Raw genomic sequence first — 72,089 nt, forward strand, 5'->3', positions numbered from 1 at the left:
TGCTCACAACCCCACTGCATGTGTTATGTCTGATCTGGTGCACACCATTGCATACATGAGGCTTCCGATAACATAAGCATAAGGAACTTTGTTCATATAAGCATGCTTCTGCTCCATCGATGACGATTGTGTTTTGGTTAGTTTAAAATGACTAACCAAAGGAGTACTCACATGTTTAGCTTCATTCACGGTAATCTGCTAACCACATTTTTCACGTACTCTGAGATAACTTCAAGATTCAATTCATATGATCTCTAAAGATCCTCATTCCAAGGATTTTTTTTGCAGCACCCAAATCCTACATAGAAAAGAAAACGTGATGTGCGGAAAAGCGTGGTCCTCGGATCATGTGCGCACATCCAGCCCTGCCTACTCAGAATTTGGCACCTCCTGTCCCCTCATTGACATGCTCACCTGCAACAATCATGCCTAGTGAATCTAAAGATTCAACACACATGTACCGTGATATCAAATACATATACATATCATGCACCTGTGAAAAATACTGTAATCAACATATATTTCATAATCATGGAAAAACATGTGCATGATTGTAACCTGTCAAAACATAATAATAATAGTAACACATATCATCATATCAACATATACGTGTTCATTTTTTTAATTTGAGTTCCGTTCGTTAGCTGTGACTTTCGTAATATCATGTCAGTCGATGGATCCATTTACGTGTAACCGCGGTACCCTACGACGGGAACATCAGCGACAGTATTACCCGCCCACTGATCCTTGGCCTTACATATCATCTTATTAACGTATTCGTATTAGTCACAAACAACTTCCTTCTTTCAAACATGTCATCATATTCATCATTTAATAAAACATACATATACATAAACCTTTCTTAAAATCAAGCATGCAACGTAATTTTCATAATTACATAAAAATCATATAAATGATGCATAAACATTAGAAACATGATAAATTTTTGCTCAGGGCGCTACCAGGACTAAAATTCACCCCAGGTGCAAAATGACCATTTTGCCCCGATAAAACCCAAGTAAAACCCAAAATGACCATTTTACCCCTGGACCTCTAGATTTCGACCCGAAGTTTATCAAACTTCTTAAAACATCCAGATATATATAAAAAGTATTTATTAGACATAAAATCGAGCCGGTTCAAAACTTAACTGATTCATTTTAAAACTTGGACCGGGGTCTTGGTTTTAACCTGAATCGACCCGAAACTTAACCGAGTTTTCCAAACTTTTACCATACCTAAAACAAACACTAACAGCCCCTAATCCACCAAAACCAGACTCCTTAAACCTTCTAACAACCCCTGAAATGCTGTTGGAGTTTTGGGCAATTCCTCAATCGAAGCCCTAGGTGCAACTCTCGGCCCTAGCTCGATCACCGACCCTACCAAACCTGAACCAGACCACCTAGGACTCAGACCAGCCCCTAATGGACCCAGCTGATCGTGAATTGCTGCCCCATGTAGCCCACACGACGCACACACCCACCACCCGAAGCACACCCGAGCCAACACCAACGCCCCTCGCTCAAGCGGCCTCTAACCTAGTCCCAGGCACGTTTGAGCCACTCCAGGCCATGGTTCATACCCACCAGGGTCTGGTCCAGGGCTAGGGTTAACCCTTGGACAGCCGACGCCCTACAACCCTCCAAGCTAGCCTCTCCGAGAACAACCCCGAGGCATACGCATGGCTCTCAACCAATCCTAGACTCCTCACACGACCATCCTATTTTCTCTTAAACCTTCTTGACATGATTCAACCCCCTAGCAAAAATAACCGACAACCCCTTGCACCAACACATGAAAAACGTGAGTTTGGAACATGCAAATGTGACTTTCATGCCAAAACCTGAACAAAAACATAACTACATGTTAGATCAAAGGATAGACATGCATTTACATATATTTCAGCAATACTATGGCATGAATGAGGAGAAAAATAAAATAAATACAAGCGTGCCTTGATGTGTAGATGCTCAAAAACTCAAAGGATGCCGGGGAAGTACTGGAGAAGCGGGGAGAAAGCTTGTTTGAAGAGTAATGGAGGACCAAAATTGTTTAGCAAGAAGCTGCTGAAACTCACGAGAGAAGCTACTGAAACTAAAGGAGGTGGGCGGCCAAATGCTTAGGTTTAGGGTTAGGATTAGTTTAGGGTATATTTCAATGTTAACATTGCACTGATGGGCCAAAAATAAAGATTAAGGGATAACAAAAATGTGTTGGGCCCATTAAGCAATAAATCAAACCCAAAAATACTCCCAAAAAATATTTCGTTTTGGTCCGTTTTTGAAATTATCGCGCGAGCCCTTAAAAGTCCTCCGAATCGTTAAAATTTGCGTACTGATTAAAATACGACCAGGCGAGTAAAAATACCCAACAAGGCCCATTTTTCGAAAACATCCTTAAAAACAACTCATATTAATTAATTAAAATTAATCATGTTATAAAAAATATTTTTTTCTAATAATCCCCGGTCTCCATTCCTCATTCGAGCGTGAAATGCATCTAGAAACCCTAAGGTGTGAACTTTTAAAAATATCATGAAATTAATCCTAGCTATGAAATAGTTATGCATTAAATGCATAAAAATAAATAAACACATGATTTAAATAAACCCTAGATTTCATACATTCAGGTTACGTAAATTTAAATTTCCTGGACCCTACAACTCTCCTCCACTTAAAATAAAATTTCGTCCTCGAAATTTAAAACATACCGAATAACTCTGGGTAGAGACTCCTCATTTCGGCGTCAGTCTCCCAAATAGGCTCCTCCTCGGAATGATTCAGCCACTTGACTTTGACCATGTGTATCACCTTGTTCCGGAGCCTCCTCTCCTGTCTATCCAAAATCTGAGTGGGTATCTCCTCGAATGACATGTACGGCGTCAGCTGAAGTGGCTCATAATTCAACACATGCAAAGGATTTGACATGTACTTCAACAGCATAGAGACGTGGAACACATTATGAACTCCTACCAAATTCGGCGGTAATGCAACTCTGTATGCTAGTGTCCCAACTCTCTCTAGGATCTCGAACGGTCCAATGAATCTAGGGCTGAGCTTGCCCTTCTTCCTAAATCTCATCATACCCTTCATCGGTGCAACTTTCACAAAAACGTGATCCCCTACTGCGAACTCAAGATCTATGCGCCTCTGATCTGCATAACTTTTTTGGAGGCTCTGAGCGGTCCTCATCATGTCCTGAATCTTGACCACTAACTCTGCAGTCTGCCTGACAATATCCGGACCTAACTCTGCTCTCTCTCCTACCTCATTCTAATACACTGGAGACCACATTTCCTCCTGTACAGTGCCTTGTATGGAGCCATACCGATCGATGCCTGATAACTGTTGTATGTGAACTCCACAAGAGGTAACTTCGGTTCCCAGCTGCCTGGAAGTCGCTCATGCAAGCTCGGAGTAGGCCCTCCAGAATCTGAATCACCCTCTCTGACTGTCCTTCTGTCTGAGGATGGAAGCAGTACTGAATAGCATCTTAGTTCCCAATGCTTGGTGTAGACTCATCCAGAACGCAGACATGATGGACACTGGAATCCCGTGCAGTCTGACTATCTCTATGATGTACAGCTCTGCGTATTGAGTCATGGTGAGAGTCTTCCTGATCGGTAGGAAATTGAGCTGATTTGGTGAGCCGATCAACTATCACCTTGATGGCATTATATTCACTAGTAGTCCTCGGAAGCCCTGTCACAAAGTCCATGGTGACGTTTTCCCATTTCCACTCGAGAATAGGGAGTGATCTGTAAAGGCCCGTATTTCGTATTCATAATTTTGCGGAATTATTTAAAAAAAAAATCTAAATAAATAAATAATTTGCCCAATTTATAAAATAAACATGTATAAATAATTTTCCCATTTATAAAATAAACATGTAAATAATTTTAACTTTAACTTAACAGCGGAAGAAAATATTGTTTTCAATCAACAATTTAAAAATAATCCAATGTAAACAACAATTTAAAAATAACCCAACGTATTAAAATTGAGTTTAAAAATAAAAGGTGCATAAACCAAAACATGAGGTCCTCGGGTTTACTACTGCTGTCCCAAGATCGCTCACTGGTCCACGCCCTCCGTCCCGACCTCATCAGTACCTACAACAATCAAGTCTAGTGAGTCTAAAGACTCAACATGTATATATCGTGAATAACAAGTAAATATATCATAAAATCGCATGCAACTTAAAAATAGAGTATCGTAAGGCGTACGGTGAAAATCATATCATGAATAATTGTAATTACGTGCATATCTGAAAATCATACGTAAAAGCTTTGCTCCATAGAGCTCTGTCATAACATATCATAATTTCTTGTAGAGATAATGTTTCTAAGCAAGTGGCCCATAACATAGCGTAAGCGCCTGATCAGACTAAACCACAGTATACTGGGCGGTAGAGATCAATCACAGCCCTTGGACTGGATGTTCGTACCCATACATAATCATAAACCGGTCGTAATTCACCGGGCGGAGAGGTCCTCGGTTGCGCCTACCGACTTCCAAACCCATAAGCATAAGGTGGCCACAAGACATATAGCATATATCTCAAAAATAAGCATTTTATATTTTATTGCACGTAATATAATTATAACTTATTTTTACCGGATGAGTTGGATCGTTCCCAGGCTCGCTGCGACTTACTTCTAATATGTGACACATGCAAATAATATAATCTTGATTTAAACTTGACAACCGAATTAAAAACTTAACAATAGAACCAAAAATGAGACTAATAGGACCACCCACTTGGTTTTTCAATCATGGTATCGTACTAACCCGAACCAACATTAACCGACGTTTAACCATGATTAAAAATACCCAAACTTACTGAAAAATATGCATAAGAATTGTAAAACACGAAAATAGGTGAAAGGAATCCAAAAACATAAAACACTCTTTCGAGAGTCATTTTGGCACCTTTCACCGTAAATTCTCGTACGACCTCTAAACTCGACCAAATCACAAACGGCCAAACACATGACCTTCCTAACTCATTGAGGTACTGTCCAGTCCAAGGCCATGGGCTAAAAGCTAACCAAGGACTCAAACAACACCAAAAACCGTGACCCAAGTTGCTGTCAAAAATCAGAAAAATACAGCAGCGGCTATGTTGCTTGTTTGGGTTCAAACTCTGAAATATTTTGACACTTGGCTTGAACCATCAACCCTAGACTCTTACCAACATCCTAAGGCATGGCTTGGACCATGGCTAAGGGCTAGAAGCCAACCACAAACCAAACCACACCCCAAAACCGAAATTATACTCACACAGAAAATCAGATTTTGCAAACCGAAGGGTACTTGTCATGTTTCTGTAAAAATCTGAGGGACCTATGACACCAGCTTTGAAAAGATGATTTGTTCACGTCTAGACATGATAAGAAAGGGATCTAACCATGGCTACAGCCCCTAGGACAGCCAGGATTCGAACACCCCCTTTAAACAACTCAAAGACAGAAAACGTGCACAAAATCTGTACTCATGGAATTGTTGCTGTCCTATCTTTATTTCTGAGTGTATGGACTGAAACAAGTGAACCAACAACACCTTAACACACTCTAATTCATGCCTAGAAGCTGCCATGTGTGCCTGGAACCGAAGCAACCACCTGGATTCATCAAAACAACTCAACCGTAAAGCTGAACACAAAGGGCCGTGAAGGCGTTCAGAAATTTCAGAATGTTTGCTGTCAAATTTCGAGTTGCTGCTTATATCATGAATATATTATGGTTTCAAATATCTAATATGACTTGATTGAAGAGCAAAGAAACAATATATACATGCCTGGAATTTGTTTTGAAGAAAAACAAATCAAAACGACAATACGACGCGACGAGATCGGAGTTGGCTTCCTTCTTGTTCAGCTGCTGTTATTCTCGATTATTTGCTGATGCTTTCTTCTGTAATTTCGAAGGTGGGGTTGTGGGGGATGTAGGCAAGGAAGGTGAATGATTTAATAGGTGTTAAAGGTGACATTATATGCCTTAAAATGAGAGTTACAAGTGAAGCTTTGAATGGAATTTGAAATGCATTTTGATTCCCTTTTTCTGCCGATTCTTTTCCCTTCTTCTTGCTGTTGTTTACGTTTTAGTTGTTAGCATGAAGGGGTTGAGGAGCTTCAAAGAGAATTATGATACATGTATTACCCCTAATTATGGAGTTTAAAAGTGGGAAATCAATGCACTATAAAAAAACATTTAGTGGTAAATTTGAATGGGTTTGAATTGCTTCTCCTTCACTCCTTATTGCCGTTGGTTTTTTTCTCATTTCTTTGCTGCTTGGTCTCATTCATTTATTAGTAAATTAGTTGGGGAGAAATGAGGTGCTTTATTGCATTTAAATTTCCTACTAATTAGAGAATTAGAATAGGACATGAATACACCATGAAGTGTAATTAGAGATAGTTTGAATGGAGAGTTATCAACCTTTGAAATATTTTAAATGTTGGTCATTATTATTAATTTGCATTGTATATTTTTATTTAAACCTTGCATTTTAATTGTTTAAGATTTTAAACCTTCATTATATTTATTTTAATGCATTAACAAATTAATTTAGTTTAGCATCTTGCTTAGAACTTTTGCATGGCATACATGACCTCAATTTAAATGTTTAAATGCTATGTTTAATTTCTTGAATATATTTACCCTATATTAGTTCATCCCCAATTGTTTACCCATTTTACTTAAACTTTAATTAAATATTTTACCTAATAGAATTTATTTACTAATTTGACTCCCATTAATTTAATAAATCCTAAAACATTTTTTTTTCTTCAAATTAAATTATTTCTTGACTTAAATTAAATTTAGGAATAGTTGTCTTATTATTAATCTTATCTCAAATCTCTAAACTCCGGTCCGGCCTCGCGTATTTATCCTAAAAAGATAAAACTAAACTTTTGCATTTAAAATAAATAGTTATGACTTGTCAAATATCAAAATGAATTAGACCCTTCATATATATATATAAATCATTTTTAAATTTAAATAGTAATAATTATGCATGGCTTATACGTAGTCTGATTTTCGGGTCGTTACATGATCTCAGCTTCCCTGCAAATCTCTAATGCTCTGCTTTGACCTGCTGACAAGTCAAACACTCGGAAACGAATCGTAAAATATCCCGCTTCATGCCCGGCCACCAATAAATAGTCTGCACATCCTTATACATCTTCGTACTCCTTGGGTGGATGGAGTACGGGGCGCTGTGGGCCTCACTCAAGATATTTTCTCTAAGCGAATCACTTTCAGGAATCAATAGACGGTCTCTATATCTGACTATGTCATCCACAACTGCATACAGTCTCTGGCCCTTAGCCTCATCCCTCTGTCTCCACTTCTGTAACCACTTCCACCACTGTGTACAATCTCTGGACCTCTAGATTTCGACCCAAATTTTACCAAACTCCTTAAAACATCCCGATATATATAAAAAGTATTTCTTAGACATAAACTCGAGCCCGGTTCAAAACTTAACCGATTCGTTTTAAAACTTGGACCGATGTCCCTGTTTTAACTCGAATCGACTCGAAACTTAACTGAGTTTTCCTGAAATTTTACCATACCTAAAACACACATAACAGACCCTAATCAATCAAAACTAAACCCCCTAAACTTCAAAGAGCCCCTGTAATGCTGCTGGAGTTTTCGGAAATTCCCCAATCGAAGCCCTAGGTGCAACTCTCGACCCTAGCTCGATCACCGCCCCTTCAAAACCCAAACCAGACCACCTAGGACTCAGACCAGCCCCTACTGGACCCATCTGATCGTGACTTGCTGCCCCATGCACCCCACACGATGCACACACCCAATAGCTCCACCAGAAGCACACACGTGCCAACACCAATGCCCCTCGCTCAAGTGGCCTCTAACCTAGTCCCAGCCACGTTTGAGCCACTCCAGGCCACGGTTCAGACCCAACGGGGTCTGGTCTAGGGCTAGGGTTAACCCTTGTGCAGCCGATGCCCTACAACCCTCCAAGCTAGCCTCGCCGATAACAACCCCCAGGCATACACACGGCTCTCAACCAATCCTCGACTCCTCACTCGAATCCAGCCTATTTTCTCTTAAACCTTGACATGATTCAGCCCCCTAGCAACAACAACCGACAACACCTTGCACCAACACATGAAAAACATGTGTTTGGAACATGAAAATGCGATTTTCATGCCAAAACTTGAACAAAAACATAACTACATGTTATATCAAAGGATGGACACGCATTTACATATATATCAGCAATACGATGGCGTGAATGAGGAGAAAAATAAAATAAATACAAGCGTGCCTTGATGTGTAGATGCTCAAAAACTCGAAGGATGTCGGGGAAGTACCAGAGGAGGGCCGAATTCTTTTAGCAAGATGCTACTGAAACTCACGAGAGAAGCTGCTGAAACTAAAGGGGGTGGGCGGCCAAATGCTTAGATTTAGGGTTAGGATTAGTTTAGGGTATATTTAAATGTAATATTGCATTGATGGGCCAAAAATACAGATTAAGGGATAACAAAAAGGTGTTGGGCCCATTAAGCACTAAATCAAAACCAACAAGCCCAAAATGATCCAAAAATATTTCGTTTTGGTATATTTTTTAAATTATCGCTCGAGCCCTCAAAAGTCCTCTAAATAGTTAAATTTACGTACCAGTTAAAAATACGACCAGGCGAGTAAAATTACCCACCAAGACCCATTTTTCAAATATCCTTAAAAACAACTCATATTAATTAATTAAAATTGATTATTTATAAAAAAATATTTTTTTTCGATAATCCTCGGTCTCCGTTCCTTGTCCGAGCGCGAAATGCATCTAGAAACCCTAATGCGTGGACTTTTAAAATATCGTGACATTAATCATAGCCACACAATAATTATGCATTAAATACATAAAAATAAATAAAGATGTGATTTAAAAAAAGCCCTAGATTGCATGCATTCGGATTGCATAAATTTAAATTTTCTGAACCTTACATAGCCCAACCAGTTTGGCAACACAAATATAATGTCCAAGGTAGCTAGCTGTTTGTCTGGCAAAGAGACTCAAGATCGTTGCAGCTCTTCAAGAGTCCAAGACAACCAGTTGTTGGTATATTCAGTTTTGTCATGCATAAACTGATTGATATTTGATGTTGTTTAAAATATACAATTTAGTAGCAGTTCTCCCTTATAACTGATGGTGTACTTAAATATATAATAAATGGACAGTTATTTGATTAAATAAACATCATGTTCATCTAATTATGTTTCTATGTGATTGAACTGATACCTCCAGACTTCTTGTCTAAACTATTTGAATGACTAAATCTACTAAATTTTGGCGTAGATAATTATTTTTAAAGAGGAGTTTTAATTCAGTTAGTGAGGGGAAGCTTTCTTTCCCTCTGAAAGGAATTAAATTCCTTGATATAATTTCCTTATTAATATCTCTAATGTTTTGCCTTTCTAGACTTGAGAATAATCTCTAATTTATGATGCGATCTCGTGTAGATTTGGGAGCCATAATATCTTTAATATATGGAATCTTATATCTTTAAGATATGAGATCTTTGTTTTTTAAGGAGCTTTTTTCTAATAAAACTCTGTGGGTGCTTTAATAGGATAGGTGAGAAAAAGAGGAGTGGGTGACATACGAAGGAGTTTGAAGAGCTTTTCGAGACTGTAGCCATCTCGTGTTTGATAACGTGTTGCTGTGAAGTACTTCCAACATCCGAAGACAACACCTAATCACAGTGTTGATTAGTGTGTTGAGTGTTGAAGATTTTTTTCACTTCTCGGTTGATGCATCCGATATAGTTTTGTTGTACGGTTTGTTAGAGGTGTAGGATGCAATTTGTTACTCGCCTTTATAAGGGAGTTGTTTGATTCTTTCACTAGTATTGATTTTTTGTAAACTTACAAGTTTTTCTAGTGAATTATTTTGCCCTGAGGCACCGCACAAGTATTTGATACTTGTGCATAATTTATATCTCGTCTCTCTTATTATTATCGTTATTCCAGCTACGTATAGGTGTGTTAAAATTATAACTTCCGCTGCATGTTGTCGTGGGTGTTACAACACCTACGCACAACACCTATATTCTGAAACACACAACACTCACTCTCAACTCACACATACACTGTGGAAACAGAAATTTCAATTGGTATCAGAGCAGGTGTTGCCACCGGTGTTGCATAACACCCGGCGCAACACTGCCAACAGAAAACCGACGGTAAAAAGGGTTTGGGTACCAAAGGCTAAGATTCAATGTTCCGTTATTTATAATTCATTAAAGACTAACATTGCAGGAATATGGTACTTTGACAGTGGCTGTTCACGCCACATGACAGGTTCTAAAGACCATTTGATTGACTATGTTGAACTGAGGAGTGGTCATGTGACGTATGGTGGTGGTGTTAAAGGAAGAATTGCTGGCAAAGGAACCTTGAATGTTGATGGACTGCCTAATCTACACAATGTGCTTTATGTCGAAGGGCTTGACTCAAACTTAATAAGCATAAGCCAACTTTGTGATGACGGTTTGCATGTTAAGTTTGATAAAGACAATTGTGAAGTGTTTGATAACGCTAATACTCGTATTTTGACAGGTACAAGGTCACCTGATAATTGTTATCAACTTGGAGAAGACTTAGTATGCAATCATTCAAAGGTGAGCGAATTAAACTTGTGGCATCAAAAATTAGGACATGCAACTTTCAAGACATTAAAGAATCTTGGTAAGTATGATGCTGTGAGAGGTATGCCTAATTTATCCTCTGGAATTCCGTATGTTTGTGGTGCATGTCAAAAAGGTAAGCAAACACGTGTTCCCCATCAAGTGTTGCAACACTTTGGGACAACACGGTGTCTTGAACTCTTGCACATGGATCTTATGGGTCCAATGGAAGTGGAAAGTCTTGGAGGTAAGAAGTATTCATGTGTTTGTGTGGATGATTTCTCTCGCTTTACTTGGGTAAGATTTCTTAGAGAAAAATCCGATACATTTGATGTTTTCAAGAAATTACATGCTAAGATTACTAATCTACATAATCTGAGGGTTGGTAAGATAAGGACCGACCATGGTAAAGAATTTGAAAACTCACACTTTGTATCATTTTGTGGAAATAGAGGGATAACTCACGAATTTTCGGCCCCTAAGACTCCTCAACAAAATGGAATAGCCGAAAGGAAGAATAGGACACTGCAAGAAATGGCTAGGGTCATGTTAAGTTCAAAGAATATTTCAAAGAGATTTTGGGCCGAGGCCTTGAACACAGCATGTCATATTTCAAATCGTGTGTACTTAAGGAGTGGTTCTACTATGACATCCTATGAAATCATCATGGGAAAGAGGCCGAACCTCAAGTATTTTCATGTCTTTGGGTGTGTATGTTATGTTTTGAATGACCGAGACCATCTTGCAAAGTTTGACTCTAAAAGTGACAAATGTTTATTCGTTGGTTATTCATCTAATAGTCGTGCCTATCGCGTGTATAATCTGAGAACAAGAACGACTATGGAGTCTATTAATGTTGTTTTTGATGATCTTGCAGATCTAACGGGAAAAACAATCGAGGATGATATTGATGGGCTGCTGAACGAAAGTGAGACACTGCCTAACACAGATGTTGCACCCGGTGTTGTAACACCGGAGACAACACCTGCACTGGCAGAATCAACTGATGAACTAGGAAAGTATACTGAGAATGATGACAGTATAACCGATGAAGAGATTGATATTCCCAGTAAGGTTCAGAAAAATCATCCATCATCTCAGATCATTGGAGAAACATTTGGATGAATGCAAACGAGAAGAAAGGAGAAGGTAGACTATCGCAAAATGATGGGACTAGTATGCATGACGTCCGTGTACTCTCAAGTAAGTCACTCTTGTTTTGTTTCACTCATGGAACCCAAAAATATAAATGAAGCCTTAAAAGATGAATTTTGGGTTGATGCAATGCATGAGGAACTTGAACAATTTGTTAGGAATGAAGTGTGGGATTTGGTTCCCAGACCCAATAATGTGAATGTTATTGGAACCAAATGGATCTTTAAAAACAAAACTGATGAATCTGGAATTGTTGTGAGAAACAAAGCTAGGCTAGTGGCTCAAGGGTATACTCAAATTGAAGGAATTGATTTTGATGAAACGTTTGACCCTGTTTCCCGGATTGAATCGGTTAGACTTTTACTTGCTATTGCATGTCACATGGACATAAAATTATATCAAATGGATGTGAAAAGTGCTTTTTTGAATGGAATATTGAAAGAAGAAGCTTATGTAAGCCAACCTAAAGGATTTGAAGATCCACACCACCCGAACCATGTCTACAAGTTGAAGAAAGCACTCTATGGACTTAAACAAGCTCCAAGAGCATGGTATGGAAGGCTTACTGAATATCTGCTTGACTTAGGCTTCAAAAGAGGTGAGGTTGATAAAACCCTTTTCATTCAAAAATCGAAGCATGATATTCTTGTGTGTCAAATTTATGTCGATGACATCATTTTTGGTGCTTCTTCTCAAAAGCATGTTGATGAATTTGTTAAATGCATGTCTACTACATTTGAAATGAGCATGGTAGGAGAATTAAGCTTCTTTCTTGGATTGCAAATTAAACAAATGCATGATGGTATCTTTCTATGTCAATCCAAGTATGCCAAGAATTTGGTGAAGAAATTCTCTACCGAGAACACTAAGCACATTAAAACACAAATGGGGTAGACTGAAAAATTGTCCAAAGACGATGTTGCGGCAGGTGTTGACAACACCCAGTATCGCAGCATCATAGGCAGTCTTCTTTACTTAAGTGCAAGTCGTCCCGACATCATGTTTAGTGTTTGTTTGTGTGCTAGGTACCAGGCCGATCCTAAAGTCACTCATCTAAAGGCTGTCAAAAAAATTTTGCGATATATATCTGGAACAGTTGACTTAGGTTTATGGTACACCAAAGAAACAAACACCAATTTAGTGGGCTTTAGTGATGCTGATTGGGCTGGAAACTTAGATGATAGGAAAAGTACCACGGGTGAGAGTTTTTATCTTGGTAACAATCTGGTCTCATGGTATAGTAGAAAGCAAAATTGTGTGTCTTTGTCCACTGCTGAATCTGAGTATGTTGCAGCCGCTAGTTGCTGCTCACAACTTCTGTGGATGAATCAAATGATTAAAGATTATGGATTCAACAGTGACACCTTAATTGTATACTGCGACAATTCAAGTGCAATTGATATTTCAAAAAATCCAGTGCAACACTCTCGAACGAAACACATTGACATTAGACATCATTTTATTCGAGATTTGGTTGAAAAGGGTATGATTCGAATGGAATTTGTTGGAACTGAAAACCAACTGGCCGATATCTTTACAAAACCATTGGATTTTGAGAGATTTTCCAATCTTAGGAAGTCTCTCAGCTTGTGTACATAATGATCACTCACGGATGTTGTCCTCGGTGTTACAACACCTTTGGACAACACTCAGCATGCATGTGCATTTTATTTTTAGGATGCTAGACATATTGCATACATCTTGTTTTGTGTGAAGCCTGTACAAGTGAAGGATACTGAATGGTGCGCTCTCAGTTGTGAATCAAACTTTCTATCGAAATTCTCTAAAGTATGGAGTATGCTCAATCTAAGTCGTAAAGCTGTTGAGGATGTTCATGTACTACATGATCATGTCCAAAATAGACAATGACTTAGAAAATTCTTGAGCAATGAGGCGAAAAATAGAAAGAGGAGAAGAATTTTTTTAAAAAAGGAACAAAAACATTGTTTAGAAGAAAATGGAAAAAGCTACCTAGAGGAGTCCAATGAAGACCGTTCTTCTAGTGTGGAGCTACCACTTCTAAGTCAAAATACAGATGGAAAAAGCTACCTAGAGGAGTCCTATGAAGACCGTTCTTCTAGAGTGGGAGCTACCATGTCTGAATTAAACATGTTCAAGAATGTTTGAGTCCAATCTGTGAGTGTTGCCAAAAGGTGTTGCCAACACCTAAGTACAGACTGATCACTGTTTAATCACGTGTGTGTGTGTTTCACTTCTTTGATCATATTTTAGGCATAAACTTAGGTCATTCATACTGCTGTTTTGTGAATTCATCATGTCCAGTGGGATACCAGTTTTTGATTCATGAAATTCGAAGAACACCCTAACCAACGTAATTTTGAAATATCTTGATTGCTCATTGTTTGTGGGGTTAATTCGATCTATTGCTGACTGGTTACTTGAAATAATAATTACACTGGTTCAGAAAAGTTACCGTTGGGTGAAAAAAAAAAAAAAAAAAAACTGATTTGGAAAGGTACTGTAGTCGCGGCTTAACAAAATATTACCGTTGGTGAGTTGTGCTTAAATACTTACTGTGGAATCAGGAATAGCTTTACTGTTTACTCTTTCCCTCACATTCTAAATTTATTGTCTACCCTTACTGTTCAGATTTCGCGCAAACCATCTGTGCTCTTCGCAAGTTCTTGTGCTCGTCGAATTGTTTTTTTGCCTCTTTGCTTCTTTGTTTTGCAGATGGCTGGCTTCGATCCTCAAGACATAAGGAGTGAAATGGCTGCGAGTATGGGTGTTGAATCACCAGTCACAACACCCTCCGCCGAATCAAATATCGAGGGGAAGGAAATTGTGCCTATACCAGACGAACCAATGCCACTGGAGGTTATCGTCCCTGGGGAACCTGGGAACGAGATCAATGTGGAGAATCCTTCGGATTTCGAAGCTTTGAATTGTAGTAGCCCGAATTCCAAATTGGGTAATTAACGGAGTATTGGTGATTAAGAAGGTTTAATGTGTAATTTTGACCGAGTCATGATCGGACGGACCGAAGATGGTTCGGAAGCACCGAAGAGTTCGTAAGGTCCGAAATGGGTTCGGTGGATCCGATCATTAGGTGTCAAGAGTTGATCGACACGTGGGAGTTCGGACGTTCCGAAGTGTAGGTTCGGTGGATCCGATCATGAGGTGTCAAGAGCAGCTGGACACGTGCATGTTCGGACGGTCCGAAGTGTATGATCGGAGGATCCGATCATGAGCTGTCAAGAGCTGATGGACACGTAAGAGTTCGGACGTTCCGAAGCGGGTTCGGACGATCCGAACATGGCCTATAAATAGTGGTCGGATTTCCTCATTTTGACTCGCCAATTCAGAGAATTCCATAGCATTTCAGTCGTTTCTGACAGGTTCTAGTCTTGTTCCGAGATTTGGGCACTAGCGGGGAGCTGCTGGTCTTGTAGCAGAGCTGTGCTCTAGTTGGGAGCTAGCGGCATCAGCGGGCTAGCGACGGACGAAGGTTTGGAATTTTATCAGTATTTATCTCAGGATTATCTAGTTAAGTCTGGTAGATAAGTTTAGTGATGGTTTTCACTTGATGAATAGGCTTGGATTAGACCTGTTGTCTGGTGGTTCCAGTGGATTAGGATTGCTGTGATAGAGGTACGAAAGTACTATCCGAGATATCCTGGTTGAGTATACATTCATATATGTGTTGCATGAGTATGTGGTGCATTGTTATATGTCATATGATGCATGTTATTATGTCACGGTTATTACTGCACGTTGCATTTCATGTTGAGCCGTATCTTCTTCGAGATAGCCTTTACTGTTGAGCTGTATCTCTTTCGAGATAAGCTATATCTTGGGGCCGCTCAGCCCTGTCTTGTGGACGCATGGACACCGAGAGTACACAGTGGCCGACGGGTCGGGAGGGCTTCGGTGGTCCGGGACATTTTAGGTCCACGTCTGTCTTGTAGTGGATGCAGTGACCCAGAGGTTGGACCGCGCGGCACTATCCACTTGGCGCCTCTAGACTGAGCATTTTGAGATCCTTTGTGATTCCTGTTTCTTGACTACCCTGGTATCATATCATAGCATGTGCATTTCATATAGGTCTGTATACTCATACTTTTGTACTGGGCGTTCTTATCGCTCACGTCCTCGGTTTTGTTTATTCTTGGACACCCCATTCCCACGGGGCAGGCCTCAGGTTGGACAGCTCAGGAGGAGCAGGAGGAGGACGTTGAGTAGCTGGTTGGTTTAGTTTATCGGTATTGTTTTGATTCGATATGGTTGTATTGGATATTTTTATTTTGAGTTATTCTAGACTTCGATTGGGTTGTATAACCATTATTTTGTTGACTTTTCCGCTGTTATCTCTGATTATTGTTAATTAGGTTGATTGCATGCTTAGTTCTTGATTAGTAGGTGATTCTGGAACGGGTCACTACATTTATGGTATCAGAGCATGCGTACGATTTTGGGATATAGATTTCTGTTTTGGGATTTCCGTTGACCAATTTACTAGTTTCCCTATTCTATGTTGTAGCAATGGCTGACCACTTTGGTGACGGGAGTAGTCAGGGGAGTGTAGGTCGATGGGGTGACCAGGACGATCGTAGACGTCATTCTTTCTGTTTCTACTCCGATGGGTCATTCGGTGTTAGCTAAGCGTCTAGTGATGGGTTGTCCTTTAGATTTTGAGGGTAACGATGTTGTTATTTTCGTTTTGTTCATTCTCTAAGCCTGATTTCGAGGACGAAATCTTTTTAAGGGGGGGAGAATGTAGTAGCCCGAATTCCAAATTGGGTAATTAACGGAGTATTGGTGATTAAGAAGGTTTAATGTGTAATTTTGACCGAGTCATGATCGGACGGACCGAAGATGGTTCGGAAGCACCGAAGAGTTCGTAAGGTCCGAAATGGGTTCGGTGGATCCGATCATTAGGTGTCAAGAGTTGATCGACACGTGGGAGTTCGGACGTTCCGAAGTGTAGGTTCGGTGGATCCGATCATGAGGTGTCAAGAGCAGCTGGACACGTGCATGTTCGGACGGTCCGAAGTGTATGATCGGAGGATCCGATCATGAGCTGTCAAGAGCTGATGGACACGTAAGAGTTCGGACGTTCCGAAGCGGGTTCGGACGATCCGAACATGGCCTATAAATAGTGGTCGGATTTCCTCATTTTGACTCGCCAATTCAGAGAATTCCATAGCATTTCAGTCGTTTCTGACAGGTTCTAGTCTTGTTCCGAGATTTGGGCACTAGCGGGGAGCTGCTGGTCTTGTAGCAGAGCTGTGCTCTAGTTGGGAGCTAGCGGCATCAGCGGGCTAGCGACGGACGAAGGTTTGGAATTTTATCAGTATTTATCTCAGGATTATCTAGTTAAGTCTGGTAGATAAGTTTAGTGATGGTTTTCACTTGATGAATAGGCTTGGATTAGACCTGTTGTCTGGTGGTTCCAGTGGATTAGGATTGCTGTGATAGAGGTACGAAAGTACTATCCGAGATATCCTGGTTGAGTATACATTCATATATGTGTTGCATGAGTATGTGGTGCATTGTTATATGTCATATGATGCATGTTATTATGTCACGGTTATTACTGCACGTTGCATTTCATGTTGAGCCGTATCTTCTTCGAGATAGCCTTTACTGTTGAGCTGTATCTCTTTCGAGATAAGCTATATCTTGGGGCCGCTCAGCCCTGTCTTGTGGACGCATGGACACCGAGAGTACACAGTGGCCGACGGGTCGGGAGGGCTTCGGTGGTCCGGGACATTTTAGGTCCACGTCTGTCTTGTAGTGGATGCAGTGACCCAGAGGTTGGACCGCGCGGCACTATCCACTTGGCGCCTCTAGACTGAGCATTTTGAGATCCTTTGTGATTCCTGTTTCTTGACTACCCTGGTATCATATCATAGCATGTGCATTTCATATAGGTCTGTATACTCATACTTTTGTACTGGGCGTTCTTATCGCTCACGTCCTCGGTTTTGTTTATTCTTGGACACCCCATTCCCACGGGGCAGGCCTCAGGTTGGACAGCTCAGGAGGAGCAGGAGGAGGACGTTGAGTAGCTGGTTGGTTTAGTTTATCGGTATTGTTTTGATTCGATATGGTTGTATTGGATATTTTTATTTTGAGTTATTCTAGACTTCGATTGGGTTGTATAACCATTATTTTGTTGACTTTTCCGCTGTTATCTCTGATTATTGTTAATTAGGTTGATTGCATGCTTAGTTCTTGATTAGTAGGTGATTCTGGAACGGGTCACTACATGAATAAAGCGTTTCCCCCTGCCCCAATGCGCAGAAGGTCAAAGAGACAAGCAGGGTTCGACCCTGACCTTGTTCCAACCAAGAAACCACGGGCATCTACATCTTCTAATCTTCTGGAAACTGATTTCTTATCGGGGGACGACTCCGATGATGCTGATTTTGAGTTGGTGGCTCGTCCCAGACCAACTGCTGTGGGAAAGTACCCAGTTCCACCTCTGATACTGGAAAGAAAACCCCCGTTCACAATCCACAAAGTTTTGCAAGTGAAGGAACTTCGGATAAGGCTGAAGAAGATGAACAATCCCTAGCCGAGTTCCTAAGTCAACTTAGAGAAAAGAAGGCTACCAAGAAGCAACTGTCTAAGGATGATGAGCCTGATTCAGAAATGATGAAGGAATTCGAGCAAAATCAACCTGGAGCTTCTGAAGATCTCTCTTCAACCTCTGTATCTGATTTTGAGTCTGAGAAACAAAATGATGCTGATTCTGAAGATATTGGCTCTGAAGAAAGTGAATCGTTCGAAGATGATGCTGTTCCTGCTCCCGGTGTTGAGGAAGATGTTGCCAACACTGAGCAACACACTGACTCTGCTGATTACGATCTGAGTAAGTCCTTCTCTCCCAAATTTTATTCTGAGGTTGCCTTGGCGTTGTGGCCGCTGTTTGTTCAGAGAGAGATGATAGAAGAGAAAAATGTTGATGTTAATGCTTATGGCAGATACAATCTGATTGAGTTTCTCAAGAACAGAAGGTTGTTGTCCACTGTCACTACAGCTGTGCCCTACTGCCGTCGTGTGGTGCTGGAATTTTATTGCAATCTCTTGAAGAGTGTTGGAGATGAGGACTCTGTGAAGTTTGGAAGAGTGTTTGTGCGTGATCATATTTACAACTTCTCCCCATCAGTGATCAATGCATTCTACGACACTCCCGATATTGAGGAAGCTGATGAGGATCTTGACATCCATGCTGTAACCTCCGTGCTGACTGGAGGTGTGATCAAAGTGTTTCCCGACTATCCTAAGAAACTGAGTGCTGCTAATCTCACTTCTTTTTACTCAGTTCTACATAAGACTTCCATCTGGAATTGGACGCCGTCGACAAATTCCACCACTGTGACCTGAACACAAGCCCTGGTACTGTTTGATATTGGCACTGGAAGGGCCTTTAATTTTGGGAAGTTGGTCTTCACAACAACACTGCAATATGCTGAGGGGGACTTCAAGAAGACTAAACTGTCATATCCCTCACTGATCTATGGCATCCTGGAGTCTCAAGGATTCATTCCGGATATAGATGAAGATCTCTGACCTGTTAGAGACTCCCTGAAGTTCTCTCCGGCATACTTTAAGGGAAACAAAAAGATTGATTTACCCTGGCTACCTTCCAGTGTTGCTCCGGATGTTGGCAACACTGCTGATGAAACATCGGAATCTCTGCCTGATTTGACTAGCCTGCCACCTGCACCTCCTCCTGGTTATGTTACATTATCTCTCTCCTACATTCGCGATCAGATTGCCTATGGTTGGCAACAGATTGCAAATGCCAAAGCGACCATTGATCATTACGAACATCAAGTGGCAGATTATGAGCTTCTACTTGCTGCGAGTATCCATTCTGGACAAAAAGGGGGAGATAATACAGCCGGCACCAGTGGAGCTAAACTGACTGATGATGATGATGATGGCAGTAACAATGGAGAATGAGAAGTTTGAGAAGTTTGAGTTTTTTTCTTGGTGGCTGTAGTTTTGTTTTATGGCTGTATTTATTAATAAGTATTTGCATTTTCTCTGATGTTAACTTTCCCTAATTAATGAACTGTTTTTCGATGTTGTGATTCGAGTGTTGTAGCATCTAACATACAACACTGATGTTTGATTTCAGGAAAGGTTTACCGGTCGAATTCAGGGGGAGTCAACTAAAGTTGGCTGAGTCATTGATCGACTAATTCAGGGGGAGTTGAGCTGTATAACTATGTTGGGGTGTTTTGTCCAGAAAGGCAAAAAGGGGGAGATTGAAAAGAATTAAATTCCTTGATATAATTTCCTTATTAATATCTCTAATGTTTTGCCTTTCTAGACTTGAGAATAATCTCTAATTTATGATGCGATCTCGTGTAGATTTGGGAGCCATAATATCTTTAATATATGGAATCTTATATCTTTAAGATATGAGATCTTTGTTTTTTAAGGAGTTTTTTTCTAATAAAACTCTGTGGGTGCTTTAATAGGATAGGTGAGAAAAAGAGGAGTGGGTGACATACGAAGGAGTTTGAAGAGCTTTTCGAGACTGTAGCCATCTCGTGTTTGATAACGTGTTGCTGTGAAGTACTGCCAACATCCGAAGACAACACCTAATCACAATGTTGATTAGTGTGTTGAGTGTTGAAGATTTTTGTCACTTCTCGGTTGATGCATCCGATATAGTTTTGTTATACGGTTTGTTAGAGGTGTAGGATGCAATTTGTTACTCGCCTTTATAAGGGAGTTGTTTGATTCTTTCACTAGTATTGGTTTTTTGTAAACTTACAAGTTTTTCTAGTGAATTATTTTGCCCTGAGGCACCGCACAAGTATTTGATACTTGTGCATAATTTATATCTCGTCTCTCTTATTATTATCGTTATTCCAGCTACGTATAGGTGTGTTAAAATTATAACTTCCGCTGCATGTTGTCGTGGGTGTTACAACACCTACGCACAACACCTATATTCTGAAACACACAACACTCACTCTCAACTCACACATACACTGTGGAAACAGAACTTTCACCCTCGAACTGAAAATTTTCTTTTAGTTCTAAATATTTTTTATTCTCACAAAGGGGGAGAATCAGTTTAAACAATTTAAAATCGCTTTTAAATCATTTTAACCGAACAAGTTTTTAAACCATTAAAATTATAATGAGTTCTCCCCCTATATTTTAGAAATTTTGAAAAATGTAAAAGAAGAGGGATAACTAACCAATTTTCTCCATGGCTCATTTTCTGCTGCAGCACATATCCTCTGCCTTCAATGAATAAACTGTATTTTCTGAAGCATAACTAGGCTGCAAATTTTATACCGCTGCGAACCTCTACGAGTCTAGTTTACAACGCAAAAAACGGTTCGTCATTTGGACACTTGAGCAAGGAGATATGTCATTTTTCCCATGGTCGCTACAAGCTGCGCGAAAATTCAGTTTTGCATATATATGTGTAAAAAATCTGAAATTTCGAATTTTAAACATCAAAATCAGTTTCAATGTTCTTTAAAGAACAACCCGCTCTGATACCACTTGTTAGGATCGGGTAAGGGGAAAATCGATGAGCTACAATAGCTCGGTTATTGAAATATTAAACACCGATGAATTAAATCGAGTTTGGTTAAAAACCAAGCGGAAGATACTCGAAATAATCTTTCGTAGAAACCGATTAAATATTTTGTAAAGCATTTAAAATATATGCAAGTTGAATGAGTAAAAGTATTTCAGTTGAAGCATTTTATCAAACACTTGGTATGCAATATTTTGGTATTTGAAGAACACATAAAATGCTTCAACAATGCATCCTTTAAAAACTACGAAAATGATAAGTAAATGCAATAAACAAATAGACACGAATTTGTTTATGGATGTTCGGAGATTTCAAACACTCCTACGTCACCCCTTCTTCCCCTTGGGAAGGATCCACTAGAAGACTTTGATTCATACAACTCTTTGTACAAACCCGATCCGGAAGGGCAGCACCCAACTAGAACTCCTAGCACTCAAGATTGTAGGTAGCACCTCACAATCAGCATATTGTTTAATGTCTCATATGCAAAGACTACAAACACAATGTTTTACGTCTTTGTGTAAAGACTCACTCAACTAAACTTGTAAGCTCAACTCTCTCATATATGTGTGAGTGATTGTGTGAGTGGAATTTATCCTTTACAGTGTACATCTCAAATGTATCCTCACACAAGGGCTTGTGCTCTCAACTAGCTGATATATTCATGCTAACTGCCCATGCTTTGAATCCACTTCCAAAGCTCTTGTTTGATCTTCAATATGTTGTATTTATAAGCCCCAACATTGATATATACGTTAGACACAAGAATATGACCGTTTGGAAAGTTTCTGTACTGTTTCGGGAATTGCAACGGTCAAATTCAGCTTGCTGGGCATTTTCCCGACTGGTCAACTCTGGTCAACTAGTCAACTCTGGTCAACTAAACTGATCGTTCAGTCGGACTGGTTCAGTTGGTCTGGTTCAGTTCAACTGGTTCAGCTGGACTGGTTCAACTGGTCTTCAGCTGGTTCAGTTTCAGCTGGTGTGCTGAAATCAGCCTAGCTGATTTCAGTTTGTGCAGAACCAGTAGCTTCATCGCCATTTATCAGCCTCTTAATCTTCGATTCAGACTTCGACTTCTCAGAATGATTTGTAGATCTTTGTCTTATCTTTCCAACTAATACTGAATCGCTTCGTTTCGATAACCGAGCTGAGAGATATGACCAAAATACGGCAGCTGCTCAAACACAACTGATTGATGTTTCCGTGCAATCAGTTCGTCACTTCAGCGATCAGTTAGCCCTTGATAACATCCGATTTTACCCAACTGACGTGAAATACGATTTTTTCCAAATTGAGTTTTCTAATCAGTCCAATTCGCGGATTGTCATTTGGATCATCCAATTGAGAGATATCTTTGAAAAACAAAAGCTCGCCAGAAATTCAGTTTGAACAAAATTCAGTTTCAGCTTGCTTCTTGTGTTTGCAACTTCACACTTGAGTAAATATGTTAGAAACACAATAACAAGTTTTGTTAACATCAAAATCAAGATTGCGACCTTGAAAAGTTCCAACAGAACGTAACTGAAGCTATCGAAGAATGCAAACTGAAACTACTAACTGATTAACCGAACTGAACCAGCTCAACAGATAAATCGTAAACCAATTAAATTGATTGCCCAAATGATAGGTGGTTCAGCAGAAGACCTTCAGAAGCCTGGCCAGCTGATAAAGAGATCAATTGAGGAAGAGCTCAGCTGGCCAGTTTAACTAAAAGAGTGAAATCAGTTCAACTGAAATCAGTTCAACTGATTTCACCATCTCAACTGAAGATCAGTACAGATGACCAGTTCAGAGCATCAGTTAGAACCAATCAGTTTCAGAACACGACATGCTTATTAGCTGTAATCCATCGGTACACAAAGGTACAAAAGCAATTGTCCAATCAAATGAAAATAATGGACGTTGCAGCAAAGCTTAAAGACAAATGTTCTAGAATGACTGCCGGAAAAGTCGAGACACAAATTTCAAGGAACGCATTCAAACTGCAACGATCACATGTGATGAGTCTTGATGTACGGTGGCATTGATGCTATAAATACAGATCAAGACCATCAACAAATACAAGGAAGTGTGGAAAAACAAGAAAGAGCACGCTACGCTTATTGCATATCAGCTTACAAATAAGCAATCAGCCCAGTCAAGGGCACATTTCAAGTTTTATCAGCTTAGTGTAGAAGCCTATTTCCCTCAGTGTGTGAGAACACCTTTCGGGTTGTTTTCAGAGATCAGTTCACACACACACACCACCACCACTCAAATACAGACTTGCACAAAGACTTACAACTTGTGTATGTAGTATTTGACACACAGACATTAAACAAATGATGCTTGGAAGGTGATGCCTTCAGTTTAGACTAGGAGTTCAATTAGGCAGTGAATACATCCTAAGCTAGCTGGGTTAGTACAAGGTTTTCTATAAATCAAAGTATTCTAGTGGATCTTAAGTGGTAGAAGGGGTGACGTAGGAGAAATTGAAGTCTCCGAACATCCATAAACATATCTCGTGTATTAACTGTGTTTTAAACTGATTTGATCAGTTGAGCTGATATCAGTTCAGTTAAGTCCATAGTTGAACTGATAGAATCCAGAACTCTTACCCCGTATTTCAGTCGATCAGTTTACACAATTCATTGGTTTCTAAAATCTTTCAGTTTTCCTTAACGAATTATTACTTCGAGTATTTTTCGCTTGGTTTGTAACCAAACTCGATCTAATTCATCGGTGTATACATTCTTAGAACACGAGCTATTGCAGCTCATTGAGAATGTTGTGTTTGAAGCACCCTCAAAGGTGCCCGAACCGATCCATCAGATGGCGATCATGATGATAATATACCAAAATTGCGGAATAAAATAATCAACAAGAACACAAAGATTTACGTGGTTCATCAAATATAGACTACGTTTATGGAACTACTGCAAATCTTTATTATAGTGAGAAAATTACAAGTGTATACAAAACAATTAGTATCTCACAATCCCGACCCCCGAGTATAACCGAGAAATAATTTTCTACGACTCTCACATAGTAGATGTCTAACGAGACAACTTGTGGCTTGAGCTTTATTGACTGTCATGTAAAAAATATTTATTTTAATAATATTTTATGGTTTTATCCAATTATTACATTTATTTTATCTATATACTATGAAAGCTGTATTGATAAAGTCATTGAATATACTATAGGTACAATGAGGTCTGTCTCGCAACGTAAGATCATGAAACTCATTAGGATGTATTTCAAGTATTCTAAACAAGTTCCTAATTGAATCAGCCGCCTAAAATAAGTATCAAGGTCGCTTGATTTTGAGACTTATCTATGATTTAAACACGTTTCATTGGTAAGGGGCATGAAGAAGTCCATTCATACAGATGAGTGATCATATGATAATGAGGTGAACAACAAGTAGTGGAGACAGAGGGACGGAGCTAATTTTCGGGCAGGGCAGACTTCATTAATTGTCATACTCATATGTACATCTATAGACATACCCTCGTTCTTTGTTGATTTAGACCTCCACTTTTGATCAACATGTACCTATTAAGCTCTATGTTCGTTTCAGCTGCTGTAGTAGGTGATATTCAGCTGAAATAAGAATGAGTTCTAAGATCATATTTGTAATAAAGTTGTGGCGCCTTTACTTAATAGATATGACATTTCAAATTCAGTTGAATCTGATCAATTCGGTTGCAATCTAGTTGTCAAAATTTTGTCTCTTCGCATAAGTACTCATCATTATGATGTACCTCTTCTCTGGATGAATTAGATCAATCCGATCACAATCAGACAATTCTAGACAATAAAATTATGACTATTTATGTGTGTTCATGTCTTTATCGTGCAGTCTGACAGATTGCAAATCGCACATGATCTTAAGCTCATTGCGACCTTTGCGATGTGCATGAGTGAGGCTCGGACTCTGTCTCAAGTGTGGGCTTTGATTGTGCAATGCATCATCATGACCACTTGTCAAATTGGCTGCTTTAGTGAAACTTCACTCGTTATGATAGCCTTGAAACATTACAAAAATAAGAGATATTAATTTATGTTTTTATATGTGAGATATAAAGGAGTTTTCTTTTGTTGTTTTTGTTGTATATATGCATGAGTATGTATATACATGATCTGTTGATATCTCTATCTCTAATAAAAAAAAGAATCAAGAGAAGTCTATAAAGTCATGGCTGGCATTGCTACATCTGAAACAAATTAGATTGTTTTGAACTCCATAACTCACGGCCTATGCTTCCACCATTAATCTACAATCCATAATAAATCACAACCAAGATATATAATGCCAGTATTGATAACTTGCAGTTCATATGCATAAAATAAAGTGACAATCATCCTCGAAAAATGTTTCTGCCCTCCAAGAACATCTCAAGTAACGTTAATGATTCCATCATAAACAAAATAAATACATGCATACATAAACTGTATATACCCATTGCAAGATTTTTCGATATTGTGGGCGTCCGTGCCAGGTGCTAAAAGCACTAACTTGAATGGAAAATAATAAAAATCTAATTTTTAACTATTCAAACGACGTGAATCCTAAATTTGATCGTTAGCTTTAATATTTTAAACTAACATGCATTAAAATAAAGGAAATTGATTGAAACGACACTGGAAATTGAAGAAAACAAACTTTCTATATGATTTTATTTTCATAAATCACTAGGATTTATGGAAATTACAATGAACTTGCTGAAATGTGGGATGAAAATTACGTAAAATGATTGGAATTAAACTAAAAAATAAATTTCTTGAAGCTGAAAACCAGATATTTTGCAGATAATTTACAAAAATTGTGTTGTTGAGTTGGGTTGAGTTGAGTTGTTTAATGTATGTCTCTTGTTCTGCTGATTGTTTCTTTTTGTTCAGCATGCGGTTTCCAACTCCATGTACTTTTTTTCATGATTTTCCAATCTTTCACGTCGTTGCACATGGAATTCATGGTCAATTATGAGAGTCCAGAGACTTTTTCAATCTTTCAACTAATTAGCCACTTAACATCTTTTACTCTAATGAGCCTAAAATATTTTCAAACTTGTTGGATTTCATTTACATTATCTTCGGAAATAATTTATTTTTGTTGCAAACAAATATCCCTGCAAACATTGGCCAATTGGGAAAAATTCTTGTTTATAAGGCCGCATATTTTTTTCCTTTACCCATTTGCAACAATGAGACCCAATATTCTACTTATTGAGTTGGATTGTTTGTTTTGGGAGGAATAATGCAAGAAACTAATTCCCCCTATAACTTTCAAAGTGAGAAAGAGAAAGAATGTCTCATGCTCATCTTCTATGCTCACAAAATCTCCTTATAATTCTTATGTCAGGAGTTCAGTACAAGCCTTAATATTAATTCATCTCCAAATTCCAAATTCTCAAATTAGAAACCCTGGCTGAAACAAATGTTTCACTTCACTCTCTTGTGACTCCTCGTGTTTTCTTCCTTCTATGGCTCACAACCATTATTGTCACCATCATTGCTAATTTATTGTCTACCCGACTACCTGCCATAGTACAGCCTTCCGATCCATCTGTTCGATCTAGAGCATCGCTTGTGCTCATTGCTTCGAAGTTGCATGGCCTTTTGTTACAGGTTATCGCCTCGTCGCCCTTTATATCACCTAGTTTGCCACCCTTACTACTTGCGTTGATTTCCCATTCGCGTATCCAAGTCAACTCATAAATCACTTTGATCACCATTGCACCTTAATGGTGTTTGTGAATTTTCACAAATGAGAATCCATTAAAATTTTTTGCTGACATATGCTATCCCATTGGACGCCATCCAAGATACCACGGAGAGCCACCGCTACGATCCTCCATGGCTGTGTGTTTCTACTTCCACCAATTTACTCCCGGCGAATCCTTAAGCTCTTATTTTACAACCTCACATCACGGGGGAATATGTATTCCCTTGTTTACATGCACTCAAATTTGATTTTTTTGTATATATATTTAAACATTGGGATATATAAAGCATTGTAGAAGTGATGCTCTTTATAGAGCGCTTGATTTTTATCGTGGTTCTTAGCCTCTTTTGGGGTTGGTTTTACAAATTCTGGTTGCTATCATATTTCATGGTACCAGGAAGTTGCTGAAAGAAATTGGCCACAATCGGAAAAGGAATATATGTTATTTGTCAGCACTTATGTGTATTACACTAGCATACAATGACTCTTCTTTATAAATTTTTATTGTGGATATTATTGGTGAGTTGAGGACGTTGGTGCTATTGCATGGAGTTTGAAACCATGATGATGTTTGACCATTCATTGGACAAATTGTGAAATGTTTTGATGGTCTTGATTGACTCATGGAGTTTTTGTGGTATCAGGTTTCTCTTTTTTACAGTTATATCTGGTTCTAGTGTTGGTTATGAACTTGCCAAAGAAACCATTATCATGTGAAGTAGGTATAACTTCTTATTATTGTGTTCTGGACTTCTATGAGTATTGGTTGAGTTGCTCGATCTGAACTTTTTATTCTTTCATTTATATGTATGCAGCTGAGACGACTTCCATAGCTCAAGTTGCCGGAGCACCATCTACACCTACTGTGACTGATATATCTCTGGCTTCCCTAGCTTGTTCACTTTGTGTAAGTCTGTGTACTTGGGTATTGTTGGTAATTAGTTGACCTTCCTGTAACTTGACTGGGTTGTTGCTCAACTAGGGAGTTTGATGTATTATTGTATTGTTGCATCTACTTCGAGCTATGGATTAAACTACAAATTCAGGAACTCCCTCACCAACATTTATATTCATTATAATTATCCTACAATTGATCTTCATTGTATATACATGCAGGTTTTGATGCCAATAGTTCTTATTGGATTGGATGTTGACATGTTGTGTGTTGGCCTGAACTCCCCGTACACTTGCTAAATATTGGTGATTTCCTGGAGCTAAACATATGATAATGGGTTTGCAACACTGATAATTATAACCTTATACTCGAGACTTGTGTCACATTTCATATGACTCACATTCCACTTCCCAAGCAGCCATTTGTGTACATGCATCTTTCTTTTATATTGCGCTTGTTGGTTTTGTAAATGAAAATGGTAGACTATATGCTGGCCGTACTACCCCATAGTGTTTGGCCAAAAATTGGTTACTTTAAGGAAGAATTCATCAAATAAAGCAAATACAACCAAAAGATAAGCTATAATCTCTTCTTTGCGTGTTGTGTTTTATTTGTGTCACAGTCTCCCGGACCAAACATCCATTTACATGTATTCCACTTCATTTGGACCATTTTCCCACATACACATGCATAAACCTTGCTTTATTTATTTTTCTTGAGAAGTATTGTGGAATGTTTGTTGTTGGATTGTGATATTGATGATGAAGAGGTGATTTCGTGGTGTTGGAATCAAACCCATATCCTTGCCTAACCTCTACCTTTGTCTCAGAAATCCATAAAGATAACTTTAACACCCTTCTATTCTTCATTTCTTTCAACTCGCTGTAGTCCAACTCCTCAATCCATAAGATCATTTACATGGCAGCTTTTTTGTTAGCTTGTAGGCCCGACCCATACTTCATTATTATGTCATGTATGTATCTAGGGTTTTTTTAAATTTTGAATTTGGCAACAGTTTTTGCAAATATTTTATTTCCATGGTTGTTTCAGCTACAGCCAATTCCCCAAAAATTCTGTTAGTTTTTATTGAACTTTATTACCAGTCTTTGAGGTACAATGATCGACGTCTCGAGAACGCTTGAAAATGATTCTTTTAGTTCTGGTGAGTTAACTCCCCAGGGGAGTATCCACTCATCTTGGTTTAGAAAGAAGGTTTTGCAATAACATATTGCCCCTTTAGTTTGAAATTCATCATCTTATTTGAGATGTGTCGGTGCCTCGGCCCAAAGGCCATGGATTGCTCCGTGTCTCTGAATCGACTCCTCTAAATCATTGTGTTCTGATTCATACTTTATCACCATCAATATTATCATATCTTACTTTCATTTCAAAAAAATTTCTTTAGGAACCAAACATTTTTTTATTTTCTTTCTTGGAATTTCATGTTCCACATTCTCTTGGACGATTACTCTCGTGCCTTCTTCTAGGAGTTTACTATTAATGCTATCTTCTTGCACTGATTCCTTATGTAGAAATTCTCGAGGCTCTTATTTCATCAGTTTGAACTTCTCTCGAGATATCACCATGCATGTATCACAATTCACCGAGCTATGAAACTTTCCTACATAAAAGTCAAAGTGTTCTGCGCTCTTTTACATCTCCTTCGCTATTAATTCATCATCTTCGTTACTAATTTTAAGCTCAATAACTGACCAAACGTCGATTTGGTTTAGATATTTTCAAGATCCTCCCTCATAGAAGTAGCTTGTTCCCTCAATAACTTTCTTTTATGTGTCCTAGTGAGTGACTTAGAAAACATTTTGTGATGTGTCACTCTCCAAGCTTCACCAAACTCACTCAAAGCAGGATATACAAATCGAGTTCTCATTCTCTAATCAATGTCAGCTCTCTTGGACGGAGTTATGCCAATGCGTTCATGTTTACCTTGTTCAACATATTTTCTCTCAAGTTTTTCCCTCTTGACTCAAAATAATATGGATTCTTACTGTCATGGTAGATTATGGATCCTTGACGGGACATCTCCCCTTGAAACCACTTATTTTTGTCTATTGTTCTTCTATAGAAACATTGTTCCCTTGGCCTGAAGGTCATGGACTCCCCCATTATTGAATACTTTCTCATATGTTTTTTCCTCTTTGATCGAAAATAAGATGACCCTCTCATGTTTATACAACTTTTTATCCCTTGGTAGAGTGACATCTAAGATGCAAATGATCACTTGACCCTAAAATCTCAATCTTTTTTTATAGGTGTTGGTTTCTCTGCTCGAAGGGTGTGAACTCCCTCACATCTCTAGAATTACTCTGTTTATAGAATACCTTGTTTTGATAGTATGCATGTTTCTTCACATCATCAACATAATGAGATATTTCTTCAAGATATTTATTTATCTTTGTATTTTGAGTCACATGTTTTTCTTTCCTCTTTTCATCAAGAAATGAACGTAAATTTGTGATATTCAAATTCACATAGGCCATTGGGGGAAACAAATCTTCATCAACCACCATATTTTCGAGGAACATGAATATTTGCGTGTTGAATTTTCTTTGTAAAATATCTTTAGAAACACAACAAAATTTTGTGGGATGATTAAATAAATCAAGAGACTGTTAGCGATATTTATATTTCAACACCTCATTGGATGGTTGTGCCCCGAGTGTTTGCACCAGCACTTACTCCCTGAAAACCACTATTATCCACCTCTTTTTGTAATGGAGACTCATGAATAGAATTAATTACATCATGATTTACTGGTTGTCTTCCATTTTCAGTTGCACACACCATGATGTTGGCCTTCAATTTGTTCAATTATGTATTGAACAGAAATTTTACATGCACTTTATTTAACCATATCTTCTTCAAGGTTTGGTGAAACTTCTACTCCTTTCAGAATTTCCTCGTCTTTGGCAGCATATCTCTGGTACCACGAGGCGTGCCAATTTTGTTTGCACAATTTCTTTAGTAACGGGCATGTCAGATACTACAAATATCAACTTGTGTGAAAAATAATAAAATTAGAACTTCAAACAATTCAAACGACGTAGATTCTAAATTCGATCGTCAAATCTAATATCCTAAACTAATATGCGCCAAAATAAAATAAATTGATTGAAATAACACTGAAATTGAAGAAAACAAACTCCAATATGATTTTGTATTTACAATCATCTGTAGGAATTTAGAAAACATAAGATTATAATAAAAATTGCTGAATCTCAAATGAATAAATGTCAAAATTCTTGAAATTAGACTAAAAAGATAAATTGCTTGAAAATGGATTTACAAAAATTGTAGAGAATTTGTGGTTGAACGATTGAGTTATATTGTCTCTTTTTCTTCTGCCGTTGTTTTCCTTCTTCTATACGGTCTTGTCTATTTTTCCACTCTTCCATCATTCCACGATCTCCTCTACTTGCATGACTTATTCAAGCCTCTTTGAACGAGCTTCTATGTCTCTACCTTTTAATTCAAGTTTTTGGCTTGAACATAATTAATCGGACCAAAATAAATTTAGCCAATTTAGTTCAAAATTTAATGAGCTTGTCATATCGGGCCGAAAATTTATTTTTAATGCAAACAATATCTTTAAATTTTAAAAATATATGTACTGAACCAATGATAATAAATGATAAAAACGTGATTATTTAGAGAAGAAATATAACAATTTTTTTAAATGTTATTATATCATGGGATCTATTTCAAAATATCAAAACCATGCATTGACTAATGTGATTATTATAGGTTAAATGTGAATGCCAATTAAAGAAACATATATATATCTCGATCCATAATTACAATAAAAGATAAGGTTAGACTTTGAAATAGAACTCACATTCTATTTTCTTTTACAAACAAAACTTTAATTTGATCAATACATTGGGAAATTTTGGGAAACAACCCTCTGATTTTTATCTGACTTATTGGCTAGCTGTCCATGCAAAAAATGGAGAAATTTGTAAAATAAACCTAGTTAAACCCGGGTTAAAACAAAAAATACCCTTTCAAAAAAATGTTGAATGAAACATATTATATGAAGATTGATAATTTAATGGTTTTTGTGTATTGAAAAAACAAGGAACAAAACTCTCAATCCAAGTAACTCAATGATTGTGTTTCTTATGAATATTATTTTTTGAAATTCTTTTATTACATTAACACAAAATTATTTCCTTTATAAATTAATAATTCACAAGGAACAAAGTCAAAGATAAAAATAAAAATAAAATGATTGCCAATGTTGGACCGAATGAGGTTAGCCCACGACAAGAACTCAAATTGTGGCCCAATCATTTATTTGAGCCCATCCAAATCGGGCCCCATCTGAATCGGGCTCTAACCCAGTTTAGTTTTGTTCTGTTCCAGGCGAGGTGCAGCAGACTGAAGGAGAGGGAGGCAGTGCTCAATATCATTAATTATGCTGTGAAGATCGGGAAAATGAGCAAGCTTCGATCATCGGCTTCCGAATTGGATTTGGATCACCCCAACATCGAAGATTACCTTCCATCTGGATCCATTCAGGAGCCCCATGGAACACTACGCCTGTATTCCTCCCCCCTTTTGATTTTCCTTTGTCAGCTCTTGTCTCTGTGTGCATCTGATGTTGTTGTTGTGATCTTTGGCTGTTTAGGCGGGATTTGCTAGATATTTCCCCGACTTTGTTTGAGGCAGCGGGTGCCATTGTTGATGTAAGTGTTTTCTCCCCGCGGATTTCGAGTTAATTCATGGATTTCATGTTTCTCCCTCTATTTTTTTAATATATAATCTTTGCTTTAGAGGAGCAATAGGATTAGGATTTAGATGAAGAGATTTGTAATTGATTTTAATACTTGCCCTGCTACATCCGATACAGGATGCTGCTCCAGTTGTTTCCCATAATTCCTTTTTTACTTTAATATTTGGTAGTGCTCACTGCAAGCTTTCTTGATTTGTTTCACATAGCGTTTTTATTTGAGCTGAATTTAAATATTAGACAAACTTGTTTCGATTATACTTGTGTGAAAAAGCTACTTTTCTTGCACAAATGAGTTATTCTCTGTTTCCTTTATTCCTTCATGTTCATTAGTCCCCTGTCTCGGTTTTGAGTCCCGTGACAAAATGGTGTATTTATGTTTTGTCTCTGATTTTACTCCTGGATAGGATTCTTTCACAAGATGCTTCAAGTCAAATCCTCCAGAACCTTGGAATTGGAACATATATTTGTTTCCTTTGTGGTGTTTGGGAGTTGTAGTAAGATATGGGCTGCTTTTCCCAGTAAGGTGAGTTTGTTCCCCATGCAAATGAACTTGTTTAATGGAAGACTTTTAGCTTTGTTCAGCATCAATATGTAATGGAGTGCCATCCTCTTTCACTCAGGATCAATCACCTCTTTTCATTTTCAGGTCATTCAGAATCATTTCCACTTTTATAAATTATAAAACCCTTTCCTTTGAGAATATTATATTGCTATTTAAGATATAAATTTTTAATTGCTAATTTGGGGTTGAAATCAGAATTAGGCAATACCTTTTGGATTATTTTTGGGATACGATTATTATAATACTTATGTTTACTCTTAAAAGTTGTATGTTATGATGTCTGTTATAATCTGAAACACCACAACATACAACTTTTAAGGGTAACATAAGCTTTATAATAAGCTTGCTGCTTGTCCCAAAAATCATCCAAAAGGAGGTTCTAAAAAGCGCGAAGCTTCAAGCTTTTTAAGCTTAAATGAGATTGATACGAGCATGAACATATATATTTTTAATTTAAACTATAATTTTAATTATTTCAATTCTCAAACAAATAAATAGAGTATTATTCATTTCATATCTTGTACCGTCAGATACAAACTCAAATTGGACTACTTTAAAATATTATCATTAATATCCCTTATAGGTTGTTAAATGTGAATATCATAAATGTCAATATCTACCACGTATTCATCATATCTACACTTTTAAGTATCTAAGATTGTTAGTAAAATTTCTAATTTGTATTTATCTTCTTGTTCATTAATCTTGCTTTAGGAAAAAGTCGTACTTAAGCATTATTAAGCACGATTGTACGTTGTTAGCATCACTTGCTAATGAAGTAGCTAATTTTTTTTATCTCTTCTTCTTATCATTAGTTTTGTTTTTTGTTTTTTTAAGTCACACTTGAGCGTATTTAATGACGCGTGATATTGTCAACCTATGTCTGACTCTGACCGCTTTTGGACAAAGCGGAACGTTCTAGTCAAACTTCAAGCTTAAGCGAGGCTTAATTAAGTTTTCTAGAACACTGACATAATGCATCTGAGTTTTAATATTCCTGTTGTGTGTGTAGTAAATCTGATTTGGTGCATAATCTGGTTTGTAGAGCTTCATACGCTGAAGCATTGATTAAAATGTGCACATCTGGAACATAAATTGTTTGCACTTTTGATTTTGACTGCATAATGTCATTTATCTTAGACAAGTTAAGAATCCTTTTCTACTTTTACATTAGAAAAATTCATCAAGTGTTTTTATTCTTTGTTTGGTGGTCTGTGTGGTTCATTTTTATTAATTACAACTTGTCACGCTGCATCTAGAAGTCGTTTTTTACCAGTTTTGTATAAAGCGAAACGTTTTAGGCAAGATTCAAGCTTAAGTGCGCTTAAGCGAGGCTTAATTAAGTTTTTTTAGAACACATGCATCTATGTTTTAATTTTCCTGTTGTGTGTGTAGTAAATCTGATTTGGTGCATACTCTGGTTTGTAGAGCTTCATATGCTGAAGCATTGATTATAATGTGCACATCTGGAACACAAAATCGATTGTATTTTTTATTTTGACTCTATAGTGTCATTTATCGTGGACGAGTTAATTCTACCTTTACATTAGAAAAATTCATCAGATGTTTTTATTCTTTGTTTGGTGGGTGGTGTGGTTCATTTTTATTAATTACAACCTGTTACACTGCATGTACAAGTCGCATCAAATATGTTGTTTCAGACCATTATGATTGGAATTTGCATCTCTTTTATGGTCTATTAAGTATTAGTTCTAGTGATCCTAATGCATCGTGATGCTTCATGAATTTCATATCAAATGCAGGGTCATTGTATTGACAGTTGGATGGATAATATTTCTATCATGCTATTTTCCTGTCCATTTCCTGTTGAAAGGGCATGACAAGCTAAGGAAAAAGTTCGAGGTGTGACTGATTAATTTTCCTTTTTGATTCATCTTGTTATAATAATATTGTTATTAATATATTGGACATTAATCTTAGACTTTCAAACTTTTTAGGATCTGGATTTAGAGTTTTATTAGCGTTTCTTTGACTGCTTGTTCTTTACACATGACTGGGTAAAAGAAATGTTTGTTTTTTCCAATTTGGATCTGGTCAAACCATTGTATAACTGGAGTAGGGTAATCGGTAACAAGACTAGAACTCGTATCTCAGGGAAACCTGAGAAACAAAGAAAAAGGAAAGAAAAAAAGTAAGAAAGGGGAAAGAAATGGCCACGTTGGAATAAAGAATCCCCCCATGGCAAACATAAGTTTTCACTATTTGTGAGTTTAGTCATTATTTAGTTTCTTTTGTGCAGAAGATGTTGCATAATCCTTAGATTGGACTTCTGGTACTCACTAGTTGGTTATTTTCTATTCAGAGAGGTCTAGTGGAGCTCATTTGCAGCTTTTTTGTTGCATCATGGACTGGGGTTGTCAAGTATCACGGCCCTCGCCCCAGCATTCGGCCTAAGCAGGTGTTCGTGGCAAACCATACGTCCATGATTGATTTCATCGTTTTGGAACAAATGACTGCATTTGCAGTGATCATGCAGAAGCATCCTGGTTGGGTTGGTAAGTAGAAGCATTTTGCATTTCAGGTTTCTAATCTAGTGATTGTGAAACTTTCTAGATTATTTGTGAGTGAGAAGTTTGAAAATTCCAGATACTTATTTTAGGAATTCAAAATGTGTATTATTTTACTCCATGACTTCTCAAATTGACGTTTAATGTCCTTTGGCAAATTTATACCATAATCATTAGCTGGTAGAAGACTATTGGATGTTTGTGTGTATGTGGTGGACTATTTCATAGTAATATGAATATCAAGATGGAATTGGGGACTGAAGTTATTGAATCTTGGATTGGAGGTATGAAAATTGATGATGATTGTTTTTGGAAACTCAGTTTTGAACCTTAATGAATTTTAGAAAAGATTGTAAATTTTCCTTTGGAAGTGTTTGCCATCTTGTTTAGGTAACTTGTGGAGATGCATAAGAATTTAAAAAACTGACTCCTGGAGTCAGATACTGGCAATGTAGTGTGTTCTTTTACTTGATTGTTCTTGTTTACATTATCGTGATTGCTCCTGTATAGGATTGTTGCAGAGCACTATTTTGGAAAGTTTAGGATGCATCTGGTTCAACCGCTCAGAGTCCAAGGATCGTGAAATTGTGGCTAGAAAGTATGTGCTTCATAATGGGGTTAATATGCCCAAAACATCATTTTGATTGTTCTATTTTGTCTCAGGTTAAGAGAACATGTCAACGCGGCTGACAGTAATCCTCTTCTCATATTCCCTGAAGGAACTTGTGTGAATAACCACTATACTGTGATGTTTAAGAAGGTGACAATGTTCCCTGTCAAAGTTGAGTTTATTATATTAGCTTGGAACTGATAAATGTTTGTTGTCTTGCTTTCCATACCTCGACCAACTTAACAATGAAATTTTTTCCCATACATTTTCTCATTTTCATTTTCCCCACACTATTGAGTACTACTCTCCCAAAACATTATTTGTCTTAGTGTTCAATGTGGAATTACTGTTCAATGTGGAATTTCTTCTGGCGAATTATAGATTATCGTGTAGAATATAAGCTGGTGATAGAAACGCAACTTGCATACTGTTAAATTATAGTTCAAGTGGATGTAGGAGATTAAAATAAAAATTGTGTAAAAATTTTCGTTAATGGTGTTTAGGGTGCATTTGAACTTGACTGCACTGTCTGTCCGGTCGCAATCAAGTATAACAAGATTTTTGTAGATGCCTTCTGGAACAGTCGAAAGTAAGTGTTTCGCTTCTCGTTTTCTTATGCATACGATTCTTTTTAAATAGATGTATCGTTGATATTTATGACATCTCGCTCTTTGTAGTTTTCTGAAATATACATATTATTTAGGTATGAGTTTATGTGTTGATAAACATAATTTTAGGAGTTAATTAGGTTGCAGGAAATGAGAAAAGGCAACCTATCATCTTTAAATGTTCTGTCGTTAATTTCTACAGTTTGTTCCGTGGGAAATTGTGATAGAACGGTATTTGTTAATGATGGTTAGTGATGTCTCCTTTCGATGTTGTTCTACGAAACTATTACTTCATTAGTTATAAGGCTTTAAAAATGTGTTCTGATCTCATTTACAGGCAATCTTTCACAACACACTTGCTGCAGCTTATGACATCATGGGCAGTTGTTTGTGATGTATGGTACCTGGAGCCTCAAAATCTGAGACCTGGGGAAACACCTATTGAGTTTGCTGAGAGGTAGATATTGATATCATATGAATCATGATCAATTCAGACAACTCGTACATGCACAGTGTGTGCCTAACCAATACTAAAATAATACCTTTTGTTACGAAATTTTTTAAGGATTTATTATGAAATCATAAATAAATGAATTTAACTTCTCATATTTCTTGATAATATTGATTTATGTAATAGCAAGATCAAAGAAGATAAATAATTCATTGCCATGAATGCATTAGAACTATAATTTTTTATGCGTATGTTATTTTTGTAAATCTACTCAACGTGATCAGGATAGGAAATAAAACATGATCAGTCTCGTAAGGCCTAACACGAGAAAATACTTTCTGTAATTTACTTTTTTCTGCAGTTGAAGTTACATTATTTGATTATATACTTTTTATGGTGCAGTTTTGATGTGTGAAACTGTGAAAGAAGTTTGTCTGGTCCCTAGATTTAATATGTTGATATTAGATAGATGCTTGAATATATTGCATTCCCAAAATTACCATTCTCTTTTCCTTTTTATTGAGAGTTATTTTGGCTATCTCTATCTGGAGTCCCAAATAAATCCTTAATTCATTAAAAGGCTCTCCCTATCACTATATAGGGAGACATGTTGTAAGTTATCAAATTTGAATTCCCATGCCATTCCGACTAAGTTGACTTTTGCCGTTATTGTTTCGGTGTTTATATCAGGGTGAGGGACATCATTTCTCTTCGAGCAGGTCTTAGAAAGGTCCCCTGGGATGGATATTTGAAATACTCTCGCCCCAGCCCCAAGCATCGAGAGCGCAAGTAAGTTTTGATTAACGTGATCTTCACCAGCATTGGTCCATTGTACAAATGTTGTTAAATGCATTAAATTTTCGGGCAATGTGGCCATGCGTTGAGGATATGAAATGTTTTGTTAAAATTTGTGGATTGTCAATGCCTGGTGCTGATGTACAATATTTTTAAATACACAATGTTTCTCATTTGTATCTGTATATTTGCAGGCAGCAGAGCTTTGCGGAATCACTTCTACGTCGGCTTGAAGATAAATAGTTTGGCATTTTGATGTTGCTGTGTTTTAACCTGTTACATTTGTTACTGGACATCGTTTGTAGCTACTACAGAAGTACGTAAATCCTAGCTTTTGTCAGGTGTTCTTGTGGAACATGACCTTTTTTTTTACAGTTGGTAATAAAAAAAACCAGAATACTAGGAAAATGGGTGTGCCTAGTGATCATAATTTCGAACTAGCTTATAATATCCTCTGCACACATCTGAAAAACTGTAACTTGATCAATTTCGAACTAGCTTATAATATCCTCTGCATACATCTGAAAAATGTAACCTAATCCTTAATCCTTGTAAATGAAGTATTTACTATAGGCTCTACAGCGACAGAGCTCACAGACCTTGCCCGCAGTTTGTGGAAGCCTACACTCATGGGCAATTGCCGTAAGCTCCTGCCGAAGGGTGACTACATAATTCAGGGGGATGCAACAATTCCACTCTAGCCAGCCCATGAAACCTTAGCATTCTCTTTCCTTTCTTTTCTCCCGTCCGTACTCGAGTATAAACTACTGTTGTTAGCCTTGCATGAACCTAAAATATTTTCGAATGGCATCCAGTTTCGCCAACTTATCGCTAACAGTTCCTATTCTATCATGTTTCAGCGGGTTTTTGTTTCACATATAACGTTGCATATATTTGGACACAACCGAAGTTCATTTGAACTTCAAGAAACTCATTGATGGGAAAGGGACTTGAGTACCTCAAGATTGTAATCATATTGTTTGGCTGAAAATGATCCATAACCATTCATCTCTGAGGAGAAACCTTTTACAATCACCATGTATACGTTAATGCATTCATCTATTTCAATAACAAATTGACAAGGCTTCAATAAAATGAACTGATCCAAATTTCTTTGGCCGTTGAAAATGTGGATTATCAGTTAACCCACTAAAAACATACAATGCCTTCAAATTTTTCTTGATTCTTATTGTGATGTGTGCTTTACTGAAGAAGATTCATGATCATTATTGACCCTGGATATGAGGTTAAATGCATATCATCAAAATCGTTACAAGATTCGTGACAACAATCAAGGAAAATGGTGAGTGGAATCAAGAAGAGCATATTCACTCCAGATTTGCAATGACAGCGTCCACAACTTCTTGGGTAGTGCTGTCTCCACCAAGATCTTTTGTCCGGAACTTACCTTCTGATATCACAAACTTCACCGCAGTCTCTAACCGATCAGCAAATGAAGGAAACTGGAGGTGTCTCAGTAACATAGCTGATGAAAGAAGCAGAGCCACTGGATTTGCCTTCTTTTGCTCTGCTAATTTCTCATTTCCCACATTTCCTGCTGAAGCACCTTGCTCAAAGACCGCATGATCAGCCCCCACATTCCCTGAAAGTCATCAGACCTAGATCATGACTAAAGAAATCCACAAGATACGTCATCCGTGTCCAACCAAGTTAATGACAAACTGCAGGCATAAAGGCGACTGAAAAGCACCACCACATTTTTTATTTCAGAAATGGGCTTTGCTCAGTGAAGAAACCACCACCATTGAATTGTAACTTGAAAATAGGGGAACTCACAATCTTCCAGTTTTGAAAATGGAAATAACTAACTTACCACCAGGCATGACACCGGTACCCCCGGCTATACCAGCAGCCATATTTGCAACAAGATTCCCATATAGATTAGGAGTCACCTACAAAATGTATATTTTCTAGTCGGTAAGCAATGAAGCCAAATCAGGGACCATGAAATCAAGGAAAACCCAATTAAGGGGTGAAAGTAAGCTCTTGCCATTCATCACGTCTACTATGTATGACATCTCTATACCCGAAATTGACCCTTTTAGTTGAACTCAAAGGCTACAGCCAATGATATGGTAAAGCATGTTTTGTTCGTATTAGCATTTTCACCACAACCAGGACCCTTATTCCATTAACAACGTAATAGAATAGCTCCGCGTTGTATATTTTAAAATTTTAAAATCAATTAGAGATGATTTGAGAGTTTGAGAGCTCAACCAAAACAACCACAATATGCTTGCAATTTATGGTCCAATTTCAGAAGTGATTTATATCAACAATCAATAACAAATCAATGAGCTATTCCTGAAGTCCACTTTTTCGATGCAAGTTGATACTTCAGTATTCACACAGAAGTGCTACAACAGAAATGCACATGTTTACATCCAACAAACATCTTTCTATACCAACCACAAAATGACATTGCAACATGGTGACAAAATGGAGAAATTTAAACTCTCATCAGTTAGTTCTATACACAAAAACATAAAGAATCAAAAGAAAAGGATGAAAATGCAAGCATCACAGGAGTAGACAAATAGCCGTATAGGTAGCATAAGAAATGGTAATACAAAACTCTGTGTGCAAACAAAAACAAACATATAGCACTTACCATGACATCAAATTGTTCTGGCTTGGAAACAAGCTGCATGGAACAATTGTCCACTATCATCTCATTGTATTGTATACTAGGGTAAGCACTAGCAACTTCACGGCAGGATTCCAAAAAAAGACCATCCGCAAGTTTCATTATGTTTGCTTTATGAACTGCGGTTACTTTCTTCCTGTTGTTGAGATAGGCATACTCAAAGGCATATTTTGCTATTCGTTCTGAGCAGAACTTTGTAATCACCTAGCGATTTGACTAAATGAGAAACAGGAAGGAAAGAAAGACAAAGGAGAGAAACTCCAATGAAAATTTAAGAAAAAATGTACTCGAAACACCGACAACGGTAGCTGTTACTGTGCCAGATTAGGATCAAATTTTGACTTTCATTTGTTCAGGTTTTAGCATCAATTTAAAGGATTCGATCTGATTCCATTCTGATTGGATTGCTTTAAAATAATCAACAGTTCAAGATTAGAAGACTACAAGAGATCTCGACGGAACAAGAAACTCATTGCACATACATGTCGGGTACTTGTATTTCTTAGTTCATGCCATCACAACAAGGTTGGGATTTGAAATAAAGGGCCTCTGTAAATTTTTTTGTTGAATTGTAAATCTTCCTTTTTCACATGTTAAAATGACAAACAAAAACTGTAAAGCATCCATAATCAAAACAGAAAAGACGCCACAATTCAACAGTATCACGGATTCACATACACGAACATAAACATGAACACAAGATTACCTACCTTAAGGCTCTCCACAACTCCAGGAACAACCTCATGCTCGAGGCCCGAGTACTCTCCCTCCGTATTCTCCCGAATCACGACAATATCCACATTCTCATGACGCGTAGGCAATCCCTTAAGATTAAAGCAGTGGACGAGGGAAGCGTAGAGATCGAGCTCCTTCCTCAAGATGACATTGAGAGAATTAACACCTCCACCGACAGGAGTCTTCAATCCACCCTTGAGACAGACCTTGTTCTTCTTGATGGAATCGATCACCTCGGGAGGGACGGTCTTCATGTCCCCGTGGATGTCATATTTCTCAAAGTAGACGGGGGCGTGCATGGCCTCCATAACCTGCTCCACTGCGCCGGTGACGAGGGGCCCAACTCCGTCGCCGGGAATGAGGGTGACGGCGCGTGGCGACCCATCTCCGGGTCGAGGCATATATGTAACGGATCGGGTGTGGGTCGTGAATCTAGTCGAAAGGTAGTGCTTTAGAACGGGGAGGACTCGCCGGGACATGTTGAGGATCCGGGTAACTGGGTTTCACAACGGAAATCGAGCTAGCTGGCTATGGCGATGCTGCAGCTGCTTATGTTTCTCTGCGTCAGCTTCATCAATCAATGTCTGTGTACAGAGGAAACGAAGAGGAAACGACGGTTTGTAGTATATGGGCCAATTGTTGACTTTTATTTGGGCTTAAGATTAAATGGGCTCAACAAAAAAACAATAGTAAAGAGTGGGCCTGAACTTTTATGTCCGATCCAATTGGCTAGTTGGTTCCATTATTGGTTGTGCGTGTGGCATTATCTCCACACGTGTTGTTATATCATTGGATGCTTCTCCATTTCTCTTATCGATAACTAAGTGTTCAATAGGCAGCTTCCGATTTCTTTTACACTGGCGGTCGGATTGCGCGTGTTAAGAAATAATTAATTAATAAATCGAAAAATACTTTTTCACTAATTAAGAGTTGGATAGACGATTTTCTCAATTAGAACAAATTTTTTCCTCATTTGAGTTGTGCTATTAATGAATAAAACGTAAAATAACTAAAACCAAATAATTTTTTTAATAATAAAGAAGTGATTAGCGTCATGAAGGTGTTGAAAGCGTTGTTCTTTGTATAGCAGTTTAGCTCGAAGTTCATCAAAAGTTAACCACGAATTATTGTTGGTGATCGTCTTGATCAAGGATTCATATTCTTCAGGAAGTTCTACCAGTGCACAGATCACCATGTCTTTGAAAGAGTAAGATGATACAATACCCTTATGATATGCCCTCTAAGGAGACTTTTCTGCTTGAAATTTAGATAGTGGCTAATTTCTATTTATCAATAAATCGAATTTTCTAGGCTTTCAATAGGGAACATCAGATATTGTTATTGGGCTAGTGCTTGTCTTGCCATTGTTCATTCTTCTTGAAGCCGCAAAATGATAGTGAGGCAGCAAGGATCCCTCAGTGGCAGCAGGCCATGTCTGAGGAATTGCCATACAGAAGACCACCAGTAGCAGAAGAGAGGGTTACAATACATACAAGAGTATGCAGTTCTTACAGAAGCTCTTTCTTACCAGTCAAGTAGTACAACAACTCTATCTTACAGCCCAGCGCGGCGGGTCGCCTTTTGAATTCAGTAGATGGAAGAGACTATTAAATAGATAAGGAGTAGTTGAGGGAATGAGTCCTCACTGACCTGAGCGATTTCGATCACCTAGCAGGCCTTTTATTTGGTAGGTAAGATCGCCAAATCGTATCATTAGATTTTGCTACGAAGGAATGAACTGAAAGTGAAAGGGCACCGTCTTGTGTAAGACAATGATAGTTGGCCCTCTATCATCTTCTATCTGGTAGACTTGGAATCATAGGTTTCGTTAAAACGAAAAGGAAACCTTGTGAATGGGCAGAGCCAGGTGCTCTTCACTTTTGTATGGTTATTGGATGTGCAAATCAGAGAGAAAATGACGAGTCTGAAAGGCATCGCCAATCTCAGAGATTAAATATAGTTACTATAATATTCACATTCTCATATAGAAGAAAAATTTAACTATTGATTCAAACACTGCACCTATGGGATAGAGATAGGGATAGGGATAGGGATAGGGATATGAATAGAAGAAGAAGAAGAAGAAGAGGAAAAAACCGAAGATCGAAAAATAAATTTGATTGATTCGTTCAATGGTCAAATTCTACGGGATCAAATCTATGGGACTTAAGGAATAATATAAAAAGATAGAGAGAAAAATAAATTCATATTAAACAAAAATGAAGTAGAAGAACTCATTTCAAATAAACAAATTCAAACTTGAAAAGTACATTTCTGATTCGTGAAGAATGAAGGATAATGGGATTAATCGAGAAAGATCTCTTGTTCTTATTATAGGATCATGGTTGGATCCGCATATGTTTGGTAAAGGGAATAAATAATGTTCTCTTTTTAGAATAATCAAAGATCATTGAAAGGATCGTTTAGTAGATGATAAGTGTTTAGAAGGAGGGTTGAATAAACACTCATAGATTATAAATTCTTTTCGAAGATTGGGTTCAGTATAGTGACAAACTGACACTCGATATCTTGTCAGACGATAACAATCAGTTTAACTGAAAAACAGTTGCGGAAGTAAACTGACTGAAAGATACAATAACTGATAGTAACTGAAATAAAAAACACATGATTTGTTTCTGGATGTTCGGAGAATAGAATAACTCCTACGTCACCCCTTCTATCATGAAGATAGGATTTTCACTAAAAGACTTTGATCGAATACACACGTTGTACTGGTTTGGACTTAACACTGCCAAACTAAAACTCTTAGTTCACAAAAACTTTTACAGTGCGTGACTGAATATAATACAACTGAATAAATCTAACAAAGATTTCAAAGTGCTAGCAAGCTCGTAAATATAGCCTTGATTGCTACTGATATATCTGATAAGAGTGAGCTCTTGATATTCGAATACGAGTGGTGATTTTAGCAGAGTAACAGCAAGATTGAATAGAATAGTAGTTCGCGTGTTGTTTTCTCAGCTGCCCTCTTCACCTATTTAAGGCTTCCCTCTCAATGATAATATTAAATAACATTTGAATATTTATATTTGTTGATTACGACGTCAATATTCTCTGACATTCGTACACTGCAATCTCTGAAATACGGTGTTCCACTACTATTTGCAGTCTGTTGTACTATTTGTCGGTTGTCGTTCTCAACTGATGACGTGTAAAACTGAGAGATCAGCTAAAGTATACTTTGCTGGAAAACTCATAACTGATTGTTTCAACTGATCAGTTCCCAACTGATCAGTCAGTTAGATTCTGCTTCAACTGATCAGTTTGACGTAGATAAGATTTAGCTGGTACGCATTAATCTTCAGCTAATGACAACTAACAGTTGTAAGATTTTAGTCTGTTAAGCTCGTTTGCCTTTGATCAGTTATTCCAATAAGTTTGAAACTTAGTTTGTCAAATCACTAAAATTTAGTTTCTAACAATTTTCTCCTTTTTGGTGATTGACAAAACTCGGAATTAATAAAGTGATCATCTGAAGTAAAAGAATGCTTTGAATCATTGTAGATAAAATAATTTTTCTAGTGTCAAGATTCTTACAAAGAAAACAAACAATCTTCAACTAATAACTGACAAAAATGTCTCTTCAGTTGTATACTCTCTTATTCTTTTATCAATCTAGCTGATTCCCCCTTTTTGTTAAGCACATCGACTTTGAGAGATAGAATCCTAACATCAGCTGCAATGTCTTTGATAGCAGTCAATACAGTGGTTTGCAGCAAGTCAATTTTCTTTGAGACAGATGTCTCCATGGATTCTACTCGCTTGCTGATTGAGTCTTGAGTAAGGGAGAGACTCTCAGCTAAGCTTTTGTTCTTCTTAAGCTCGTCGATCACAAAGGAGATGGAGGTCGCAGCTGTTTGAATAGATTTCAGTTTCCCTGAGTTGAATTCACTGGAAGAGTTCAGCTTCAGAGAGTGAGCAAGATGAGTGCTTTGAATCTCCTTTATTTCTCGCATTATTTTGACATATTGAGCTGAATGTCCTGAATTTCTTCAAGGACCAAATCAATGTCTGATGATGGATGAGGAGATACTGGTCCAGATGACCTTGGTAGATTGATCAAATATCACCAAAGTCCGGTCAGAAACCTCTATTTCAGCATGTGTCGGCTCTGGCACGTCTTGCAAACTGACTTCTTGTTGAATAGGCGGAGAAGAAGATTGATTTGGAGCAGCAGATGGACTATCCTGCTGATTCAGTTGTTGATCTATGATAGTTTCAGTTGGAGGATCAGTGACTGATGGTTCTGATTGTTGGTCAACTGAAACTCGTTGTGGTTCGTCAACATGCAACTGAGCCTCCTCAGTGACAATATTCTCTACATTTGGTTCAACAGTTGAGTGAATAGGCATATCAGTTTGAACATCTTGTTCAGCAGAGATGGGGATATGAGCATATGTAGCTGCTTGATCAGTTGAGAGATCAACTGATTCTGTTGAAGGCACATTTGATTGAAATTCTCGGGCGACCGACTGAATGATCTCATTGATATTTGCAAGTGTCAAGTCAACATATGAGTAAAGTTGAGGATCAGCAGAAGAAGTAGATGGTGGCACATCCTGAATTGGCTCTACTGTTGTAGCAGCAACTTGTTTTGGGGATGGCTCTTTGTGCTGAGATGACGATTCATCTTCTTCTTCTTTTTATGTGCTTTCATGATTGATTAGCTCTTGATCCATTTCCCAAAACTTTATCTGCGATTGCAGAGCAATAAGATCTGTGTCCAACTGAGTGAACACAGCTCGATCATTATAAGCGGTTGTACTTGTGGGAATGTAGTTGCTTTTGAGCTTTTCAATCAGTTGGCCCAACTTCTTGGCTCTTATTTGATAAAAAAATAACTTTTTCTCCCCAATGCCTGAACAATGGTCACAGCTTTGACCATTTTGAGAATAGTTGCTTCCAATTTGATGAATGTATTCAGTTTAGACTTCTTTTTCAACTGTTTGGCAAAGGTGTGAGTTCTGAACCTCGTCCAAGCATCATAAACTTTCAATTTTGATTCAGTAAAAGCATTGACCTGTTCCCAGGTGAGGTCAATATGATTCTGAATTGCATTTGATGGCCTGGGCTCTTCGACCAACTTGCCCTTTCCTTTCTCATCAGAAAGAATACGTGGAATGTTCAGTCCAGAGTGAGTAGCGTCCACTCGTTCCTGAATTTTGATTCCCTTGGGTCGAGCAAGAGCAAGGATTGTAGGTCGATTGACATTGATCAAAGGAGCTGAACCTCTTGCTGATTCCTTCTTTTTACCAGCAGCAGTGACGACCTTCTTGGATGGATCAGTTGGTAACTGATCTTTAGCTGAAACATCAGCTGGAATAGCTTTCAAAGGAATAGCCTGAATAGGCTGTTGAGCATCTGATTGCTTCAATCTGTCAGCTGGGAAAGATGCAATCATGGTTATTGGCTTTGTTTTCTGCGTCCTTTGTTTCTTTGTAATCAACCGAAAAGGTTTTTCCTCAGAATCTGATCCACTGACAATCAGTTTTCTCTTGATGGTTTTCAGTTGGGCCAAAGTTCTTCCCTTCTTCATTGACTTGGGAACATCCTGCTGCATCCCAATCTCCTTTTTGATCTTCACAAACTGATCAGGAGAGATGTCCAGTGTAGTCTTTGGTTGCTGAACATTCTTGTCATTGAAAACTTTGAATTTTGATTATCTCTCTGAATCATCAGCCACCAGTCCTTTGACTTTCATCAAATAACTCAGCTGTACTGCGAATCCTTTGGACTGCTTGGTGGAGTGCTTGGTGGATTGAAACATATTCTTCAAGATATTGAAGATAAGGTGCTTCCAGTTCAGTCTTCGTCCAGCCATGATAATAGTAATGGCTTGAAATTTCTCCAAAGTTAGTGCAGCAAATGATCATGCCTTTGCCAATAGCCCCTTGGCTACAATATCAGCCAGCAACTGAACTTCGTGCTTCAGTTCCTTCTTTGGATCTAACCTTGATTTTACGTCCATCAACAGAAAGTAGAGTTTGCATCTCTTCGACATCAGATGTCTTTACTTCAGCAAGATGTGCCAGCCCATCAGAAGGCAATAAGAACATTTCTCCAAACGGTTCTTCAAAAGTGGTCAACAACTGACCATTGACAGTAGTGATGATGCTTCCATCAGAATTGATATTCCCATTAGAGTAGAAATCCTGAAGTTCCTTCGGGTAAATCTCTTGTGAAGATTGCCCCAAAAAAGTCCTCAGCCCAGCTGATTCTAGCTTCAGAAAGACGTTCTTGACATCGGCCTCTCCGACTGATAGAACTGATTCAAAATTGATAGCCATAGCATTCAACATGTGAGCGAGAATCTGATTTGCCATTGGAACTCAATGATTTCCTGCGAAAAAGAAAGCTTGAATTTGCTTTTGATTTGAAATTTTAGGTAAGCGTAAGGAAAAAGAACCGAAATGGAGCGGGCAAAGTACTTATGTACGTGACTGTTCGAATTATTGGACACGTGTCAGTCCAGGAAATTTTGAATAAAATACGTGTGTACATGTGATAAAAGCGTGTTGAAAATACATGGATTATAAGAGTCCATGTTCCAACCTATCATTTGTTGAAAAATAGCATTTAATGTTTGATAATCAGTCACGTCACTAAATTTGGAATAAAAAAATGGTTAATTTGTTAACTTATGTGAGAAGATTAGCGCAATAATCAGCTGAACGATCAGTTATAAAACTGTCTTTTCAGTTGAAGATTTACCAACTGCTGTCTTCTCAGTTAATCTTTTAAACCAATATTTCCCCTTAATAAATGCATATAAAGATTACGAGAATTTAAGCAAAACGAATCAAATTAAATCTTATGCTTAGAATGTTAATCGTCTGCCGTAATGACTTTGTCCTTTCATCTTCCTTGACCCTGAGCTATAAATAAGAATGGCCCAGTTAGTCTCAAACATATTAGCAAATAATATTCAAAAGCTATAACGGCAAGTGCAGGTAGCTCGAAGACTCCAGATATGGCTGAAGCTTTCATGAACTCAGCTCTAGAGAAAATAAAAACTGATATGGAAGATGAAGTATTCCACAAAATCCTTCGATACTGGGAGGAGCTTCAAGAACTCCATTTCCTCCAGGAGTGTGGAATGGCTACCACTCCCAAACCTGGTGGCAAAAATAAAGAAATATCGGGAACGCTTGCACGTTGCTGATTCGGTGGACATCTCCGAAGATGACTAAGTCTACCAGTTAATGCTCCAGAAGGAAAGGAAGATCCTAGAGCGTATAGCTGACTCGGATAGCTTCCTTAAGACTTCCACCGGAGATTTAACTCGTTGGTTGAAGAAGTGGAGGTCTTTTGTAGAAGAATAATTTTTCGATGTAATCCGTGCTAATTTCTTTAAATAAATAAAATGTTTATCTTTGTCTTTTATTTTCCTGCAAGAGTTAATCTCAACAGTTGATAAGTAATTGAACTGAACATAATAACTGACAAATGATTAACTGACATCAGTTGAAATTCAAATGGATAAAAGACAAACTGGATGAACAGTAAATGACAATAAAATGATAGATGACACAAATTAATTAACAAATGATATATCAACAGTAACAGTGATTAGGATAAATCAATTAATCCAAGTATATTACGAAAGTGAGAAAACTTAGTCTCGAGCAATGGTTTGGTGAAGATATCAACTGCTTGCTGTTCAGTTGAGACATATTCCAGTCTGATGTCCTTCTTCAAGGCATGATCTCTGATGAAGTGATGCCTGACATCTATATGCTTGGTCCTTGAGTGAATAACTGAATTGTAGGTAATAGCAATTGTGCTTGTATTGTCACAGAATATGGGCGATTCTTTAGCGTACACTCCATAATCTCTCAGTTGTTGCTGAATCCAGAGCAGTTGAGCACAGCAGCTTCCAGCAGCAAGGTATTCTGCTTCAGTTGTGGAAGTTGCTATGGATGTTTGCTTCTTGCTTAACCAAGAGATCAGTCTGTCTCCTAGAAACTGACATGATCCACTTGTACTTTTACGATCAAGCTTACATCCTGCATAATCTGCATCTGAATATCCAACTAAATTGAAAGCGGAGTCTTTAGAATACTATAACCCAGTATTTTGTGTGCCTTTAAGATATTTTAAAATAAGTTTGGCATCTGAAAAATGTGATTGTTTGGGGTTTGACTGAAATCTATCACACATACAATATTAGGACGACTGGCAGTTAGGTACAATAATGAACCTATTAAACCTCTGTAAAGTGTCGCCTCAACTGATATTCTCCCTTGATTAGTGTCCGGTTTTACTGATGAGCTCATGGGAGTACTTGCAGCTGAACACGATTCCATGCCAAATTTCTACAGCAACTCCTTCGTGTATTTAGTTTGACTTATAAAAGTGCATGTCTCCAGTTGCTTCACTTGTAGTCCAAGAAAGAATGTCAGTTCACCCATCATGCTCATTTCAAATTTATCATGTATCAACTTAGCAAATCTCTCGCCTAATTTGTAGTTAGTTAACCCAAATATGATATCATCAACATAAATTTGAACGAGTAAAATGTGATCATTCTTTGAAAATTTGAACAACGTCTTATCAATTGATCCAACAGAAAAATCGTGATCAGTTAGAAATTTTGAAAGAGTTTCATACCAAGCTCTTGGAGCTTGTTTAAGACCGTATAAGGCTTTGTTCAAATGGTAGACATGATCAGGAAAATGATGATTGATAAAACCTGGAGGTTGTTCAACATAGACTTCCTCTTGGAACTAACATTCAGGAATGCACTCTTTACATCCATCTTCTAGACTTTGAAGTTCTTGAATGATGCATAGGAAAGGAATATTCTGATAGCTTCCAGTCTTGTAACTGGTGCATATGCTTCATCATAATCAATTCCTTCTTCTTGCTTATATCCTTGTCCTACCAGTCTCGCCTTGTTGCGCACAAATGAACCATCTTCGTTCAGTTTATTCTTGTACACCCATTTTGTACTTATAATAGTTTTTGAAATTGGTCTTGGAACTAGGTTCCAGACATTGTTATGGGTAAACTGCTTCAGCTCCTCTTGCATTGCATTTGTCCAGTTTGGATCAACAAGAGCTTCATCAGTTTTCTTCGGTTCCAATTGCGATACAAAAGCTGAGTGAATAAATAAATTGAGCATTTGATTCCTTGTTCTTACTGGGTCAGACGGATTATCTATCACCAATTCTGGAGGATGTGATTTCTTTCATCTGAGTTCAACGTTTGTTGCTTCTATATCAGCAATTACTTCAGTAGGCAACTGAGTGTTTTCTTCAGTTTTAGTTGCTGCATCAGTTGGTAATTGAATATTCTCAATAGGATCCTCCAATTGATTATCAGGAACAGCTTTCTGTTCAACTGGTTGATCTAACACTTCTGGTTCAGGTGTTTGGAGGTTATCTCGATTGATATGATTCTCTTCTTCATTATCATCTTCCAAACTGATATCTGTAAATCGATCAACTAGCTCAACTGGATCAGTTGGCTTATCAGTTAGTACAATTTCATCAAAAACAACATGTATAGACTCTTCAACATTTAGTGTGCTCTTGTTAAAAACTCTATAAGCTTTGGTAACTGGCGAATATCCCAGAAATATTCCCTCTGCAGATTTAGCATTAAAGGATTTTAAATGATTTTTGCCATTTTCAAGAATAAAACATCTGCAGCCGAATATTTTGAAGTAAGAAACCACACTTTTTCGTCCATGCCAAATCTCATAAGGTGTTTTCAAATGATTTTTATTAATCATCGATCTGTTCTGAATATAACACGTAGTGTTTACTGCCTCTGCTCAAAACCTTTGAGAAATAACAGAATCAGCAAGCATTGTTCTAGCAGCTTATTTAAGGGTCCGATTTCTCCTCTCAGCTACACCATTTTGCTGAGAAGTTCTAGCTGCTGAGAGCTCATGCTTAATTCCAGCATTTTATAAAAAAATTTAAAGAATTTGATTGATGAATTTAGTTGCTCGATCTGATCTGATTCTATCAATTCCAACTGATTTCTCGTTTAATATTCTTTTGAAAAGCTTGATCACTAGTGCAGCAGTTTGGTCTTTGGATTTGAGAAAGATAACCCAAGTAAATCTTGAAAAATCATCTACAACCACCAAGGTGTATTTCATTCCCCCTAAGCTCATGACTGGTATTGGACCAAATAGATCCATATGTAATAGCTCTAAGCATCGGGAAGAAGATTTACGACCCTTGTTTTTAAAAGAAGATTTAACTTGTTTACCAAACTGACATGCTGAGCAAAATTTATCTTTGGTAAAATCCATTTTGGGCAAACCAGTGACAAGATCGTGATTACTACAGATATGCAATAGATTTAAAGTTCAGGTGGTTTAATCTCTTATGCCACAACCAGTTTTTAGAAGATTTTGAAGCAATAAAACATACTGGTGCATAAGGTTGATAATTCAAACTGACTTTGTAAGTGTTTCCACACCGTTTGACAGTTATATGACCTCATCAGTTGCATCTCTGACTGAACAAGAATGTTTGTCAAATTGAACTGAGAATCCATTATCGCATAACTGACTAATGCTAATCAGATTATACTTGAGATTCTCAACTAATAAAACATCATTAATGATAAAGTTACCATGGATAAACCTTACCCTTAACTACAGTTTTTTACCTTTGGAATTATCTCCGAAACTGATGTTTGGTCCAGTTTACTTGATTAGTTGAGATATCAAATTTGCATCTCCCATCATGTGTCGTGAGCATCCACTATCCAAGTACCAGATTTATTCCTTGCTTGTACCTGTTATCTGCAATCACACAGAAGATATAATTTTGGTACCCTTTTCTATTTGGGTCCGAAATTGATTAGTCTTTTAGGAATCCAGACTTGGATCAGTCTAACTGACTGTCCAATTGCTGTATTCCAGATGGTCTTTCTTGATTTGTGTGTGCTTGGTGTGTGGTGTGCAGATGAGACAACATGTGATTTAGCTTTGTCCAACTGATTGTTCAACCGATATCTTTTCTGAACTGGCTTGTTGTTATAGTAATTGGAGTAGCCATTTGAATAATTCTTGCTGAATCTTTTTGACGACTGACTGTGTGAGTCAGTTAAAACTTTTGGGCTATGACCAATATCATATCTTTTAGCCTTGTTCGTGCTTTCAGTAGGCTGTTCAACCAGTTCACTTGGCTCAGTATGTTCTTATACCACAACTGATTTGACAAATTGAATGTATTTTTCTTTATCCATATTCATTTTGGTCGAGTATCATTGGCAGACATTTCATCTTGGTTATTGAACCCTAAACCAGTTTTATCAGTAACTGATTTTTGTGAGTTCTGTATATCAGTTAATGCAGCAGATGATTTGTTCCAAGCCTGAATAAGCTCAGTTTTCTTTGAATTTTCAAGCATCAACTTCTGAATCATTGATTGATTCCTGCTTCTTTCAGCATTGAGCTCAGCAATTTCCCCTATTAGACTCAACACATCAACTGATTCATCAGTTTTAGTTTTATTGTCTATGGGATCATTTTGCTTTGCTCTGGCATTTCAAAAGATAAGGCAAGCTTGTGGTACTCACTAACCATGTCATGAAGAGTTGAAATGAGTTCTTCTCTAGTGAAATCAGTTGAGCTAAAGTCAAATACATGTTGACTGCTTGACTCCACTTCTGTATCACCAGCCATTAGACACTTCACTTCCTCTTCACCATCACTGGAACTGCATGAGGTTTCTAGCTCTGACTCTTGGCTGTCAGTTTCTGTCCATTTTGATTTACTTTCTTCAGCTAAGAGCACCTCATGCTTCTTCCTGAAAGACTTCTTATCATCCTTGGGTCTCCTCTTGTGCTCATATGACTTCTTCTTTCTTTCAGTCGAGCCTTGACTGTCCTTCTTAGGTTTGGGACAGTCAGCAATGAAGTGATCGGGTTTGCCACAGTTGTAGAGCGTTTGATTCCTCTTTAGAATTGTTTCTCTGATAATGCTTCTGGAAGTTCTCTTAATTTTTCCTCATAAATCTTCCAAATTTTTTGATGAACAATGACATAGCGTCATTGCTCAGTTGATCAGCAACCTTCTCGACTGAACCTGTTGGTTATGTTCTTACAGCAACTATGGCTGCTGGAGTAGAGGGTTCTCCTTCTCGAGTTTGCAGCTCAAACTCATAGGCCTTCAGATAAGCAAATAGGTCATGAAGCTCCACCTTATTTAGATAATTGAACTCCCTCATTGCCATGGTCTTAACGTCTCACTCCTTGGGAAGACTTCTGATCATTTTTAAGGCCACTTCTTTGTTGGTACACTTTTCCAAGTGCATTTAGTTCATTGATGATACAACTGACTCTTTCATCATACTTATGCATTGATTCTCCAGTTCTAATCTTGATATTATCAAACTTCTGAACATCAACAAAAAGTTTATTCTCTTTGGTTTGTTCATTTCCTTCACAAAGCTAGATCAGCTTTTCTCAAATTTCTTTAGCTGTCTTACACATTTTGATCTTGCTGAAAGTTATTTTATCCAACGTTTTGTACAGTATATCTTTGCCACATTCTCCAAATTTGCTTTTCTTTTGTCCTCAGCAGTCCATCCATCTCTGAGTTTTTCAATTCTATGAGGTTCCCCATCTGTGATTGCAAGTGCTGTGTTGGCTTTCAGAATCTTCATTGGTCCGTCAATGATGACGTACCACATATCATCGTCTTGTGCAGCTAAGTGAGCCTGCATCCTGATTTTCCAATTATCGATGTCTTCTTTGGAAAACATTGGGATCTTGTTGAAGGAAGACTTAATGAATAGTTTGAGTAGAAATATTCTGAAACGAGATACAACCGCTCTGATACCACTTGAAAGGATTGGTTAGTAGGTGATAAGCGTTTAGAAAGGGGGTTGAATAAACACTCATAGATTATAAATTCTTTTCGAAGATTGGGTTCAGTAAAGTGACAAACTGACACTCGATATCTTGTCAGACGATAACAATCAGTTTAACTGAAAAACAGTTGCGGAAGTAAACTGACTGAAAGATACAATAACTGATAGTAACTGAAATAAAAAGCACATGATTTGTTTCTGGATGTTCAGAGAATAGAATAACTCCTACGTCACCCCTTCTATCATGAAGATAGGATTTTCACTAAAAGACTTTGATCGAATACACATGTTGTACTGACCCACTTCAGTTTGGACTTAACACTGCCAAACTGAAACTCTTAGTTCACAAAAACTTTTACAGTGCGTGACTGAATATAATACAACTTAATAAATCTAACAAAGATTTCAAAGTGCTAGCAAGCTCGTAAATATAGCCTTGATTGCTACTGATATATATGATAAGAGTGAGCTCTTGATATTCGAATACGAGTGGTGATTTTATCAGAGTAACAGCAAGCTTGAATAGAATAGTAGTTCGCGTGTTGTTTTCTCAGCTACCATGTTCACCTATTTATAGGCTTCCCTCTCAATGGTAATATTAAATAACATTTGAATCTTTATATCTGTTGATTACGACGTCAATATTCTCTGACATTCGTACACTGCAATCTCTAAAATGCGGCGTTCCACTACTAGTTGCAGTCGATTGTACTATTTGTCGATTATCGTTCTCAACTGATGACGTGTACAATTGAGAGATCAGCTGAAGGATACTTTGCTGGAAAACTCATAACTGATTGTTTCAACTGATCAGTCAGTTAGATTCTGCTTCAACTGATCAGTTCGACGTAGATAAGTATCTTCAGCTAATGACAACTAACAGTTGTAAGATTTTAGTCAGTTAAGCTTGTTTGCCTTTGATCTGTTATTCCAATAAGTTTGAAGCTTAGTTTGTCAAATCACTGAAATTTAGTTTCCAACAATTATTTTTTTGCAGACATAATAGTTTTTCTTTCAAATATCACATGTCAATAATAGAGTAACATTATCGAGTGGAAACGTGTAACATGGTGGCAGAGTGGTGGAATTCGTAGAATGAATGAACCAAGAGATGCCAGTACCAGTAATTAAAGTCCTTCAAGTACATAACTAATGTAGTGTAAGTTCTTTACAAATGATCTGCAATAAAAGATGTGTAATTCTTTCGTCTTTTAAATCGAGTTCATGAACAAAAGACATAGTGCAATGTGTTGCTTTATGCGTAAAATCTGTAATGAGGTCCATTTTTTAAAAAAAATATAATTGTTATTGCAAAAAGTCTGAAAAAACAAATCTCATTCTACGTTTAAACATAATGCAACATGTTATTTCAAAAGTTTTTGGTCTCGAGATTTGATTTATTTTAAAAAGAAAAAAACTTTTTGTACATGTCTATTCATGCCACAATTTTTTATTCGGGTCGGGTTCATGTTGAACAATTTTTAAAAATAACTATATGTCAATCCGACCTGACCCACTCAATCAACCCAAATTGACACCAGTAAGTCTATGTGTAGCAGCTAAGATATGGGTCTTTTTCTCCATTTTCTTCTTCACTTTACACCCAAATCATTGACATTATTAATAATGGCATAACTTTAGTTTAGTGATTAAAAATGCAGAAAGAAAAATGGGTCTATTCATGGATTTTATTGTCCATGAAAATCTCAAGAAAAAAGGATAAAGAAAGCAGAATATTGTTGGTTCCTCCCCTTGCCCTGGTCCGCTGCCATGCATGCATGTGCAGACGCGTCAAATATGTCCATACCAAAACCGCGTGGCCCAACCGTTTTTAATTCCCCAACTCATGTACATTAACCCACCAAACATCCAAGTACACTCCACTTTGAATTCTTATCCTTAAATTCCGCAAACACCGAGCGACAACACAGGAAAGGCCGTAGTTAAAAGTGAGCAGGTTAAAGAATGATAATGGGATTTTAGAATGTAGAAGTTGAGAGAAAAGTTAAGCGGCAAAGTGGCATTCCCTTGGCTCCAACCATTACAAACAGTTGGTTTGCAGTTATCTGCCAAACTTCGATGGAATTCGAGGGGGATGAGATTGAAGATAAGAACAATGGTGTATTGGGTTGTTCGATGGGGGGCGGGGGGAGGGGAGTGTGGTGAAGTAACTAGTACAGATGATTGAGAACATGGGATTGCATAGAGGGTTCAGAAAAACACAAAGGAAAGTGTTTAAACTTGGTGAGGAGGCTGAGGCTTCTGATCTCTCTTTTGGAAGAGCTTGATTCTGATGAGGCATTATGTTGTTTGGATAGCTTGAACAAAGCATTGTTTGCTGCCAAGAAATTGCTCAAGGCTTGTTTCTTTAGAAGAAAGATTTTTCTGTTAGAATTTTTCTCAAAATCATTTTTCTATATATTTATAAACATGATGAACAATATGTGGAAGCGGATCGAGCGTTACCTCCGGTCATCGAATAATTTGCAAGTTTTCGTTCTCCTCCAATTGATGTCTTCTAAGCATTCCAACACTCTCTGTAGATGGTATAATTGAATTTATAATTTCTAATATTTTCGTACTCCTCTTGACACTTTTTTTAAGGCTTATTGGTCTATTTTCCCTTTATGCAGTTTACACAAGTCTCAAAATCATTAAAATATAAAGTACTAAGTAGTTCATCATTTACTAATCTTTTAATCCTCTATATAGAGATGTGTCACCATCTTTTGTGTCATAATATAGAGGAATCTTCATTTATAACACATCTTTTAATACCTCTCTGAACATGCATAGTGGTGTTATTATTTTGTAAAGAAATAGAGAAAAGACCATCACTCATCGTATCATTTCTAACAATATTTGATTTATAAAATAAATTTATTGATTTATCCAAAAATTGAAAGGAACAACCAAGAGGTACAAGGTTTGAAACCGAAATTAAATTTCTAAAAAAAACTAGGAACATAAAATGTTTTTTCCAATTTTAAAATAAAAAACTATCCAATATAAGATAGTAAGTCCTGATAGCCTCTACATGCAAAGACATTTTGTTTCCTGAATAGATGTTCCGCTCATTTCCTTGAGGTTTCCTTAGGTTTTACATACCCTGCAAGGTATTTGTAACATGGATTGTAGAACCAGAATCAATCCAACATGTGTTATAAATCATATCAACCATATTAGATTTATAACATGCAAATGAAATAGGAATACATTTTTTTCAAGCCAATCCTTAAATCCATCGCAATCCTTCTTCATGTGTCTCGTTTTTTACTGAAGAAACACTTGGATTCTTTCCTGGTGTCAGGTTGACGCTGGCTCCAAACCGGAAAAAAAACATAACCAGGTGGAATTATTCCTTTCCTTGTTCTCTTGATTTTGGCTTGCTTCTTATATTTTTCTTGTGCAGTCATATAAACATTATCACTCGTTTTTATTAACAACATTCCTTCCTCTTGAACACACATGGTCATTAATTTATTTATTGACCATTTATCTTTATGTGTGTTGTAGGAAATTATGAAGGGTCCATATTGTTGTGAAAGAGTGTATAAAATGAAGTGCACAAGAAAAGTTTTAGACATTTTCACTTCAAGTCTTGCACACCTCTCATACTAGTGAGTCTTAATGAAGAGAATTCCATAATTAGGGTGCTGACAAGTACCTTATCCGGATACTAAAACTGTTCATAAATAGCATTCAGTAATCTTTAACATTATTATGTTGATCGATAAATCCACTTATACCAACAGATATTTTGGTCTTTATGAACGTTACGCATAGTCGATTAGATCGCTCACGTTTTTCAAAAAGATCAACATCATCTGCAATGCTGTTTTCAATAACCGCAGATGGTTCGTCTTTACGGACAACATAATCAATATACATACATCCTAATTGAAGAAAGAATTATTTCTTTCCAAATTTATAATTATTTTCCTTCAGTTTGGGAATGTCATTTCATATCAGAAAAACTCACATGTTGCATAACTATATAAAAATATAATATTCTTATTATTTTTTAATTTTTTGAGGTAGTATAATGTTTTACCAATTTAAATTGTATTTTAAAAATTTAGTGACATAAAATTTTCCTATGGGCTAAAATTTTAATTCAATAATATTTTTTTATAAATTTATATAAAACTATGAAAATATATTTTTTCTTAGCTCGCCTCATGTGGGTAAATTAAAAAATATATAATTTTGATATTTTAACCTAAGTATATAAATATAATAAAAATCTCAGTGGGATAAAATTTATTATGTTTATATAATTAATTATAATTGATGTCCATTATGTGATCCAAATCCACTTAATGCATAATTTTTCATAATTAAGGATGTTGTGACTATTCCTCATATTTAAAATTATATGGTTCAATGGACAAAATTTTGGCTTTACTTGATGCTTTATATAATAATTATTTAGTAACACAATCAAGACTTTCCAAAAGTGTTCTCGGGAAAGATATGTAAGACTAAGGTCCTTTAAATACCTAACTCCTAGACAGAACAACGTTCATCATGGATACCAGTAGCTATTCAAGTCAGTTAAATCGATCTATGAAGAACTCTCTCATATTATGTTATACCATGTCATCTTATAATTATTATCTTAATTATCCACATATATGTGAATCCTTATAAGCCAATTTTATATTATTAACTATTTATATTCACAATTTTAATTAATTTGTTCATATAAAATTATATAAACATAATAATAATTGAATATGAACAACTTGTGAATTATCATGATTTGAAATCACATACTATTGTAGGAAACCATAAGCAATATTTATTATTTTAATTTTAGTGCATTAGTATTATTCCATTCAATATTGTATGTAACAACAAATTATACATCATAACAGAATAGAAATTTTATGCGCAAATTAAATTATTCACAAACTGTAGAACTATTTTAATGTGTATAAATTATTTAACCAAACGCTATATATATACCGAATTATACATATAAATGAATAACACATTAATTATATTATCATTATTATTATTTTTTTTAAAAATATTAATAAATTTTAATTCATTGACCGAAACAATTTGAAGACATGCATTTAATTGTTTTAATTATGTGAGAATCCTTCCTTTTATTAATTCAACACAGTGCATGTACATGATTGTTTCAGAATTGTTGATTCTGATATTTTTCTTTCAATTGCTCGTTTCATTTCCAAATTCAAGAAATTTATTTAATTTTCAAAACTTCAAAGTAGAATTTCAAGTGCAACCGACAACAAAATTCTTTGAAAAAAAATTTAGGTAGATTTTTTAATATTATTATGTTTGAATTTCAAACTTCAAGTTTCTTAAACAAAACTTTCATAAAAAAAAAATTTCAAAAAAATTCATGATATTGGATTTTTCAGAAGAATAAAAAACAAAATTTTCAAAGCAGAGGTATCACAGCTTTGATGCCAAATGTTAGAATTTTTCTCAAAATTTGTGTTTATATATGTTTATAAACATGATAAACAATATGTGAAAGCGGATCAAGTGGTATCTCCGAACAATTTGCAAATTTTCATTTTTCCTCCATTTTATGTCTTCTAAGCACTCCAACACTCTCCATAGATGGTGTAATTTTCTTAGAGGTGTGTGCTTAGTGACCTCAATCATTGCTATTTATAGGCATTCTCATACCATCGATGATTTTATCGGGAGCTCGAGAGTCAAAAAAAGAGACACATGTGTGTCTCAATTTTCTAAAGTTGATGTGGCGTACGCATATTTTGTCAAAAGATATATGTAGGCAATGGCCGTCGCCATTTCTTACACGTTTATTCTTCTCCTTTTGAATTGATATGTGCAATTTTTCCTTACATTTTCTTGTTAGAATCCTCTTGACTCTACTCTTGATCATAATCTTTGGGTTACACTGCATGCCCTTGTGATGATAAATTTTTCATTTCTTGATTTGATACAATGTTAGGCCATGGAGAATGAGGCAGTCTTGAGCATATTTCATGTTGTTTACGATAAGATCAACCAAGCACTGAATGATATGCCTTATGAGAAGCTTGAGATCTCGTAAGAAGTTAGAAAGCAAGTAACTTAATTCTACATTTCCTTTTCTACTTTGTTTTACAAATGGTGTGGTCTGTGATTTGGTTTTGTTGGGTTGAATCAATTTATTTATAGCTTGTTATCTTGACGCATTTGCAGAAATTCGAGGATGATATGCCTTATCATTTTTTGTTTGGTGGGCTTGTCAGGTTGGCTAATGCACATGCTGTAAGAAAATGTGACACATATCAGAAGAAGAACAGACGTGTAGGAAATGGCGACGGTCATTGCCTACAACTTTTGACAAACGTGCTCAACTTTAGAAACTGAGATGCGTACATGTTTCTTCTTCTGAATCTCGGCTCCCGATACACTCATCGATGGTATGAGAAAACGCCTATAAATAGAGCGATTGAGGTCTCTAAGCATACACACCTCATAAGAAATATACACCATCTATCGAGAGGGTGGAGTGCTTAGAAGGCATCAACGGAGAAGAAAATCAGAGAAATCAAAATTTTCAATGGCCGAAGGTAATTCTCGATTAAGCTTCCGCATATTAAATATCATGTTCATGTATACGTAAAAACATGATTTTGAGTAAAATATCTAACATTTGGTATCAGAGCCGTGATATCTCTGCATTGAAAATTTGTTTTTCATTTTATGAAGTTTTTGCGTAAGAAACTTGAAAATTGAAGACAGATATAACAATATTAGAAAACTTACCTGAGAATTGTGTCCTCGGTTGCACCTTGAAGTCTTGAAGATGATAATATTCAGCTTTCTGATCTTTCAAATAAATTTTGAGAACAGAAATTTTCATCACGAAAGTTTCTGATTTTATTTTTTTTTTTTTTTTTGACTCAAAACTTGTAATTTTATTCATGAACTAATGAGGTCTGTGATTACAAGCTTAACTAGCCAACTAGGAAACTCCCCAATTTTCCACACAAAAGATGAAGAGGAGGAACAAGCAAAAGAAGCTAAAGAGTGTGCCACAATATTAGCCGTTCGCATAACGTGCTCCAATTGGATCTGAGGCTGACATTTCAATAAGCGTCTAATATTTGTGACAATGTTTCCATTATAACCGAGATCCTCTTTTGGGCAAGTGACTGCTTGCACTCCCAGTAAAGAATCTGAAGTAAGCTGATGTATCCTTAAGTGATGATTTTGTGTCATTTGGATTCCTTCTTCAATGGCAAGGAGTTCTGCGGAGGTGACAGATGGTGGTTTGAGTATCTGCTTGCCAAATGCTAACACCGGCTGACCTTCATGATTCCGCACAATCCCCTCAATCGCAAAACTGTTCGAATTAAGGTTGTAAGCCGCGTCCACATCCAGGCGCAGCTGATCGACTGGAGGTGCCTTCCATACCTTTTGCGATTGTTGTTGTGTAGGCATATTGGCATATGATGTCACTGAAGCTCTAGCTGCATGGTATGCACATAGCAAGCCATCACACCAATCCACATTAACCAAGCTTGTCCGTGCTTCAGAACTATGAATAATTCGATTTCAATCCATCCAAATAGCATATGTTCGTATGGCAAAGAGTTCAAACTCCTCTCGAGAGAAATTATCCCTCAGACAAAGAGCAATGTCAAAAATATCCAACATACAGACTCCTTTTAGCAGAGTCCAGAACTTAGTTTCTTTCCAGCAATGTCGAATCGCCTGGCATGAGAATAGAGCATGGCTTGTCGACTCACTCGAGGCTCCACAAAGTGCACATACTTCGATTGTAGGAACATGATGGACCTGCAGATTCCTTGTAGTAGGAAGAATATGATGTAAGGCCCGCCACCAGAATATGCGGACTTTCGGTGGGACTGATAGCGACCACAAAAATTTCCACCAATCCTTTAATCGAATTTTCGAACAATTAGCAGGAGAGTCATAAAGCCCAATAGCCATTTTATAGCCATCTCTTACAGAGTATTGTCCTTTTGGATCAAAAAACCAGTATCTTGTATCTTCTCCTGCCAAGCCATTGAGAGGGATCAATAAGATATCTGCCACAACATGGGGAGAGAAATGATCCTTCACCATTTGTTCGTTCCATGTCCCTTGTCTGATAAGAGTACTCACCGTAGGGGCTGTATGATTGTTTTGTGAGGTGTTTTGCTGTACCCTCACGCCCGGAATCCATCTATCTGCAAATGTAGCGATTTTTTGTCCATTTCCCACCCGCCAATGCAGCCCTTTCTCCAACAAAGGTCGGCTCCACCATAATGATCTCCATATATAAGATGGGTTACTCCCAAGATGGGCGTCCATGACATCGCTATGGCGGAAATATCTTGCTTTAAGGACTTTAGCAACCAACGAATGAGGGTTAACAATAATACGCCAAATTTGCTTAGCCAACAGAGCCTTGTTAAAAGTCTCAAGGTGGCGAAAACCCATTCCACCCAAGCACTTAGGCTGGCAAAGCATCTTCCAAGATTTCCAGTGCATTGTCCTTGTAGTAGCCCGAATTCCAAATTGGGTAATTAACGGATTAATGGTGATTAAGAAGGTTTAATGTGTAATTTTGACCGTGGTCATGATCGGACGGACCGAAGATGGTTCGGTAGCACCGAAGAGTTCGGACGATCCGAAGTGAGTTCGGTGGATCCGATCATGAGGTGTCAAGAGCCGATGGACACGTGGGAGTTCGGACGTTCCGAAGTGTAGGTTCGGTGGATCCGATCATGAGGTGTCAAGAGCCGATGGACACGTGGGAGTTCGGACGTTCCGAAGTGTAGGTTCGGTGGATCCGATCGTGAGGTGTCAAGAGCTGATGGACACGTAGGAGTTCGGACGTTCCGAAGTGGGTTCGGTGGATCCGAACATAGCCTATAAATAGTGCTCGGAATTCCTCATTTTGGATGGCAAGTTCTTGAAGTTGTGTCTCATTTTGAGAGGTTTGGAAGGTTTCTAGGGTTAGTTGTCGGTCGAGCGATAGCCAAGAGCTGCCAGGATTGGTAGTGTAGCGACGCCTGAGTTACGAGGCAATCGACATCAAAGGGCTGTCGACGGACGAAGGTAAACCCTAAACCTTTGGTAGTACTAGGGAGTACTGGTTTTGCTAAGTCGAGCATGGTAGTATTGTTCATTGGGTATGCTTTTGATGCGTAGGCTTGTTCTAGACCTGATTAGCGGTGTTGCGTAAGGCTAGGCTTGCTGTGATAGAGGTACGAAAGTACTATCCGAGATATCCTGGTCGAGTATACATCCTTATATGTGTTGCATGATTATGTGGTGCATTGATATATGTCATATGATGCATGCTATTATGTCACGTTTATTACTGCATGTTGCATTTCATGTTGAGCCGTATCTCCTTCGAGATAGCCTTTACTGTTGAGCTGTATCTCTTTCGAGATAAGCTATATCTTGTGGGGCCGCTCAGCCCTGTCTTGTCTTGTGGACGCATGGACACCGAGAGTACACAGTGGCCGACGGGTCGGGAGGGCTTCGGTGATCCGGGACATTTTAGGTCCACGTCTGTTCTTGTAGTGGATGCAGTGACCCAGAGGAGTACCGCGCGGCACTATCCACTTGGCGCCTCTAGACTGAGCATTTTGAGATCCTTTGTTACTCCTGTTTCTTGACTACCCTGGTATCATATCATAGCATGTGCATTTTCATATAGGCTTGTATACTCATGCTTTTGTACTGGGCGTTCTTATCGCTCACGTCCTCGGTTTTGTTTATCTTGGACACCCCATTCCCACGGGGCAGGCCTCAGGTTGGATAGCTCAGGAAGAGCAGGAAGAGGACAGTGAGTAGCTGGTTGGTTTAGTTTTCAGTACTTTTCTATTCGATATGGTTGTACCGGATATTTTTGTTTGAGTTATTTTAGACTTCGATTGGGTTGTATAACTACCATTTGTTGACAGTTTTCCGCAGTTATCTCTGATTATTATTAATTAAGTTAATCGCATGCTTAGTTCTTGATTAGTAGGTGATTCTGGAACGGGTCACTACATTTATGGTATCAGAGCATGCTTACGATTTTGGGATATAGATTCTGTTTTGGGATTTTCGTGGACCATTTTACCATTTTCCCCATTCTATATTGTAGCGATGGCTGACCACTTTGGTGATGAGAGTAGTCAGGGAAGTGTAGGTCGTTGGGGTGACCAGCATGATTTGTAAGCGTCATAAGTTACCGTATGTTTCTCTAGACGTCATTCTTTCCGTTTCTACTCCGATGGGTCATTCGGTGTTAGCTAAGCGTCTAGTGATGGGTTGTCCCTTAGATTTTGAGGATAACGATGTTGTTATTTCGTTTTGTTCATCCTCTAAGCCTGATTTCGAGGACGAAATCTTTTTAAGGGGGGGAGAATGTAGTAGCCCGAATTCCAAATTGGGTAATTAACGGATTAATGGTGATTAAGAAGGTTTAATGTGTAATTTTGACCGTGGTCATGATCGGACGGACCGAAGATGGTTCGGTAGCACCGAAGAGTTCGGACGATCCGAAGTGAGTTCAGTGGATCCGATCATGAGGTGTCAAGAGCCGATGGACACGTGGGAGTTCGGACGTTCCGAAGTGTAGGTTCGGTGGATCCGATCATGAGGTGTCAAGAGCCGATGGACACGTGGGAGTTCGGACGTTCCGAAGTGTAGGTTCGGTGGATCCGATCGTGAGGTGTCAAGAGCTGATGGACACGTAGGAGTTCGGACGTTCCGAAGTGGGTTCGGTGGATCCGAACATAGCCTATAAATAGTGCTCGGAATTCCTCATTTTGGATGGCAAGTTCTTGAAGTTGTGTCTCATTTTGAGAGGTTTGGAAGGTTTCTAGGGTTAGTTGTCGGTCGAGCGATAGCCAAGAGCTGCCAGGATTGGTAGTGTAGCGACGCCTGAGTTACGAGGCAATCGACATCAAAGGGCTGTCGACGGACGAAGGTAAACCCTAAACCTTTGGTAGTACTAGGGAGTACTGGTTTTGCTAAGTCGAGCATGGTAGTATTGTTCATTGGGTATGCTTTTGATGCGTAGGCTTGTTCTAGACCTGATTAGCGGTGTTGCGTAAGGCTAGGCTTGCTGTGATAGAGGTACGAAAGTACTATCCGAGATATCCTGGTCGAGTATACATCCTTATATGTGTTGCATGATTATGTGGTGCATTGATATATGTCATATGATGCATGCTATTATGTCACGTTTATTACTGCATGTTGCATTTCATGTTGAGCCGTATCTCCTTCGAGATAGCCTTTACTGTTGAGCTGTATCTCTTTCGAGATAAGCTATATCTTGTGGGGCCGCTCAGCCCTGTCTTGTCTTGTGGACGCATGGACACCGAGAGTACACAGTGGCCGACGGGTCGGGAGGGCTTCGGTGATCCGGGACATTTTAGGTCCACGTCTGTTCTTGTAGTGGATGCAGTGACCCAGAGGAGTACCGCGCGGCACTATCCACTTGGCGCCTCTAGACTGAGCATTTTGAGATCCTTTGTTACTCCTGTTTCTTGACTACCCTGGTATCATATCATAGCATGTGCATTTTCATATAGGCTTGTATACTCATGCTTTTGTACTGGGCGTTCTTATCGCTCACGTCCTCGGTTTTGTTTATCTTGGACACCCCATTCCCACGGGGCAGGCCTCAGGTTGGATAGCTCAGGAAGAGCAGGAAGAGGACAGTGAGTAGCTGGTTGGTTTAGTTTTCAGTACTTTTCTATTCGATATGGTTGTACCGGATATTTTTGTTTGAGTTATTTTAGACTTCGATTGGGTTGTATAACTACCATTTGTGGACAGTTTTCCGCAGTTATCTCTGATTATTATTAATTAAGTTAATCGCATGCTTAGTTCTTGATTAGTTGGTGATTCTGGAACGGGTCACTACAGTCCTCGAGGTATCGTCCCCACCCCACAAAATATTAGAGCACTCCCGTTCTATATCTTTACAAATTGATGTTGGAATACGGAAGCAAGACATGGCATAAGATGGGATGGACTGGATCACCGATTTTATCAATGTTTCTTTCCCCCCAATGGAGAACATTTTCCTCTTCCAACCCTGCATACGTTTAGTCACCCTCTCCACGAGATATCGAAATTGAAGTCTCTTCTTACGGGCTGAGAATACTGGTAATCCCAGGTATACCTCCTGATTCTGCACCACTGGAATAGCAAGCATAGTTTTAATAGATTCAACTACGCCATCACTAGTGTTCGGGCTAAAAGATAGAGATGACTTTTCGAAATTAATTAATTGACCCGAAGCTTTCTCATATAGAAACAGACACCGTTGAACACCAGCACAGCTTTCCATTGTTGCTTGGAAGAATAGTAGACTATCATCCGCAAAGAAAAGATGAGTAATCGAGGGGAACGTAGGAGCAATACGCACCCCTTTGATCAACTTTCGGGCTTCAAAGGATAGTATAGCTGATGACAAACCATGCGCACACAATACAAATAAGTATGGAGAAAGCGGATCACCTTGTCTTAGTCCCCTGCTAGGTGTAATGTTTCCACTGATCTCCCCATTCACACAAAACGAATATCTAACCGATCGCACACATCTCATCACTTTTTCAACCCAGATATGCGAAAACCCAAGCTGCAACATAATGCCCTCCAAAAAGCTCCATTCAACTCGATCATACGCCTTACTCATATCTAGTTTTAAGGCTGCATAGCCTTTATGTCCTCCCTTCCTACTTCGAATCCAATGAATTGTCTCGAAACCCATTATAATATTGTCTGTGATGAGACGATCCTGAATGAAGGCACTCTGAAAATCATTCACCGTCTGCTTTAATATCGGCCTAAGCCTATTTGTGAGAGCTCGGGCAACAATCTTGTAGCAAACATTACACAAGCTGATCGGGCGGAAATCTTTCATAGTCATGGGAGACTTAGTTTTTGGGATCAAAGTGACTATGGTGTCATTCCACGCATCAAGTGGCTGCTCATCATTTAGAATCCTTTGGACTGCCTCAATCACTTCCCCACCAACCGAACTCCAGAACTTTTGATAAAAGAGAACAGACATACCATCACTCCCCGGAGCTTTATCAGGATGCATATCAAATAAGGCCGTCTGAATCTCTGCCGCTGAAAAGGAGGCATTCAATATAGAATTCATGTGCTCATCAATAACCGGTGTGACACAATCAAGGATGTCTCTTCTGTCTTCCATCGTAGGATTATTCGACGCGAACAAGTTGGTGAAGTAGTCTTCAATAATTGCATTCCTCTGAGCTTTCTCAGTACACCAATCCCCATGGCTTGAGACCAAACCCCGGATATGGTTCTTGTCCCTTCGAATTGATGCACAAGAATGAAAATATTTCGAGTTCCTGTCACCATGGGCCAACCAACTGATTCTACTACGTTGCCTCCAGTACATCTCTTCTTTATGAGCCAGTAGTTCAATATCTTTCTCTAGAGAATTTATTTGTTGCACATTGTCCAGCCACTTTTCTCCGGTTTTCAAGTTACGAAGCTGTTTCCTCTTGTGTTTTAGTTGCCTAGGAAGATTACGAAATCTGTTACCGGCCCATGTTTGAAGTGCTTGTTTACAGCTCAAGATTCGGTCTTGCAAAGTCAAGGACATGTTTAATTTTTGCCACCCAAGCTCCACTATATCCTTGCAATCTTCCTCAGTTACCCAATGAGGCTCAAAACGAAACACATGGGCTCTTTGCACTAGCTGGTCATTTTTCATCCCCAATTCAATCACAATCGGCCTATGATCAGAGTGGTAAAAATCAAGGGATTGAGCTTTTGCCACTGGGTACAGCATTCGCCATTCAAACGTAGCAACAAAACGATCTAGTCTTTCAAATATAATATGTTTCGGGGATCGGCGATTAACCCAAGTAAAAAGGTCCCCACTCCCGTGAAGGTCTTGGAGTCCACAATCACTAAGAGTATCCCGGAACGCTCGCATCTGAGCAGCAGGCTTTTTATTACCCCCAAATTTCTCGCTATCGAAGCTTATTTCATTAAAGTCTCCTCCGACCAACCAAGGGACCCCATGCAACTCTGGTATCCTGCTTAGCCTACGAATGAGAGTCCAAGAAGAATGTCTAAGATGCGTTTCTGGGTGGCCATAAAAACCTGTAAATCTCCATCGTTTCTCGTCTTGTTGAACCAAGCAATCTATGTGTCCCAATGTATAAGAAGATATGGTGACATCAAAAGGAGGTTTCCACAGTAATGCCAATCCTCCGCTTCTACCAACACAATTAACCACGAACATACCAGAGTATCCTAACACATCTTTCCACCATGTGAAGTTTGATTCCCTCCTCTTTGTTTCACATAAAAACAGGAGGGTTGGGTTTCTTTCTGCGACAAGTCGCTTGAGTTCACGGAATGCTCGTTGGTTCCCAAGCCCACGAGCATTCCAAGAGAGGCAACTCATTGGTTTCGGCGGGGCTGCTGCGCCGCTTGTTCTGGTGTATGAAGGTCATTGTGGATTCCAACCTTGCGCTTATTAATAGTGTTGTCCACTGCTGCCAACCTCAAAAGCTGCTGGTTGTCCCGTTCCAGTCCACCAGGAAGAGACAACTCAGTCATGGAATGTCTGTGTTCCCTGGCCCGTCTCTTCCATTTCCTCTCGACCTTAGGTCCTGTAAGCCCCAGTTCAATCTCACTTTGAGAGGTGATAGATGTTTCCGAAGCAATGGCACAATCACCTGGGTCAGAGATAGCACAGGTAGGACCGGTATTTATGTTATCATTAACCTTGTAGATTGATGGAGGTGAAATCTCCGCATGAGTCTTCGTGTTTCGAGTTGTGCTTGTGGTTGGAGAACTCGTATGGCTTCTATTTGATTTAGAAGGAGACGTGGATCGCTTTTTCTCCCCACCACTGATGTTATCCGCGCGCATCCAATTTCCAAACGGGTATTTACCATCCTCGCACATTGGTAAATCACACTCTTTATTAGAATGGCCCAAACAACCACAATTATAGCAGAAAGCAGGAAGTCGCTCATACACCAGTAGAACAACGATTGGCTCATCCTCCGCGGGTATCGACACACAGATGAATTTCTTGAGAGGTTTGGTGACATCCATACTGATACGAACCCTTGCATAACTACCCATAGATAATCCATTATCTCTTGTGTCAATCTCTTCTACTGTCCCAATCTGATTACCCACCTTCATGAGTGTCTCTTTATTCATAAGAACTAGCGGAAGATTATAACATTGGACCCACAGAGAGACTGCATCAAAGTTTAAATTCCTAGGGTTTTGTAAACCATGTGGTTTTTGGAATAAAACTAGGTCACGAAAAAGGTTCCAGGGGCCTCCATGCAGTGCCCTATTTTTATCTTGTACCGATTTAAAATCAAGTAGAAAAAGATTATCTCCCAAAGAGCCAATCACAACCTGTTTAGACGATTGTAGAATCCGTGGCATATGAGTCTTGAAAACCTCCTTATTGATCAGTTTTGGAGACAAAATTTTAGCCACCAAGCAATTTTCGATGTGTTTTTCACCATGTCTCAGATCATCATCCTGTAGAATCAATGCGTCCTCGGTTGTGATATGCGTTGAGCGTTGAAAATCATTAACCAATCTCTTAACTTCCTCGGGATCCATTTGTCAGCGACCGACAGCCACCCAGATCATCAAACAATGATTGGGGGAATAAGAAACCCTAAACCAATAGGGAAGAACCTACACGGCGGCAGGAAAAAATTTTCTGATTTTATTTTGAAAGAGAAGAAGAAGACTTCGAAATATGACTGTCGGCAAGTGAATTTGAAAATTATATGATTCAACGTGCAGTGTGCCAATTACATGCAATGTATGATTAAATATAATAATGCGAGGTCCACTTATTTAAAACAATGGTAGAAATTGTCGGATTTTTTTTTTAAATAAATAAATGTGGGACCCACAATATTTGAAATTTGCTTGAATCTTTCGTTTTAAAATAAAATAATAATAATAATAAATAATGATTAATGTGTAATTAAATTATATGTATAATTTAGTATACATATAGCATTTTGTTAAATAATTGTACACATTAAAACAATTCCAAGTTCGACGTAATTTCTAATACATGTTTAGAAATTATTTTTGCATGTTAGATAAAATGTCAAATATTATGGATAAGTGTTTGATGTGTAAATGCAAATTTAATATTATACTTGCATTTATTTTTGAAGTTTTTTAAATACAAATTGTATTGAAAAATATTTTGGAAAAACAATATTCACATTGTGTTCATATTAAATTATATTAAGTTGTTTATAATTTGAAATGAACATATCAAGTAAGATGTGAATATAATAAAATATTTCAGATATTCACAAATGAACAAATAATCCTCACTTTTATCACTACTCTGATAAAAGAGAAAAACTGATGAGGAGCCCACATTTTTATGTAAATGTGATCCTCACTTTATCACTACTCTGATTGAAGAGAAAAACTGATGGAGAATGTAATTGTTCATATTAAGTAAAAATGTGAATATAAATTTATTTAATATGAAAAATTTTGGCTTATAAAGATTCACATAAATGTGAATAATTAAGTTGAATAATAATTATAAGGTGACGTAAGAAAACATGATCTGAGGGAGTTCTTCATAGACCGGTTTAAACTACCTTGACTAGCCACTGGTCTCCCTGTTGAACATTGCTCTGTCTAGGAGTTGGGTATTTAAAGGGCCTTAGCACTGCCTATCTTTCCTGGGAGCACTCTTGGAAAGTGTTGGTTGCGAAATAATTATTATATAAAGCATTAAGTAAACCCAAAATTTTGTCCGGTGAACCGTATAATTTTAAATAATTGAGGAATAGCCACAACATCCTTAATTATGAAAAATTATGCATTAAGTGGGTTTGGATTACATAATGGACATCAATTATAATTAATTATATAAACATAATAAAATTTACCCCACATGATTTTTATTATATTTATATAACTAATTAGGTTAAAATATCAAATTATATTTTTCTTAATTTACCCACAGGAGTTAAGGAAAATACATTTTGATAGTTTTATCATAAAGTTACAGAAAAATCTATTTGAATTAAAATTTTAGCCCACAGGAAAATTTTATGTCACTGGATTTTTAAAACATGAATTACATTGATAAAACATGATATTGTTTCAAAATTTTAAGCATATGATATTTTGTGCAGTTATGCAACCTGCGAATTTTTCTGATATGAAATGTGACATTCCCGATCTAAAGGGCGATAATTATAAAATTTGGAAAGAAAGAATTCTTCTTCAATTGGGGTGGATGGATATTGATTATGCTATACGGAAAGACGAACCATATGCTATTACTGAAAATAGTATTCCGGATGATGTTGATCTTTATGAAAAATGGGAGCGATCTAATCGACTCTGCGTAATGTTCATAAAGACCAAAATCTCTGCTGGCAAGCGTGGTTCTGTCGACCAGCATAATAATGTCAAAGAATTACTGAAGGCTATTAATGAACAGTTTCAGTCTTCAGATAAAGCACTTGCCAGTACCCTAATTATGGAATTCTCTTCATTAAGGCTCACTAGTGTGAGAGG

The 72,089-nt window shown here is 37.8% G+C and overlaps 3 protein-coding genes and 1 long non-coding RNA gene across 4 annotated transcripts in view; 2 read left to right on the plus strand and 2 right to left on the minus strand.

Moving 5' to 3' along the window:
- Positions 1-32,346: 32,346 nt before the first annotated feature.
- LOC140812263 (glycerol-3-phosphate acyltransferase 9) lies at positions 32,347-38,681 on the plus strand. Its single transcript, XM_073170493.1, has 11 exons — positions 32,347-32,528; positions 32,615-32,672; positions 33,124-33,242; positions 35,045-35,144; positions 35,605-35,797; positions 36,320-36,407; positions 36,473-36,569; positions 36,923-37,008; positions 37,365-37,484; positions 38,169-38,267; positions 38,468-38,681. Exons 1-11 carry the CDS (start codon positions 32,422-32,424, stop codon positions 38,514-38,516), a joined length of 1,116 nt encoding a protein of 371 aa, XP_073026594.1. The 5' UTR covers positions 32,347-32,421; the 3' UTR covers positions 38,517-38,681.
- LOC140812264 (uncharacterized) lies at positions 38,526-39,063 on the minus strand. The gene is made up of 2 exons (XR_012113634.1): positions 38,809-39,063; positions 38,526-38,745 (listed from the first exon to the last, which is right to left on the minus strand). It is a non-coding gene; the product is annotated as an uncharacterized lncRNA (long non-coding RNA).
- Positions 39,064-39,363: 300 nt separating this feature from the next.
- LOC140812496 (isocitrate dehydrogenase [NAD] regulatory subunit 1, mitochondrial-like) lies at positions 39,364-42,294 on the minus strand. Its single transcript, XM_073170771.1, has 4 exons — positions 41,652-42,294; positions 40,906-41,145; positions 40,108-40,186; positions 39,364-39,876 (listed from the first exon to the last, which is right to left on the minus strand). Exons 1-4 carry the CDS (start codon positions 42,153-42,155, stop codon positions 39,602-39,604), a joined length of 1,098 nt encoding a protein of 365 aa, XP_073026872.1. The 5' UTR covers positions 42,156-42,294; the 3' UTR covers positions 39,364-39,601.
- Positions 42,295-71,703: 29,409 nt separating this feature from the next.
- The window catches only part of LOC140811131 (uncharacterized), a 624-nt gene continuing 238 nt past the window's right edge, over positions 71,704-72,089 (plus strand). The window contains exon 1 of the mRNA XM_073169005.1: positions 71,704-72,089. This exon is cut by the window's right edge and continues 238 nt beyond it. Coding sequence (XP_073025106.1) covers positions 71,704-72,089 — 386 coding nt within the window.

The sequence above is a fragment of the Primulina eburnea genome, chromosome 14 (genome assembly GCF_022965805.1).
Source record: "Primulina eburnea isolate SZY01 chromosome 14, ASM2296580v1, whole genome shotgun sequence".
NCBI lineage: Eukaryota > Viridiplantae > Streptophyta > Magnoliopsida > Lamiales > Gesneriaceae > Primulina > Primulina eburnea.

Coding starts and splice junctions, on each gene's coding strand:
- LOC140812263 (XM_073170493.1), top strand. CDS start 32,422: ATGAGCAAGCTTCGATCATCGGCTTCCGAATTGGATTTGGATCACCCC. Junction 32,529..32,614: donor CCCCATGGAACACTACGCCT/GTATTCCTCCCC, acceptor TTGGCTGTTTAG/GCGGGATTTGCTAGATATTT. Junction 35,798..36,319: donor GAAGCATCCTGGTTGGGTTG/GTAAGTAGAAGC, acceptor GCTCCTGTATAG/GATTGTTGCAGAGCACTATT.
- LOC140812496 (XM_073170771.1), bottom strand. CDS start 42,155: ATGTCCCGGCGAGTCCTCCCCGTTCTAAAGCACTACCTTTCGACTAGA. Junction 41,146..41,651: donor GAGTTGTGGAGAGCCTTAAG/GTAGGTAATCTT, acceptor TCAAATCGCTAG/GTGATTACAAAGTTCTGCTC. Junction 40,187..40,905: donor CAGAACAATTTGATGTCATG/GTAAGTGCTATA, acceptor TACATTTTGTAG/GTGACTCCTAATCTATATGG.